At 36.6% G+C, this 70,414-nt stretch overlaps 5 protein-coding genes, 2 long non-coding RNA genes and 1 other non-coding gene across 12 annotated transcripts in view; 5 read left to right on the top strand and 3 right to left on the bottom strand.

Moving 5' to 3' along the window:
- Positions 1–6,370: 6,370 nt before the first annotated feature.
- LOC130462219 (small nucleolar RNA R71) lies at positions 6,371–6,477 on the bottom strand. The gene has a single exon (XR_008922334.1). It is a non-coding gene; the product is annotated as a small nucleolar RNA R71 (small nucleolar RNA).
- Positions 6,478–21,772: 15,295 nt separating this feature from the next.
- LOC110784578 (uncharacterized) lies at positions 21,773–23,623 on the top strand. Of its 2 annotated transcripts, none has more exons than XM_056828880.1 (4): positions 21,773–21,995; positions 22,730–22,806; positions 22,932–22,954; positions 23,042–23,181. In XM_056828880.1, exons 1-4 carry the CDS (start codon positions 21,816–21,818, stop codon positions 23,047–23,049), a joined length of 288 nt encoding a protein of 95 aa, XP_056684858.1. In that variant the 5' UTR covers positions 21,773–21,815; the 3' UTR covers positions 23,050–23,181. The 2 variants fall into 2 exon arrangements, with proteins under 2 accessions (XP_056684858.1, XP_056684857.1); XM_056828879.1 differs by having other exon boundaries at positions 21,783–21,995; positions 22,932–22,962; positions 23,042–23,623.
- Positions 23,624–28,351: 4,728 nt separating this feature from the next.
- LOC110784598 (probable beta-1,4-xylosyltransferase IRX10L) lies at positions 28,352–33,879 on the top strand. Of its 2 annotated transcripts, XM_021989048.2 has the most exons (5): positions 28,353–28,595; positions 28,763–28,872; positions 31,975–32,363; positions 32,537–32,778; positions 33,023–33,879. In XM_021989048.2, the coding sequence occupies exons 2-5, from the start codon at positions 28,764–28,766 to the stop codon at positions 33,534–33,536; spliced, it is 1,254 nt and encodes a 417-aa protein (XP_021844740.1). In that variant the 5' UTR covers positions 28,353–28,595; position 28,763; the 3' UTR covers positions 33,537–33,879. The 2 variants fall into 2 exon arrangements, with proteins under 2 accessions (XP_021844739.1, XP_021844740.1); XM_021989047.2 differs by having other exon boundaries at positions 28,352–28,872.
- A 795-nt stretch (positions 33,880–34,674) lies between these two features.
- LOC110784597 (uncharacterized) lies at positions 34,675–35,981 on the top strand. Of its 2 annotated transcripts, XM_021989046.2 has the most exons (4): positions 34,688–35,148; positions 35,243–35,304; positions 35,503–35,620; positions 35,732–35,981. In XM_021989046.2, exons 1-4 carry the CDS (start codon positions 34,895–34,897, stop codon positions 35,808–35,810), a joined length of 513 nt encoding a protein of 170 aa, XP_021844738.1. In that variant the 5' UTR covers positions 34,688–34,894; the 3' UTR covers positions 35,811–35,981. The 2 variants fall into 2 exon arrangements, with proteins under 2 accessions (XP_056684930.1, XP_021844738.1); XM_056828952.1 differs by lacking the exon at positions 35,503–35,620 and having other exon boundaries at positions 34,675–35,148.
- Positions 35,982–36,790: 809 nt separating this feature from the next.
- On the bottom strand, positions 36,791–43,023 carry LOC110784596 (chromophore lyase CRL, chloroplastic). Its single transcript, XM_021989045.2, has 9 exons — positions 42,576–43,023; positions 42,424–42,473; positions 41,647–41,707; positions 41,516–41,551; positions 39,450–39,500; positions 39,060–39,152; positions 37,717–37,821; positions 37,554–37,646; positions 36,791–37,468 (listed from the first exon to the last, which is right to left on the bottom strand). Exons 1-9 carry the CDS (start codon positions 42,744–42,746, stop codon positions 37,328–37,330), a joined length of 801 nt encoding a protein of 266 aa, XP_021844737.1. The 5' UTR covers positions 42,747–43,023; the 3' UTR covers positions 36,791–37,327.
- Positions 43,024–45,119: 2,096 nt separating this feature from the next.
- LOC110784595 (succinate dehydrogenase assembly factor 2, mitochondrial) lies at positions 45,120–53,553 on the bottom strand. The gene is made up of 6 exons (XM_021989044.2): positions 53,317–53,553; positions 52,516–52,628; positions 52,319–52,408; positions 52,085–52,211; positions 45,613–45,681; positions 45,120–45,520 (listed from the first exon to the last, which is right to left on the bottom strand). Exons 2-6 carry the CDS (start codon positions 52,626–52,628, stop codon positions 45,374–45,376), a joined length of 546 nt encoding a protein of 181 aa, XP_021844736.1. The 5' UTR covers positions 53,317–53,553; the 3' UTR covers positions 45,120–45,373.
- Positions 53,554–57,613: 4,060 nt separating this feature from the next.
- LOC130460941 (uncharacterized) lies at positions 57,614–61,873 on the top strand. 2 transcript variants are annotated; one of them, XR_008921174.1, is made up of 5 exons: positions 57,614–57,968; positions 58,100–59,349; positions 59,448–59,543; positions 60,200–60,264; positions 61,283–61,873. It is a non-coding gene; the product is annotated as an uncharacterized lncRNA (long non-coding RNA). The 2 variants fall into 2 exon arrangements; XR_008921175.1 differs by having other exon boundaries at positions 57,614–59,349.
- Positions 61,874–68,677: 6,804 nt separating this feature from the next.
- LOC130461942 (uncharacterized) overlaps positions 68,678–70,414 on the top strand; it is a 1,963-nt gene continuing 226 nt past the window's right edge. Inside the window, exons 1-2 of the long non-coding RNA XR_008921997.1 lie at positions 68,678–68,743; positions 69,400–69,464. This is a non-coding gene — a long non-coding RNA (uncharacterized lncRNA). The remainder of the gene's footprint in view (positions 68,744–69,399; positions 69,465–70,414) is intronic.

Genomic DNA, 70,414 nt, shown 5'->3' with positions numbered 1-70,414 from the left:
AAAACAATTGTTCTTTTAGTGCGAACAATTGAATATTTGGTGTCTTAGATCAAAATTCTTTGTGTTTATTTTTACCTTTTTTTGATGGTTGCTTGTAATTATCATATTGACCCTTCACTCTCTTCTTACTTTTCCCTTTAGTTACAGTCCGATCAGGATCAAGCAAAGTTGTTATTGCAAAATTAGGTGATTCTCCTTCTTGTGTTGCTCATTGTGCTTCAGCTTTTGCCTTTTCTTATTCTGCTATCTTCGTTGCTTCTTCTTTGGCTTCCTTTTTTTCTTCCCTTTTTTATGATCTCGTCAACTGCTTTATTTTTATTTTTAAAAATTTCCTCGATAAATTTCCTAGCCTTTGCGATCTTATGCCTTTCAAGATTAAGTTATAGTATATGTCATACAAAATTTTTAATGTTAAATAAAATATACACAGTAATAGCTATATATATATTACAAAAAGTTATTGGATGACAAAATGAATTTGTAGTTACTCTTTCAAAGTTAGAATTGCATTTCTTAATAATATATTTACCCTTTGTATATTATACATACTTTACTCTTTTTGTTTGGAGGACTTGAAAAACAAGAATTTATGTATTGTTACTCTTTAAATGTTATAATTACTCTCCAGATAAAATAGTTACTCTTTTTAACTATATTATACATATGTAAGATTATATACGACTTTTATGACTATTTGAGTAACTATATTACATATAAGTATATTTATATCAATATAAGAGTTACTATATGATCTATGCAGAAACTATATCACAAATATTCATAATTATACATTTAACGTTGTTGTATGACTATTCAGTAACTATATTACATATATGTGTAACTATATGAATATAAAAGTTACTATATGATCTGTGCAGAAATTATATCACATATATTTATAATTACAAATTTAAAGTTACTGTATGACCATTGGAGTAACTATAATAATATTAAAATAACTATATCGAAGTAAGAGTTACTATATGATCCTCGCAATAACTATATCACATATATTAGTAATTATAATATTAAAATCACTGTATGACTATTACAGTAACTATATTACATATTAGAATTACTATATCAACGTAAGAATTACTATATATTTATTAAACGAACTATATCATACCTCTTCAATATACAGTAATTATTTTTCAAATGTTGATGAAAGATGTCAAGCATCTTTTGAACCATTTTGATAGTTTTTCCTCTCGCCACATCTACCGAGAAGCTAATCGGGCGGCAGATTATGTTGCCGCTATAGGTCATCATATCCAGACCCATCAAAATATTGATCCATATATAGATAGTAATTTTTTCTTACTTTATATCTTTAGATAAGTTAGGGTATAGTCGTGAGAGAAAACTATCCTAACTTTTATTGTATCTTTCCATTAATATATATATATATATATACCGTAATTATTTGCAACGCCATATGGAGAACAATTTCGTATAACTAGATTATTAGATAAGATGGAAAATTCTAGAAAATGGTTTAGATGTTTGAGTAGAGAAAACAAGTTGATTATGTTCATGCAAATTTGGCGGTGATTCTTTTTCTTTAATGTTAAATTTTCTAGAAAATAGAATTACCTAATTAGTATAAGTTATACTATAATTGTTCGTAGTATACTAGGATTACAATATTACCTTCCTAGTTCTTTTCGTGATCGTTCTTTTTCTATTGCGCGATTTAAATCGGTATTCAAATCAATTAAATTGACCTCCATTGTTGAAGCTGATGAGCTGCAGGAGGAGAGAGAAGATGCTAGAGCAGAGAGATTTCAGATTTTAGGGTTTCATTTGAATTTGGGGCCGCGCGTTATTTCTGTTATTTGAGATCACGTGAAATCCTCCTGATCCATCACTGGTAATTTACGAAAACACCCTGCTCCACGCTAATTATAGCGTGGACCGAGTCCATGCAAGTGGGATGTATATCTTTTTTTTCATAATCAAATTAATTCATTGATAAAAAGTCATACGACATCTACATAAAGATTTGAATCTAACAAATACATAACAATTTTTTTTTTTTTTTTTTTTTTAAAGGTAAGAAAAAAAACCTAGGTTCCCCTTCGCACAAGGGTGAAACCTAAGCTGTCACTTTGAACAATATTATCTAAATTAGGGCTAGAGTTCGGGGGAATACACAATGGTTCAACAATAAGATGTCCTACATTAGCTATCCAATCTGCTGCTCTATTTGCTTCGCGGAAGATATGCTTGATATGGGAAGAGTGAAAATGCTGAAGAAGAGTCCTGCTATCTTGAATAATGTTTTGAAGCTTCCACGGGGGGGTCCAGATTCCTTTTAGCGAGTTGATCACAAGAAGGTTGTCACCTTCGATGTAGATATCTTTAATATTGAGTTTGATGGCCTCTTGGATGCCCTTATGAAGGGCTAGGGCTTCGGCCATGTAGACTTGCGAGTTACCCAGGTTAAAAGATTTGGCGATGACCGTATCTCCATTGTTGTTTCTGATGATGATGCCTCCTGCTGCTGATGAGTCTTTACGTGATCCGTCGAAGTTGAGTTTGAAGGCGCCCAGTGGGGGCGGGAACCACCGCACAAGAATGGGGTGAGGGGTGGTTGGAAGAGGAGTGGAAGTATGATGAGTGTTGTAAAGGTTACCTCTAAGTTGTTGTGAGTCAATCTGGAGTCTAAGCTCCCATTCCTTGAAGGTGTTAAGAGCTCTAAAATAGCAGCGGCAGGGAGAAAGCTTATTGTTGGAGAACACTAAGGCATTCCTTTCCTTCCAAATAGTCCAGCAAACGGTAATGAACTTCCTGAGCGCAACTTGGTTCCGTCTAAGGTAGACTAAAGTTTTGAAGAAATCCGTCATAGGGAAGGAGAAATCGAACCAATTTTTGGTAAGTCTATGCATCCAGACATTTTTTGAGTGCTCACAAGTGAGAAAGAGATGATTAATATTCTCACTGGCATGGTTACATCTAGGGCAACAACTTGAGGGAATAATTTTCCTATGAAAAAGAGTTTCTTTAGTTGGAATACTTTTATGGCAAATTTGCCATAGAAAGATTTTTAGTTTTGGAGCTATATCGAGTTTCCAAATCCATCTAAACTCCCATTTTTTATCCGAGACTGGGAGTTCGTGTGCAAGCCAGGTAGCGGATTTAACTGTGAATTCTCCAGAGTTTGTGCAGCCCCAAATGGGGTTGTCAGGCAGTTCATTGACAGGGATAGGGATCCCTTTAATTTTTTGTACCCACTCAGGTGAGAGGACCGAAGAAAGTTTCCTTAAATCCCAGTTTTTGGATTCATCAATAAATGAGTTCACGTAGACTTCTCCCCTATTACTATTAGAGGAGTTGCAAGGGAGATCAGAAAGGGCAAATTGACCAACCCAGTTATCTTTCCAGAAATTGATGTGATTCCCATTGCCAATCTTCCATCTAATACCTTTCCTCAATAACTCCCGTTGGTTTAAAATGCTGATCCAAATAGGAGAGTCTTTAACTTTTTTCTTGGCAGAGAAGAAACTTGTGTTCTGGAGATATTTTTTCCTCATGATTTTTGCCCAAAGGTTATTTTCGTCTGTTAGTATTTTCCAGCCTAGTTTTGCGATGAAAGCCCTATTCAGAGGGTAGGTTCTTCTTAAACCTAACCCTCCTTGGTCCTTAGGTTGACAGACTTTGTTCCAGGCAATGAGAGGGAGTGCATTACCTAACTTGGATTGGTTCCAAAAAAATTGGCGATGAATATTATCCAATTGATGGCACGTCTTCCTTGGAAGAAGGAAGGAAGAGCAAATGTAGGACGGGAGGGCTTCAAGGTTGCTTTGAATAAGCGTTGTTCTACCTCCTTTGGATAGAAAGTTAGCTTGCCAGGAGTTTATACAGCGTTCATTTTTTTGCATGATGCGTAGATAGTCAGATCTTGTAGGTGTGAAACTAGAGAAGTGAGCTCCCAGATATCGACCTAGAGACCCAGATTTATGCATATTGAAAATGCTGGCCAAAGCATCTCTCTTGGGGTGGTTGATATTCTTTGAGAAGATAATAGCTGATTTATGGAAATTCACTAATTGGCCGGAGAGTTTACAGAAGTCAGAGATGACTTTGAGTAAGTTATGGCATGCGGAGTTAGTGGCTTTACATAAAAGTAGGCTATCATCTGCAAACATTAAACATGAGATTTTTATAGTTTGAGGTGCTATTTTAAATCCGAGCCCTAATGAGTCATATTTGTATAGGGTATTTTAGGCGCATTTAGGTTGCATTATTAGGCATTTATATCATTTTAGTTGCATTTAGGATCACATTTGCATAAGTTATCGTTGTCGTACTCTATTACGCCCCGTTTGTGTTTTCTTAATGTTTCAGGTGATTTTACGGTCATTTGGATGCTTTCGGAGTGTTATGAGTTGATTTGGATGATGAACGGATGGAATGTTGACTCGAGGATCATTGCATATCTCTAGGGATAATTTTGAGTCAATAACGAAGCTAAACGCTATTTTTCTAAGCATCAAAACGGACAAGCGTTCACTCTTTTGATGATATCTCAAGTTCTACATGTCGGAATGAGGCGATTTTTATTGGCCTAGAAAGTAGACTTCAAGAGCTTTCCAACGACAGGTCACACGTCCTTATAGGCATTGTAGAACAAGAGTTATGACATAAACAAGATGGCTCGACTATCCGATTCGCCCGAAGCCCAAAACGATGGCCCAATCTTCCCCTTGGGCGCGAAAACCAGCGACCCACCAGCGGGCCCGCTGGTTTCTCCGCCCAACTACTTCCACACGCGGGTTCATGCTTTCATCTTGGTGATCGTCCAATTAAATCATAGCCTATGTAATTGTTATTTTCCTTTTTTGTTTAGAATTTAGGAAACACTAAAATACCTCAAGGGAATTAATGTATTCCCTTAGGCTTTAATTTCTTTTCACGTTTTTCAATAGGGAGAACACTTGAACGCCAGTTTTTTGGTTTTCTATTCTTCCCTTTTTCCATTGTTGAACCCTAGCTTTCAATTTTCATTCATCAATCTAGAGGTAATTCAATAATTTCTTTTGCTTTTATTCTTTCTTATTGTTTTCGTTCCTTAGTTTAAATTTTCCTTTGATTATGAAATTCATGTTTATTATTTCTATCATGTTTGTTAATTCAATTATGAGCGAGTAGTCGTATTCTAGGGCTAAGTAAGGGAAACCATGTTTATACCATGATTATTATGCATAAAGTTTGTTAATTTATAGATTATTGCTTGAGTATTCCGATTGATTTGTTTTAATTGTTGATTCATGTTATCGGCCAATTTCATGAATTGATTATCTAGCTAATAGGAATTAGAATCGAAAGATCGTATTTTTAGAGGCTTAGTGCAATTGGCAATTCTGATTATGTTAGCGACCGTACTGCATATGTTGAATTGAAAGTGTTAAGACCCGACCGTAGGCTTAGCATGTACTTTAATTACTCGGCTTAGTTTATTCATTTCCGAATTGATTTATGTTCTTGGATTGGTATAAGCATGGTGAACCGAACAGACGCCCTAGACCTTTAATTCATTGATAAATTACGCATTTTTATTATTGTTTTAGCTTTAGTAGTTAATACTCAACTCAACTTTAGTTATTGAAATAGTTCGTATAATTGGGCAAAAACTAATAGAACTTGTCTCCCTGTGGGATCGACCCGTATTTGCTAAGTATCTGCTAACAACAGACACCGTGCACTTGCGGTATCACTTTTTAATCTATCAAGTTTTTGGCGCCGTTGCCGGGGAGACGGCTATATTCTATTAGTTTTAGTTTGATTATTTGAACTGTTTCCATTGTCTCATTGGAACTCTCAGTTCCAATTGAGGCAAATCTCACTGCGTTTTCTTTCGTTGTTGTTTATGCCCAGGTCTGCCAGAACGGGTACCTTGGTTCCTCCCGATCCCGATCTTGGAAAGACCCTTCGTCAACTAAAAAAGCAACAGAAAAAGAAGAAGCAGTCAGGGTCCCAAGACTCACAGACTCCACCGAGTCACACGATGTCTAAATCCCTGAAATCATATGGGGTTCCTTCCTCGAACAGTGTTCCGACTGGGCTCACAATGCCAACTATTGATGCAGTCAACTTTGAGATCAAGCCCGCTCTAATCTCCATGGTCTCACAAAGTCAATTTGGTGGCCATCCATCTGAGGAACCCACCAACCATTTGCAGAGGTTCAACCAACTGTGTGGTACTATCAAGCATCAAGGGGTCACTCAAGACCAATTGAAAGTCATGTTGTTTGGTTTTAGCCTTCGTGATAAGGCTCAGACATGGTTGAATGATGTCAAGGAGACAGAGTGGAGTGCTATTTCACAGGCCTTTCTAGAAGAATTCTTTCCACCCACCAAGACTGCTGAAATAAGGCATAAGCTGACTACATTCACTCAAGAACCTGGTGAATCACTTCGAGAAGCCTGGGATAGATTCAAGGCTTTGCAGCGGTCGTGCCCGCATCATAATATTGAAAAATGGTTCTTGGTTCAGATTTTCTACCATGGTTTGCAAGATGAAACAAAGAACACGGTTGATTCTGCTTCTGGAGGTGTTTTTCTTGACAAAGAAGTGGATGCAGGTTATGATTTCCTTGCCAATCTTGCTGCTAATCATTACAGCACCACCAGAACTACATCTAAGAAGGGCAAGATTGATGTCGATGCTTATGCCCTATTGTCATCACAAGTGGCAGCCTTGAACCTAAAGATCGATGCTTTGAAGTCCCCTCAGTCTGGTACTCCCCCAATGAGTATCAATGCTATGTCCAGTGTAGCTCCGGTAACAACTTCTTACTGCGAAGTATGTGGAATCCAAGGTCACTTTGGTCATGAGTGCTCTTATAGTCTGCAGGATACCACGCGAATGGAGCAAGTGAATGCTTTTCAACAGAGGCAACCCGATGACCCATATTCCAACTCGTACAATCCAGGTTGGAGGAATCATCCAAATTTCTCATATCGAAGCAACAATGCTCAAAATCCTCAACCCCAGCAACAATGGTCACAACCACAGTTCCATCGACCTCAGGCACATGTTGCTAGGCCTCCATTTCCACAAGGAGCCTCACATAATGCTCCCCCGGGGTTTAATAGACCCCCGCACCAAGGCTATCAGCAACAACCTCCGCAGAGCAATGCCACTCCAGAGCCTAACATGAGTGATCTGTATAAACTCATAGCGAATATGCAGAAGACCTCAGAGATTGCTCAAAAGAACCACGATGAGAGCATAAAGGAGTTGAAGAATCAAAATAGAATGTTGGAAAACCAAGTTGCTCAACTCGCTGATACTTTGTCAAAAAGGCAACCGGGAAAACTTCCAGGGCAATCTACTTCATCTCAAGATCACACTAGAGAGAGTGCTTGTGCCATAGTTCTTCGCAGTGGTACTACATATGATGCCCCCTTGGTACCTACTGATTTTATAGATATTGAAAAGGGGAGAGAGGAGGCTAGAAGGACTAAGGAAAGAGTCAAGGAGAAGGCTATTGATGATTCTCGCCCTTTTGTTCCTCGATTGCCATTTCCACATCGACAATATAAGTCAAAGGGTGATCATCAGTCTGGTGAAGAGGCACATGTTGAAATTAAGACTGTGGATGTAGGGGTTGAAACCCCGGGTGTTGAGGATGAAATAGAGGAGAATAAGAGCGGCAAGGAGAAGGTTACTGATTCTCCCCCTTTTGCACCTACACTACCATTTCCTCACCGCATGCAGAAAGCAAAGGTTGATCAACAGTTCGGTAAGTTCTTCGCTATGGTCAAAAATCTCGAGGTAACGATTCCTTTCATTGATTTAATATCTCAGATCCCTATGTATGCAAAATATTTAAAGGAATTAATCACTAAGAAAAGGGATCTTGGTGGTGTAGAGAGAGTGGCTCTAACTGAGGAGTGTAGTGCTATGTTACAAAACAAGTCTCCTCCTAAACTAAAGGACCCCGGTAGTTTCTCCATCCCTTGTCATATAGGTGCTTTATTCATTGATAAGGCTCTATGTGATTTAGGTGCTAGTGTGTCCGTCATTCCCCTCTCTATTTATAAAAAGTTGAACATGGGAGAATTGAAATGTACCACCATTACTCTGCAAATGGCCGACCATTCTATTAAATACCCCTTAGGTGTTTTAGAAGACGTTCCCGTGAGAGTAGGTAAATTCTATATTCCTGTAGACTTTGTTGTACTTGACATAGAAGAGGACAACCAGATTCCAATAATCTTAGGCAGGCCATTCCTTCATACCGCGGGGGCAGTTATTGATGTTAAGAAAGGAAGGCTAACCTTGACTGTAGGGGATGATAAGGTGAGCTTTAACTTGTCTCATGAGATGAAAAGTCCAATGCAAGAAGTGTCTTATTCTTTGATTGCCTCTAATGCTAAGTTGCCTCATTCTTATTCTAGAAATTCTTCAAATAATGCACTTGGTTTGAAAGAGTTTGCAGGTGATGATGATCCTGGTGATGCAGTTGATGCTAGTCCAATAGTTGGAGCAAGAAGTTTGGTACTCGATAGCACAAAGTTCAAAGTGAACGACCAACGATTGAAGCTATACACTGAAAAAGCGTTCATTGGAAAATTGGAGATGGCCTATCTCTCCAATCCACCCATCGACGCTTGATTTTTGAGGTTTGGAGTCAAGCTAATGACATAAAACGAGCGCTTATCGGGAGGCAACCCGGTTTCTAATTTTCCCTCTCTCATTTTTTTTTCATTTTTTTCAATTTTGATTTATCTTTCTACTTTAATTTAGTATTTTATTTTTATTTGGTTATTTTTTTTGAAAAAAAAAAATTAAAAAACAACAAAAGCACAAAAATATTTCTCTTCGAGTTCACTTGAATTCATTTTTTATTTTATTTTTAGATTAGTTTTTCGTTAATCGTATTTTTTCTTTTAATTGATTATTTTGTGTGTTTAATTTTAACAAGCGATTCTAACTTTTGAGTTTAGTGGCGCTTGAATTATTATTTTTTCAGAATTATAGGTGCAAGATCAAGTTCATTTCGAAAATACGATGCATCGACAAATTTTTGAGCTACAATAATGCAGCGAGTGAGCACTCGCGCCCAGCGAGGGAGCTCGTTGTGCGCGCATTTCCCAACGCTGGCCCAGCGAGCCCGCTGTCCTATTTTGCCTAAATTCTTCAATCTTCTGCCTTGCGCGCTGACGAACCAGCGGTCTCGCTGGAATTCCCGCCCAAGACTATTCATAAAAAAAAGGAAATATCTCTCCACCTTCCCCCCCAGCCACGAGCACCAACCTCCCTTCTCTATCTCACTACTGTACCTTCTGACAGTCACGCAACAACCACCGTCGGCTCGCCAACTACCTCACCGGAGTTCCGCCGGCACCGAAGCACCAGCCTGCACACCTCTCGCGCACCACCAGCGCACCATCCACCAACCACTCATTCGAATTCCCGTCATTCCCTCGCCCACCTACAGCCGTCGGCCACCACCAACCGCCCCCCTGCGCTTCCCCACCAGTCGCCCCTCTCCTGTCGTTTTCCCCTCTCACCCACGCAAACAAACTTCATCCCACCCTCCCGCGCACCGCCAGCACCACCTTCCCTCCTATACCTCTCAAATATCCACATTCAATATTATTTGGTTCATGAATTTAAAACCCTAACTTTTGAAATCAATTTGGGGTTTTTTGATTATTTGTAGGCATTGACAAATTGTGTAGTATTGTGGCTTATTTGTGGAATTCACGTGAGTTCGCAACCAAATTCTGGTCTTTGTGATGCACAAAAGGTTTTAAAATTTCAAGTTTTCTAAACTTTATTCACATGACTCATTTTTTAAAAAGGAAATTGGAATTTTGATGTCAATATTGGATGTTGAATTCGGATTGTTGTTGTTTGTTGTGAATATTATATGAATTATTTGTTGAGATTGGCTAACGCTTGTTGGTTGTTGAGTTTGAACTATTAGCATTGGCGAATATTATCTGAATTTCTTGTTGAGATTGTTTAATGTTTGTTGATTGTTGAGTTCAAATTGGTAGCATTGGGAAATTATTGATTATTGCATGAACTATTAGTTGGGATTGATCGTTGAATCTTGAAGCATGCACCGTCTTTGTTGAATGGAGTATTCTAAATTGTGATTGTTGCATCTATGAAGATTGGCTCTTTGCGTCATCAGTTTGAAGCTTCTGGCCACACCGCTTTCTACTGTCGACAGTCCTACCGGGTCTTACTCGGCCGACGAGGCTCATCACGAGTGAGCACTTTCCATCTCTCTCCCTTGTTTGAGTTATATTGTTGCTATTTTCACAGTGAGGGCACTGTGTTTTGTTTAGCTTGGGGGAGGGATATCTATCTTTATTGCTTTCTAGTATAGTTTTATTGCTTTTTTTTAGGTGTTGTACGCTTTGTACCATCCATTAGGGGTGGGAGTTTACGTGCAACGAAAAAAATGTACTGCTTTCCTAGTGTTATTGTTCAATTTAGTTGCATTTTTACTTGCATTTGCATGTCTTTATACCCTGCATTGTGCAATTGACTTTCAAACTTTGTTCGGGCTTTATTTGACTCTCTTGAGCTTCTTTTGAACTTAGTTATGATTCTGAAATTCAGTCGGTCATGCTATACATTGATAACTGCTTGGCATTGTGTGAACCAATTGAATGGTATGCGGTAAGATGTTGGTCTCGTGTCAAGAATAGCTAGCCAATTATCTTGTAGGTCACCTTACTATGTGTTTGTGTGATTGATGTGACTTGTTATCGTATGATTTTGGCTTGAGATTCATTAGTAGTTTAGTTGCAACTCACGCATGCCGCGTATGACAGAGGCCATTCTCTTAGGAAGCCTTCAGACGAACTTAGAAACATCAGTTCCTGCCTTTCATACCCATGTTGTAGCCTTGTCCGTTTATTGTTTTAACTCCACAAAATTGAGCCCTATTAGCCCCGTTGGTTACTTGTCCCGAGTCTAGCTTGGGGGAGCTTCGGTGTTCGTAATGGTTTCATTGATGTTGATTGATTGGCACACTAAGCCAATAGTTCGTGGTTCGAGGCTATGTTTGGATTTGTGGTTCGGAAATGGTGTATATTATTGTTGGCACCCAAGCTTGTAACAGTTAGCATTAGATTTATTTATGTACTTTCGATTTCATTATCTAGTTTCATTTTCATTCAATAAAAAAAAAAAAAAAAAGAAAAAAAAAAAATAGAGAAAAATCAAAGAAAAAAAATAAATAAAAAAAAAAATATGTTTTTCGTTCTTGTATGTAATTTGAAAGCAAGGAAAGGGGAATGAAGAAAGATCATTGACATTATATTATGTTTTCCCTTGGTTGTAACTTGGTTGATTGTTCGGGTTTCATGGTTCGATGGAGTTGGATTTGCGGCATTATCACGCCGACGCATAGAGTTCACATTTGCTCCCCAAGTTGGACCTTACTCTCACTTTTTCCCAAATTATACCCTACCCTTCCTTTTCACCTAGCCCCATTACAAGCTTATTATAAAGACCTCTTGATCGGCATGTTTGTTTTGTGATTGAATGAAAATCGTTTCTTGCTATTGTCATCTTACCCTATGTTGCATCATATATTTATATTCTACAAGGTATGCGGCGACGACTAGCTTGATTGAGAATAGTTTGTGGCTAAGCTTGGTTGTTTCGATTGTGGATCACGATGCTTTGTGGTTCTATTTGTATCTGAGCTAGATTTCCGTCTCAATAACTCTGTTTGATTGTTTGCTCGAGAGTTAGGTTGGTCTTACCATGGTTTTATGAAAGTCAAGTGCGTCTTGCTTCTCTATCTTTGGTTTAGTGTTGCTTGGGGACAAGCAACAGTCTAGCTTGGGGGAATTTGATGAGTCATATTTGTATAGGGTATTTTAGGCGCATTTAGGTTGCATTATTAGGCATTTATATCATTTTAGTTGCATTTAGGATCACATTTGCATAAGTTATCGTTGTCGTACTCTATTACGCCCCGTTTGTGTTTTCTTAATGTTTCAGGTGATTTTACGGTCATTTGGATGCTTTCGGAGTGTTATGAGTTGATTTGGATGATGAACGGATGGAATGTTGACTCGAGGATCATTGCATATCTCTAGGGATAATTTTGAGTCAATAACGAAGCTAAACGCTATTTTTCTAAGCATCAAAACGGACAAGCGTTCACTCTTTTGATGATATCTCAAGTTCTACATGTCGGAATGTGTAATCCCCCGTAAATTTATAAATTTTATTAATATATTTTAACGTATAGTTAATTATATTTAAATGGAATTTACGAATTTTAGAAATAAAAATGTAATTAATGAATATTTATTTTATACGTTTTAAATGTTTCAACGATTTATGAAATTAAAATAATTTTAGAATTTTATGTTGAAAAGAAATCGAATTACGAAAACCGATTGAATTTAGAAGACGATCCTAATTGATTTTGGATTGAAATCCTAAAACTCAATTCTATCCTAGCCCAAGTTGACAAAGCCCAAGATAAGTAAACCCATAATCCCTTACCCATATTTCACTTCACGTGAACAAAATTTCCAAACCCTGCTCTTCAATTTCACGTGAAACTGCAAACGAAAAAAACACTCAGGTCTCTTGTCTCAGCCGCCGCCGTCGACCAACCGCCACCCGACCACCGTCGTTCCTCCTCCTCCTGTGCACGGTAATTCCTTCCTCCTTCCTCTTCTCTTTCGTTTCTCTTTCTTTCGTTTTTATTCCCCCTTAATCGCGGGTTCTGTTTCGCACAGCCACCACAACCGTCGTCACCACCTAATCACTGGTGCTGCGCCGCCCTTGCCGCGCCACCTTGCTGCACCTCCCGTCGACCGTCGCTGTAGCCCTACCGGCCATCGTTCTTCATCCTCCCTCCTTGTTTCTTCACTCGCAAACTACTACCACCAACACAAGCGGCCATCGTCGCAGACACCAGCCGCCGGCCACCTTGCGTCAGCCAACCACCTGCCCTGCTGCCGCCATCACTGACCGCCGGCCAGCACCCTTCTCTTCCTCTTGTTTTGGTTTATTTCTTTAACCCTAAAACTATTTAATGCTTTAATTTTGTATTAGTAATCTAATTAATGTTTTCATGCTTAAATTTACGGTTTTAATTAAGTAAATATAGAAATCAGATTTTATATTTTGCATAATAAATTATTTAATTTTCAGATTTATTAATCATGTTAAATAAGGATTTTAAATTGTTAAAGCATGAATTTTTAAGGTTTTAATAGTTAGAAAACCATGGTATGATGTTTATGAATTTATTAAAGTTATGATTTTTATGATTTTAAACATGAATTATGTTTTAGAGTAGTTTGAAATTAGTTTATATTGCTGGAAATTAAAGTATGATGTTTGTAAAGAGTTTTCAACGAATTTCAATCACTAATTCAATAATTATGATGCTAGGAAATCAGATGTTCAAGTTTAACGTTAGGGAAGGTTCTGAATATGTTTAGGATGTATTTAGAATGCTTTATTATGGTTGCGAAAATTGATTGGGAATATTTGTTGGTTGTGTTAGGCGAAGAATTCTCTGTAGACGACTTTTGAGATTGTTAGTGGCATATCAATTTGTTTACACAAGGTACGTACATACCTGTGTGCTTGGAATGTGTGCTAATTGTTGAAACCATGTTGAATCTTGTTGTTGAACTTGGTTATGTTGATATTATTGTTGAACTTGGTGATGTTGATATTATAGACGAACTGGGTTATATCGAATGTGCATGTTTAATACTGTTGGACAAACTTATTGAACTTATTTTGCACTATAAGAACTGTAACATGTTAGTATGGATGTTTGATACAAACATGTTGGTTGGGAACACTAGATTATTCTATATGATTGGGTTGGATCGATTGGTTGTTGTTCCCTTTCTATCTTTTCACTACTTTATAAGGGCGGAGGACCTTGTTTAGTAAGTTGAAACTTTATGCCCATATACAGGGTTGCTCATGGTTAAAGGAAAGGTTGGTTAAGTTGGAATGAGTCTTGATTGATGCTTTTATGATCACTTACTTAATTCCAAGATAAATACAGTTGTGAACAAATGTGAATTGTCTGTCTTATGTAATGGTTGAGTCATAACGGAATCTCAATTTATAAATCATGTAAAGTGAAACTGAATAGCAATAGCTTTAGACTGTGCACGTCTGAAGTGACGGACAAACAGGAGTTGGGGTTCATGGTGGTAGCCCATGGCCTTTTCTGGGACCGGATTGATCACCGTGTCCTATTTTTATTTAAACGTTCCTCGATATCGCAGGTCACTGAGGTTACGGAGTCGCGCCCGTACCTCGTCTTCCTTAGTGAAGACTTCTGGATGGTCAACTCGGTCCATTGTCTATTTCAACTAGAATAATATTATAGTTATTAAGCCTAGCTTAGTCTAGTCAAGTATAGTCGTCAAATTATTATGTTTTGTCTGTCCTTACTTATATTTATTAGTATCATGTTAGGGTTGTGGGTTTGATAGTATCATGCTAGGATTGTTGTTGTTTTAGTGTGTAGTACTCAGCTTTGCTGATTACGTGCTTTGTTTGTGTGTGTTGATCATGGCTATGCCTTATTGATCCTGTGATGACCCATCTTTGGTGAGCAGTCTCTAAGGATCAATAAGCGTCGCCCATCTACAGGTTTGAAGATGATGCATCATTGGGATCGGGATTAGAGAGCTTGTAGTTCTATTCGTTTAATTAAGTGATTTAATTTGTTAACTTGGATTTGAAATTTGTCGTACTATTCGTATTTCCTTAATTCAGTTAATTGGTTTGGACCTAATATGTAATAGATTATTTATGAACCTAAAAGTTAGTTTTATGTTTTCCGCTGCAAAATTCTGAATAAGCCGTAACGTTTTCACACGGGCGATAATGCCTTGATAATTCTCTACGTTTTATATTAAAAGGTTATTTTAGAAAAGAGGGAATTGTCGGGGTGTTACAGAATGAGGCGATTTTTATTGGCCTAGAAAGTAGACTTCAAGAGCTTTCCAACGACAGGTCACACGTCCTTATAGGCATTGTAGAACAAGAGTTATGACATAAACAAGATGGCTCGACTATCCGATTCGCCCGAAGCCCAAAACGATGGCCCAATCTTCCCCTTGGGCGCGAAAACCAGCGACCCACCAGCGGGCCCGCTGGTTTCTCCGCCCAACTACTTCCACACGCGGGTTCATGCTTCCATCTTGGTGATCGTCCAATTAAATCATAGCCTATGTAATTGTTATTTTCCTTTTTTGTTTAGAATTTAGGAAACACTAAAATACCTCAAGGGAATTAATGTATTCCCTTAGGCTTTAATTTCTTTTCACGTTTTTCAATAGGGAGAACACTTGAACGCCAGTTTTTTGGTTTTCTATTCTTCCCTTTTTCCATTGTTGAACCCTAGCTTTCAATTTTCAATTCATCAATCTAGAGGTAATTCAATAATTTCTTTTGCTTTTATTCTTTCTTATTGTTTTCGTTCCTTAGTTTAAATTTTCCTTTGATTATGAAATTCATGTTTATTATTTCTATCATGTTTGTTAATTCAATTATGAGCGAGTAGTCGTATTCTAGGGCTAAGTAAGGGAAACCATGTTTATACCATGATTATTATGCATAAAGTTTGTTAATTTATAGATTATTGCTTGAGTATTCCGATTGATTTGTTTTGATTGTTGATTCATGTTATCGGCCAATTTCATGAATTGATTATCTAGCTAATAGGAATTAGAATCGAAAGATCGTATTTTTAGAGGCTTAGTGCAATTGACAATTCTGATTATGTTAGCGACCGTACTGCATATGTTGAATTGAAAGTGTTAAGACCCGACCGTAGGCTTAGCATGTACTTTAATTACTCGGCTTAGTTTATTCATTTCCGAATTGATTTATGTTCTTGGATTGGTATAAGCATGGTGAACCGAACAGACGCCCTAGACCTTTAATTCATTGATAAATTACGCATTTTTATTATTGTTTTAGCTTTAGTAGTTAATACTCAACTCAACTTTCGTTATTGAAATAGTTCGTATAATTGGGCAAAAACTAATAGAACTTGTCTCCCTGTGGGATCGACCCGTATTTGCTAAGTATCTGCTAACAACAGACACCGTGCACTTGCGGTATCACTTTTTAATCTATCAAGCCCTAGGTTAGGTCTCGCACTGGCATTATTAAGCATGATTATAAAAACTTCCATGCAAAGTATAAAAAGGTAAGGAGATAGCGGGTCTCCCTGTCTTAGCCCTCTAGACGGGGTAAAAACATCCGTGGTTGAGTTGTTAACTTTAATAGAGTACGAAACTGTAGTCACAGTTGCTTTGACCCAGTTTATCCAGGTTGTAGGAAAGCCCATTTTGTCAAGCGTAGCCCAAAGGAAATCCCATTCTATTCTGTCATAGGCTTTTTCCATGTCCAGTTTAAGAGCACACCATCCAACTTTGGATTTTGATTTCTTAAAAACATTGAGGATCTCCTGGACTAAAAGCAAATTATCATGGATGGACCTGCCAGGTGTGAAGGCGTTTTGGAAGGGGCTTATGTGTTTTTGAAGAATAGGACTTAGTCTAGAGACTAGGAGTTTAGAGATAGCTTTATAGATCGTGCCGCAGAGGCTGATTGGTCTGAAATGATTGGGGTTCTCTGGGTTATCATTTTTGGGGATAAGAGCTATAAGAGTTGAATCAAATAAAAACTTCCTTTCACCATAGCTACGATCGTAGTATATCAAACATTCTGTATACCTTCTTTTATATAATTATATCGCTGCGATATACAGCCTTCATCGACGAGGGGGTCTATAGATCTGTTGTAGCAGTGACAAATATGATTTCCATCTGATTCGTCTGATTGTAGTCGAAAGATTGACATCCTCTTCGATCCTGCATAAATATTTACAAAACTTAACTAGAATCAAACCCACCATAGAGGTACTTACTACACCGAAACTATGTAGTTTTATTGAGATCTAACGCAAAAACAAAACAGATTACGAAGGAAATTGGCTATTTCCGCCCTAGAAAATCCTATTTTTTGTAAACCTAAAAAGAGAGAGAAAAGAGGGAGAGAGGGGGCCGATAAGAAAACAATGAGATTTATCTCATCATAAGCCTATATGTATATTTATACAAAAAGGTAGAAGAGAAGTAGGATAAATTTTAGTTGGAATCTATCTTTATCATTTATTTACCATCTTACTCTAATATACCAAGCAAGGCTTACCCTAGTGGTAAAGACTTGACCTCATAACCTTAAGGTTGTGGGATCAAACCCCCACTAGGGGCTCTTTGGAGGTGAGGATTTCCCCCTATAATCCCCCTCATTTCCAACGAGTTTGACCTGCAAAGCTGGCTGGAAATACCTGTGCGAGGTACCAGTGCAGTAGGGTCCTTCATCTTACCTTCAAAAAATAAAAAATCTTACTCTAATATTATTTATTGAATTAGTTAATAAGTTAATTATATGTGATGGAGTAGAAATCCTACGTGGACGTTCTAAATGCTCTCCAAAAAACTCCCAAGAACTTTTCTAGAAAAAAAATAAATGTGCTTTTACATTGTAAAATTATACTTTTAAACCGCAAAAATGTGCTTTAAATTGAAAAAAATGTGCTTTAAACCCGGTTGCATGTAGAGCTACATACAAACGGGTGCACCTTCTAATTTGTGTGAATCAGTTATGTTCCCTCTAATTTCTGTTTTCTTTTAAAAATTATACAAATGTGTTATATAAGGAACGCATGAGGCGGCGTAAATAGTGATTGCCTATTTTACCCTTTATTAAATTAGAAAAATAAAGCAAATTAAACACAAAAATATTTTAAAGGTATTTACTAAAATCACCAAATATGAATAAAAAGGGGAAAAGGTAATTAACCAAATATGAATATGACTGTGTGTGCGTTTTTAAACTACAAGTGATGCGAGCGTAGAAAACTAGTAACCGTGAAATATAACACAAATATTTTTATTTCTTTTTTCTGTGAAAGAAAGGGGCAAAGCCTATACCCTAAATTATAGAAACAGAGATAAAACCAAAACAAACAACAAAATGAAAAGAAAAAAAAAACTAAGCCACTATGCTCGATACTAGGATGTCAATGTTGTAACTGTCCTAATAAGAGCCCCTGTCATGGCCCATCTCTAAACGTTCTCCACCAAGCAACAAAAATATCAGAGTGCATTGTTGTGCATTGTAGTGGCACTGACACTAGAGCAGATGCAACATCATGGGTCGCAGGGGCGTGCCTGGGCAACAACAGCAAGGACCATCCCTACTGATAGAATACGTAATTTTGTAATTAATGTAAATTAATTATTTTGTAATTATTTTATAATTACTAGACTAGTCTTAGCTTAACCCTAATTAGCTATGTATATATTCTGAGAAAATTAATGAGAAAGCACGGCAAATATTTCTCACATGGTATCAGAGCCATGAATATTGATTAAGATAAGCCATGAATTTCAATGAACACCCAATTGACGTTATATCAACAATGGGATGTTTGGTGGGCCTATAAGGCTTTGTTTGGGCTGTAACTTGCGGATCCAACATATTTTGACTCAATGAAGACAATGGACGAACCATAATTGTGTTTTAAGGCCCGTAAATACCTGATGATGCAACAAGGTTTCCGTGATGCTTTCGGAAGCTTCTACAGTGCTATTGGACATTCTAGATTAGCTTTCTACAGATGGTTCTAGCATGGATGAGTCTATAACATTCTTGTACAAAATTTTAGAGAGAATTCTAGAAGCCTCCTTGTATCTAAATGTTCGTATAGAAGTGAGACTTTCTAATATTGTATAGAACACTCCTCTAGATGAGGTTATAGAATATTCTATATCAGAAGTTTCTATGCATTTAGGAGCCTATAAGTAGGCCTCCTCATTCATTTCTATAGATTATCAAACACCTGTACAACTTTATCAAGCAATGCAAAACAATATTTAAAAGCCTAATCCTTTGTGCCTTAATATTTTCCTCATTTTCGTAGCAACCATTAAGCATTAGCCGACTATCCAAGTGTCTAGCCTTGACTAGTTAGTCCGATGAGAGTGTGACGCTAGTAGGCAGTGTTTCAGACTAAGGGAAATAGTCAGCATGGGACACACTTCACTCAAATCCTCCAATAAAATAATTGACGTCGCATATTTAGATTTAACTAATGGTAAAAAGGAAACCTATAGCAAAACAGGGTTGATAAAAATTCCAAAAAGCAATTTGTATACGATCCAATTTTTTGTATATCTGGCCGGAAATTTTATTAATTTCGGATCGGATACCCTTTCGGACATTAATTTTCAAATTTCGGATATCCAATATCCAAAAACGTACCTAAAATGTCAAAGCCTTTTGAATCAATTCTTTAATGAGTTTTAGCTTTTCAGTGACCTAGGAAACCTACGAAAAGTATGATATATAGTTTGTAATTAAACAGAAATGTATGCCAACAAATAACATGAGACAATAAAATAATATTTCCTCATGTACTTTCACAATGCAAGATCCTTTCAAGCACTCCAGTAGGAAATTTATGTTGTTAGTTAGACTTTGAACTCGGGGAAAGTTGGCAATTAAAGTTATAGGAACCCATCCCTGTTGTGCCTTAATCTTGGACCTCAAATACTCATCTTTCACCAAATTAGTATCACTGTGAAATAGTACTCGATCTGATAATAGAAAGACGCATGGATGGAGGTGGTGGACCAGTGATGTAGTACATGGATTCCTCTAAAAAGTACTCCGGTGGAACAAGATAGACCACAACAGGATCATATACAAAGGCATTCCCGTAAGGTGTAACACGTGGTGGAGGAGTGAATTGTGAAGCCCTTTTAGCACCAGTCCACCTTACTCTGAGAAACCAACTTCCAACAAAGCCTAACACTATGCCATATTCGACCATGCGCAACCCCAATTCTGGCAATGATCAACATCCAAGGAAGAAGTAAATATGTATTTTTTTGGTTTTAAACTTATTAAATCTAAAAATGACTCATTATGAATTCATGGAAAATAAAACAACAGTGTTGTGTTATCTATCTTAATATTTTAAAACAAGAAGATTTGCATGCCACTTGTCACCACCTTAAAATCTCTTTTATTTTTATATATTTGAACCTATTTGTATAACTCTCCCTAAATATTTAATTGAAAAACTTTAACATTCTAAAAACTCCCAATTAATCAATGCTTGATTATGTTCATTGCCCTTTCAAATTTTATATCAACATCATTATTTACTTTTATTAAAAACTATATACCCTGCGTCGCACGGGTCACAAAACTAATTAACTTTAACTTCTCAAAATTAGTACGCCCAGGCCTTATCTTGGGGGTATTTAAACGGTTTTAAGTCGAGTTTAATTCAATAATGCTTAAAACACCCACCTCCACTTAGGCTTTATTTGGTTGGGAGAAATTGGAAGGAAAAGAAAAGAAAGGAAAGGTAAAATAAGGTTTCCTGTATTTGGTACAAATAATTATATGGGAAGTGGAAGGAAATGAAGGGAATTGGAAGGAAAGCTCCTTTATAAAATTTTCACTTTCCTTTCCTCCCAATATTGGAGGAATTTGGAAGGAAAGAGAAAATTAAAAGCTGTCGGTTATATTTCATTTCTTATCCCTTCATTTCTTTCCCTTAAACCAAATGCAGGAAAATAAAATCTATTTCCCTTCCCTTCTTTTCCTTTCTTTTCCCTTCCTTTCTTTTCTCTTCCTTTCCTTTACTAATAATGAACCAAATAGGGCCTTAGAAAACATCTACAACACGATTTCTTGGGGCCGAAATGAAGCATGTGGCGGAGGATATTGTGAAACTACTGATGTTGCTCTCTTTGCATTGTTACTCATGTCTTTCAACCCCGGGGCTGGGAGGCGGAAGATTTATTTGTCGGTGCCTCATCGATGAAGTTCACTCATTTTGGGACAATGTATTACATATGCATAAGATTTTTTGGCTAATTGGTTTCGGTTCATATATAAAGGCCCCCAAAAGTTTGTTACTGTATAAATCCATGGAAGAAAGAGGAATCTAGATGATCATAAACAAATAACCTGTAAAACTTCTCCATACGCGGTCGAAATAAAATGGGGCAAATTTTAATACGAGTAGTAATTAATGGACCGAGTGATGGCTGACAATTCTAGATGGTTTTAGGTCGTTCCTCGTGTGCTTTGTGGGTCAAGTTTGCGTTACAAGGAATTAGATAGGCCCGTATAGGAAATATTATTTTATTTTATTTTACGGATTTTTCATGAAATACCCCTCAATTTTCACGAAATTCACCAAATGCCCCTCAACTTTCAGAAATTCACCAAATGCCCCTCACCTTTAATATAATACCCAAACTATCCTTACTAATGACACGCTGTTAGCCTACTTTTCTAATTCACCAAATGCCCTTACAATGTAACTTATTTCACCAAATACCCCTATTTTAAAATATAATTCACCAAATGCCCAAATGTAAAAAATACATTTTTAAAGCCCAACGGCTAGTTTTTTGGGATTGAAAAATAGCCGTAGCTTATTAGTTATAAGGTACTGTGTAGTATGGAGTCTTTCACTTCGATAATTTCTTATTGGTTCAAGTGTGGTCTGTGGTGCAGAATCATGCGTAAAATTAACATATTTTTAAACCATAAAGTAATGATAATTATGATTTGGAAATTCTTGGTAGTAACCTAATTTGAGGCCCATAATGCTCAAATAAGGTCCTTAAGTTTGATTATTGTAATTGGAAGTTCTTGATACTTGATAGTACTTTGTAATTTTGGCTTTTACCGATGTTACACAATTATTTATTTATTTCATATCTTTACACAGATGCGGGAAACTCTTGAAGTACGATTAGCTGCATCCGAAGAAGAGAGGAAAGCAGCTGAAAAAGAAATGCAAGAGAAGCAAGAGATTGCGAAAGGGGCCCTTGCTGAGCAAGAACTCATTATGGAGCAGGTGGTCCAAGAGTCAAAACTATTGCAGCAAGAAGCAGAAGAGAATTCCAAGGTAAATGTTTGATTCAGATATGTATGGTTTACATGGAAATATGGAATGATGCATTGGTAACAGATCGATGAAGCATTCAAACAATATCTAGTGGATACAATCCTTTCAAGAATTTTATCTCCTACCATTTTAATATTCCTGTGGGATCTGTTTTACTGCTTCTTGTTTTACTGCTTCTCCAGTGCTTCTCCAGTTTTAAAAATTTCCTAAATTGTTTCTTTGTTGATTATCTTTTTTATTATCTAAGTACATAAATTTTGTATGCTGCTGGTCAACATTTTGTATGTGATCCTAATATAAAAAATGCATAGGCGATTTGTAAAATGCGATAAAATTGTCGATTTGAAAAAGAGTTCCATGATTTATATGCTCTGCTCTAATCCGCCTTGGTTGTACCATGAGCAGAATAGAATTGTAGAGAGCCCCGTTTCATTTTTCCGTTTGTCTCTTTATGTTTGCTTCATATCATAAGTCTATAAATGAGAACGAGGACATCTCATTATTTCCACATGCACCACTTTTTGAGGCAATCTTGAAGTCTAGGAGGGACGGAGGGAGTAATTTATACGGGGTATATTATTTGGATGTCTCGAGATTAACTACTAATCGTATACATGTTCAATTGAAATTTGTTATCTTTCTTTGATTTTTAACGGGCGTTCTAACTCTATTTTGGTTGCTTTTGGATGTTCAAATTTAGTATGATGTCATGATCGCTGTGATCTCTGGAACAGGAACCAATGTGTGTTATGTGGAGAGGACGGATGCCATTCCTAAGCTGCCTGGCCAAATATCAAAGTCGGGAACAACTGTAAGCCAGAATCACTTCACTTAAAGATTTCTCACTAACTTTTTTTTTCACTACGTAATCTGTAATTTCTATATCAATGAATGGGGAGCATTTTCGACTGGACTTCTGTTGACTGAATATGATAGGGGAATGGATGCTGCTAATCCTGGTGAGCAGGTATTTAGTGGCTTAGCATCAGAACTTATGCTTTTAAATCTCTGGACTCTTGGTAAATATTTGCATGCTGTTGTTACAGATATTTGAGAAAACAATATCAGGTATGTACCTCGGCGAGATTGTGAGGAGGGTGGCATGGGAAGATTTCTCACTAATATCGAGCAAGCAGTTGGCTGCAGGGTTGATTAATCTTGGTGACATGAGCTACAAAACATTCTTTAAGTATTGTAATTAACATGTTTCTGATAGGTCAAGTTAATTCACCAATGTATTTCAAATTTATCACATTGGCACTACTTTTTGTGGATGTTATTTATGTATTTATGGATGTTAGAACATAATTATGGAGGCTAGTACCGAGTAGTAGTACCAATGTATTACTGTAGGAATTTAATTATTTTGTAAAATAAACGCACTATTTGCAGCGCGCACTGTTAAACCAAAGTTGCAAATTGTGGCAGAAAATTCCCTTTGAAAATCTCTTTTTGCAACGCCTATGTACATCAAAGCGCTACAAATAGACACTAATTGCAGCGCGTGTGAAACACCATGCGCTGTGATTAATGGTTTTTTGCAGCGTTTATGTTCGCAGCAAATAAAAGTCCACTATTTGCAGCCATCACAATTGCAGCGCTCAAAAACGCTGCAAAAAGCCCCTTTTATGCGCGGTGCAAATGATATTTTTTCTACTAGTGATTCATTCAGGTGTGCTGAGAATAAATTACATGATGAATGTTTGTGGATAGTTGATTTTGGAGCATGTGATCATATGACATATGATGAAACTATTTTGACCAATATAAGAACTCTCATTAACCCCATCAAAGTTGGCTTACCTGATGGATCACAATTGACTGTTGATACTATTGGAGATACTGCATTGAGTAATAAACTAGTCCTGCATAATGTTTTGCTGGTTAAGGTTTCAGACATAACTTGTTGTCTATTGGTAGGCTAATTGAACATACTGGTGTCAAAGTTATATTCACCAGTACTGGATACACTTTCCAGGGCCCTGCTAGTTCTGAGTTGATTGGTGCTGGAAAGAGGACAAATGGTTTATACTACTTTGTCAACCCTTCAGACAACAAACTGTCAAGCGCTGGGATCAACAAAGGTATTACTCTTCAGCAACCAAGCTGTAATACCATGGAAAGCATGACTGATGTAAATGTCATTAGTCTACCCAATAAAACTGCTACTAATGTATCTCAAGCTAAGGATTTGGATAGAAATAAGCTTGATATGTTCCATGCCAGACTAGGACACCCATCTTTGTCCAAAATGAAATGTGTAAATTCTGAGTTTTGTAAAGGAATTTCTGAATACAAATGTGTTGTGTGCTACAATTCCAAACATCATAAATTGCCTTTTGCTGTAAGTACCAGTAGAGAAGATGCATGTTTTGACTTGATTCATCTGGATTTATGGGGTCCATATAGAGTCAGAATTTTAGATGGTGCTTCATTCTTCCTGAATGTACTTGATGATCACAGTAGGACAACATGGACATATCTCATTCATAATAAACTTCAAGTTGAGAAAGTTGTTTCTGGATTTTTATCCATGGTTGAGACTCAATTTGATACAAAGGTCAAAAGAATTAGGTATGATAATGGAACTGAAATTGTGAAAGAATCTTGTAGAACTTTATTTGCAAGTAAAGGTATTTTACATGAAAGAAGTGTTCCCTATGTTCCAAAACAAAATGGCAGAGTTGAGAGAAAACATAGGAGTCTTCTTGAAATTTCCAGATCACTGAGATTCCATGCAGGTCTTCCTAAGAAATTCTGGGGAGTGTATCCTCACTGCAACTCACCTAATTAATAAAATTCCTTCAAAGTCCTTACATTGGAAAACTCCATTTGAAGTTATGTTCAAAACTCTACTTAAGTATGACACAATAAGAGTGTTTGATTCTTTGTGTTTTGCTCATAATACTCATGTTCAGAGAGACAAATTTGATTCCAAAACAAGAAGGTGTTTGTTCATAGGGTATCCTGCTGGTTACAAAGCTTTCAAGCTCTATGATCTTGATACTCACATTGTATTTGTCTCTAGGGATGTGATTTTCTTTGAGACGGTATTTCCATATAAACTTTCTCCTAAGTCCATTCCTGGTATTGGTTCTTCACCTTCACTAGTTCAATTTGGTACTGCATGTTCACCATCAGGCATACCCATGGTTCCTAACACAAATCCAATTGGTGTACCTGAGAATCTTCTTTCTTCTCCCGATTCCTCTCCCATTTCTCACTCACCTCCATATATCTCTAATATATTCATGAATCCTGATTATCCCCGTTCTCATACTTCTAATACCATTTCTGACAGTTCTATGGATTCTGGCACTCCTCAACCAATTCCTAATCCTTTTATTGGTTCTATTCTAATTTTGAGACAGTCTTCTAGGCCAATAAAACCTTCTACAGTTCTAAAAGATTATATGGGAGGATATGTGCTTCATAGAGATGCCTTGATTCATCCTACTGACAGTGAGTCCCTTTCATTCTCTGTTGATTCTACTCTTACTGACAGTACTATTTCAGTGAAATCTGATGATGATTGGTTACTTGGTTTGGCTCTCCATAATTTTGACACTTGGGAGTCTCTTGCTTTTTCTGTTTGCTCTTCTCCTTCTGATCCTAAACACTACAATCAAGCTAAGTCTAATAAGAACTGGGTAATGGCTACGGAAAAGGAAATACAAGCTCTTGAAAGAAATGACACTTGGGATCTTACCCTGCTACCTAAGGATAAAAAGGCTATAGGTTCAAAATGGATTTACAAAATAAAATTAAATCCAGACTACACCATAGAAAAACATAAAGCAAGGTTGGTTGCTATTGGATATCAACAAGTTGAAGGTAGGGATTTCACTCAAACTTTTTCTCCAATTGCAAAATTGGCTATTGTTAGGATAGTTATAGCTCTTGCTGCTATGAAAGGCTGGATTTTATGCCAACTTGATGTAAATAATGCCTTTCTACATGGCTTCATTGATGAGGAGGTGTATATGAAACCTCATGCTGGTTACACCAAGGCCAAACCAGGTGAAGTTTGTAGACTCAAAAGATCAATCTATGGTTTGAAACAGGCCTCCAGACAATGGAATAAGGAATTGAGTAAGTTTCTAAAGACTTTACACTTTCAGCAGTCTACACAGGACTATTCACTGTTTTCCAGAACTCTTGATGGAGAATTTTTGGTGTTGCTTGTGTATGTTGATGATATTCTGCTAACTGGAACTTCTTTATCTCAAATTGAATAAGTGAAAGTGGCCCTTGATCAAGCCTTTACCATTAAAGATCTTGGTCAATTGGCTTATTTTTTGGGCATTGAGGTGCACATAAATGATAAGGGTATATTTCTTTCTCAAAATAAATACATCCATGATATTCTTGTTGATGTTGGTATGAGAATTGTGATTCTGCTTCTGCTCCTTTATCTTGTGGCCTCAAATTATCCACTGATGTGGGAGATTTAATTGATGAACCTGATGCTTACAGAAGATTGGTAGGGAGACTACTTTACTTGGGTATCACCAGACCTGATTTATCATACTGTGTTCAACACCTTAGTCAGTTTGTCCTAGAGTACCACATTTACGTGCTGCTCTTCATGTTCTCAAATACATGAAGGGAACTTTAAATGATGGAATTTGGTATTTTTCCAGTTCTGACCTTCATCTGTTTGCTTATAGTGATATTGATTGGAGCTTTTGTTAGTTTAGCAGTAGATCTCTTAGTGCTTATGCTGTGTTTCTTGGTCCCAATCTGATCTCTTGGAAGACTAAAAAGCAAAGAAGTGTCAGTAAGTCTTCTGCTGAAGCAGAATACAAGAGTATGTCTGCTGCTGCAAGTGAACTTGTTTGGATCCAAGGTTTACTTGAAGATCTTCAAGTGATTGTTCCCTTACCTGTCACTTTACACCGTGACAACACTTCTGCTGAACATTTGGCTAAAAATCCCATGTTTCATGATAAAACTAAGCATCTCAAAAGGGATATGCATTATGTGCGAGAACAGGTTGAAGCTGGATTCATTCAAACAACTCATGTTTCTAGCTCTCAACAACTAGTTGATGTTCTTACTAAGTCACTGGCTTCCTCTCAACATCAGATTCTTTCTGCCAAGCTAGGAGTTATCTCCAAGGTCTAGCTTGAAGGTGGAGTATAGGAAATATTATTTTATTTTATTATTAATTGTAACAGAAGTTTGTTACATTCTGTTTTGATGAGCTGGCATTATAGCCTTGTACTTAAGCAGTTTGTTCTGCATTATTTCATTCGTGTGAGAATAACCAAATACAAATAATTTCCTCCAAAATTCTCTCTTAGATCGTTTTTGGTTTTCTTCAGCCCGACTCTCGACCCAAACCATTAGTTATGTGTCGCTGAATTTTCAAACAAGCGACTCGGGCGCAACTTGCGTCCATATGTCATAATGTCATGATTCTTACGTGCATGAGCCTTTAAAAATAACACAAAATTAGCGTGCTTTATTGTGACAACAAGTGGTTACGAGACACAATGGGAGGATATGGTGTTATTGATATCCGTACTCACCTGATATCAAACAAAGCCTAACAGGGAAGAGTGTAAACTTTCCGAAGTTTTACACATCTTTTTTTAGTATTGTTAGGTTCATTGTAATGTATACTTTTTATATGTTATTTTTCATGACCTTATACAAATACAAAGTGAAAATATTTGACAATTAACCGTAAATAAATGAAAGCAAGAAGATTTGGTTTGATCTAATATCAACTTTTCTAATATGTTCCAATTTGATTTGGTTTTGATAAGAACTAGTTTTTATCCCGTACAATACACACGTATCTTAATTTAAAATTTTGGTTATATCCTTTATAGGAATGATAAAATATGATGCTTTGGAGTATAATGAAATTGAAATTAGAATGTAAAACAAATAAAATTGATTTGAAGAGAAAATAACATCTAATTAAGGAGGAGAAGTGGGAAGGATAATGAAATTGAAATTAGAATGTAAAACAAATAAAATTGATGTTAAGAGAAAATAACATCTAATTAAGATAAGTATAAATAATGGTTTAACAAAATTATTAATTTAAAAATTCAAATAGATGACACGTTAGGATATCAAAATAAACTAACATAGAGTTGACTCAAGTGGTAAGCAATTTGATACCGCTTAGGGGGAGGTCTCGGGTTCAAATCTCGCCGTATGCAGAAATTCTTATTGGAGACTCATCCATCATAAGCAAGGTGTGTGACCCGGGTCGGATCCGGATTTAGTCGAAGCTATGTTCCGATGAACCGGGTGTATTATGCGTTAAAAAAAAAAATTACCAAAATAAAAACAATTTTCTACTTATTTTAACTCCACCCTTCCTTACTCGTGGACTCGTGGTAGGCGAAAGAAAAGGGAAAGAAAGAAAAGGAGAGAGAAAACAGGTTGAAAGAAAGATTTTGGTAAATGAAGTTGACTCTCTATCGACCAATCTCACACTATACACAAAAATTGACTGCATTCTTCTAAAGAAAGCCCAAAATTATTACACCATTTTACAGCGCCCGTCTCATCTCAGCTCAGCTGATCAGACAGCGATACAACCGGCGTCCCTTGCAATCCCAGCAAACAAAATCCAAGGTCTGGTGTATGAAGTAGACTTCCTATCCAACTGGTTTAAGCTTCAAATACCCACCTTTTTTTTTACTTCAATAAGCAATAATCTGATGAGATTTAGTTGATTCTTTAGTTTCTTCTGTAACCCCAGAAGTTTGATTTTGTTTTGCTTTGTTGAGGAGAGATAAAAGGATGGAGATTTGGAAGTGGGCTTTGTTTCTGGTTGCTGTAATTTTATTGGGAGAGATGGGAATTGATGCGAAGAAGATGTCTCAGCTTCACCCAACTGAGCGCATTTCAGGTCAGATTGGTTTTGATTTTTAGTATTTGGGTATCTAATTGTTCAATTGTAATGTGTGTTATTTACAAGATTGGAGTTTACCGTTTGTGATTTTAGGGTTTTTTTTTATAGTTGGGTTTTCATGTTTTTGGTGAATTTCTGATTTTGTGTTGATCATTTTGCTGTTTTGGGATTTTTGTTAGTACCCTCTACTAGTTTTGTTTGAATAAAATATGATAAATAAAATATGATAAGATGTTTGAAAATGCCCCTTGTTGTCCGATATTTTCTGGGCGAATTATCAGGGGAAGTGCTGCTGGTGGAGTTGGGATACCAAATGAAAGTTTCAATAAGTAATTACATGGTTTCCCTGCCTTGATTTTGTATGATATTGCCAATTTTGATCTATTGAATTTTGCTTTATTTAGTGTTCTGTTCTATAATGGGATTTTTGTTAGGCTCTTCCATTTACTTTTGGTATGGACTTCCAGGACAAGTGTAGTACTGAAATTTGGCCCGGGATGGGGAGGAGGTCTTGTTGAAGCAGGATATGGTTGACATTTTGTAGCTAATATCAAGGACGGTTCTGTGTTTAGATAGTGCTGATTGATCCAATAGATTCAATCAACCATTCCTGGTTTGTTATAGGTATATTTAGTGGTTGTGCACTAGCGAAAAAAAATCCTTTATATCAAAATAGCGTGAAATTAGGACTTTGCATCAAATCTTCTGGTTTTCGAACTACAAACTCTACGTTTTTGGAAGATAACATTTTCCTTTCTCTTTATTTACATGTCGAACAATCTGAACTCAACATGAACTCAACATGAACTCTAGGTTGTAAAGAATAAGATCTCGTGAAAGTAACGGTTTTGTTGGAAGTGAATCTGCTACAAGCTTTTACTTGCTACTCCGTCTTTTTTGGTTCACGGTTTAGTTTGGGTTTCAGCCACATTAATTGAGTAAAGAGGAACTTTCCCATGGAGGCATCTCAAAAGTTGGATCGACAACCAAATGGAGATCCTCCGGCCTTTACTTGGATCTGTTGTTTAAACACTGAAATCGTTGGAGAGCCTTCTGAACTTGTATATTCTGAAACGATTATGGAAGTGATGTTACAGTAACTTTGCTTGGTGTTTGATGACTTAACTGGTGTGAAACTAGAGTCATCCTTGAGCTTTTGGTGTCATTTAGGAGATTAAGTGGGGTACTCAGTTGATTTTTTTGATGCAAGTTGTTTCTAAGCATTTACTGCTTCTGTTACCGAATGAGGAAATTTGGAGGATACATTTGATACTTATTATCATGTGGTTAGATTGAAGGAGGGATAATACTTTATAGAGCAAAAGGATGGATGACTAAAGTAGTCTTATCTATGGCTTGTCACTGTCTCACTGACACTGGTGTTACTTTTCTGTGAACTGGTGTAGATTAGATAAGAGGGGAGGGAGAGGGAGAGAGTGACTGAATCAATGAAATTATATGATCGCTGACATAAAATCTACGTAGCTGTATTGCCTCAAGCATGGTCTTTGACCACTCTTAAGCGTAATATTTCTAGGTTGCTACAGAGTTTGGTTGCCAGTTGGTAAATATTACAAATTTAAATCTATGATAGATCAATTGTTTTGAAATGCTCCATTTCATCAACATTTCTTTATCCTAGTAGTCACTAGCAATTGAGTTTTTAGGTGAAACTTTTTCTTATTCTTCACGATGAGAAGTAATTGCAGTGTTTTATCATACTATGCTTCGCTCTTGGAAAGAATTGTTGTATTTATCACTTAAAATATGCAATGGGCCAGTAAACTAGATACACTTTTTAAAGTGTTTTGAGTATCAAGGTGGGCTTTAATTTTCTAATCAAGGGTCTAATGTAAATGACTTCTCTATTGTCATTGAGTTTCGCTGATACTGTTTCCTTACCCTGCACTGTATGGGAGCCTTTTAGATGCATAAGAATGATTATGTTAATACTTATGTCAATTCTCTCATCGTTGATAACTTGCTAGTCTATACTATTAACAGGAATCGATTAAATGAGGTGCTGCCATTTTAATACCCATTCTATCAAAATACTAATGATTTAATACCTAGAAGTTACTAACTTTTATAAGTGTAAGTTGATTGAGTTATTATTTTGGGAATACTGAGGGCCATTTTAATACCTATTCTGGTTTTAGATGAAACAACACTTGAGGTTGAAGAGCCGTGTCGTTTGGTTGAAAGGACTAATTGAAAATGTTGTTTTTGGGGAATGATACTCGTTGGTTTGAAAAACCTCCTACAAGTTACAAGTGGGAAAATCTAAAGGACTAAACTGAAAATGTTTGTCCGGGTCAAAATCAGTTGAACCTTTTTTGTTCATAACCCAAAGCCTGAGGTTCGGGTCAAGCTAATGGGTTAAGGGATTTTTAAAAAGTCCTTTCTATTTATGGGTGCAATATGTATGACCAAGACCACATCTGAATAAAATATAAAAATCACAAATCTTAATAAACACATTCATTTGTAACCAAATCCAACCATACAACTAATTCTCCAAATAAGTTCAAAAACCATGTTAAACCCGAAAATAATAAAAGCCTGAAGTAATTTTTGCTAGCAAATTTTCATAATCTCATGTTATTACTATGAATATAGAAATTCTTGAGTCGGCCAGGTCAAAATGGTTTGGGTAGGTTTGAACCACAATTTTCCGGGTTGTCCCCATTCAGATTAAACCGGGTTTTGGTTTGGTCAAAAGTCAAAAACCAGTATTGGTTTAGGGTTAGGTCGTAATATTTCAGGTCTAAATTGTTTCATGTGTTGTCTGGCCTAATCTCGATTGTCAACAATTCTGATCATCTAGACGGTAGACCAAGTGATACAATGCAACAAAAGTTTCTCTTGTTTTTCCTTCAGCATTAATCTAAGACTTAAGAAGAAAATTCCTAAAGCCTGACTAGCAATAGTTGTAGTAAAGGAAAGACTTAGAGCCCGGCTAGCTTCACTAGTCCATTTTGCTCAATATTGGTTGTGTAATTTATCCATTATTCCAGATTTTCAAGTAATTACACAAAGAAGGAACTCTTTTCCTCATAACCCTCGTTGATTGGTCTTGACAATAACTTCATACTTCAGGTAGTGCTGGTGATGTCCTGGACGATGATCCCGTTGGAAGACTGAAGGTTTTTGTATATGAGCTTCCAAGCAAATACAATAAAAAGATTTTACAGAAGGATCCAAGATGTCTTACTCACATGTTTGCAGCAGAGATATTTATGCACCGTTTTCTTCTTTCTAGCCCAGTCAGAACCCTTAATCCTGAAGAAGCTGATTGGTTTTACACCCCAGTGTATAGCACTTGTGACTTGACACCAAATGGCCTTCCGTTGCCGTTTAAATCTCCACGCATGATGAGAAGTGCTATACAGCTCATTTCATCAAACTGGCCTTATTGGAATAGGACAGAAGGAGCAGATCATTTTTTTGTGGTACCGCATGACTTTGGTGCTTGCTTCCATTACCAGGTGAGAAGAATAATGAACTCATTTTGCCACCATCCCAGAAATAACAGTAAAACTAAAACTAAAAGGAAGCTGTAAGAAATTGTTAATAAAGGAACAATGGTGATTTTATAAGCCTATCTCTGATTTTTTAAATTTTTTTTAATAATCTTTTACATATTTTCTTGACTTTGTAGGAAGAAAAAGCAATTGAGAGAGGCATTCTTCCGTTGCTCCAACGTGCTACATTAGTTCAGACTTTTGGCCAGCGAAATCACGTTTGCCTGAAGGAGGGTGCAATCACCATTCCACCATATGCTCCTCCACAGAAAATGCAAGCTCATTTGATCCCTCCAGACACACCTCGCTCCATCTTTGTTTACTTCCGAGGACTGTTTTATGATGTAGGGAATGACCCCGAAGGAGGTTACTATGCAAGGTTTTCTCTCTCACTCTTCCTCTCTCTCTTTGCATACACACAATATTGATTCAAGGAGTTCCTTTTGCTGTACACCTTGGTTTGAAATATTATGTATAACAACTATAACCGCATGTATAGCTGCAGAACCAAAGTTAAGTGTTACAAAGATATGGATGTTGGAGATGAATAGTTTTTTTGGTTTGCTCTAATTGATTTGAAAATACTTTATGTATCTTAAAATATCTCATTCCCTGGCATGCAGAGGTGCAAGAGCGGCTGTTTGGGAAAACTTCAAGGACAATCCACTTTTCGACATCTCAACAGAGCATCCAACAACATACTATGAGGATATGCAAAGAGCTGTTTTTTGCCTGTGCCCTCTTGGCTGGGCACCTTGGAGTCCAAGATTGGTTGAAGCTGTTATCTTTGGGTGCATTCCTGTTATTATAGCAGATGATATAGTTCTTCCATTTGCAGATGCCATTCCATGGGAAGAACTTGGGCTGTTTGTTGATGAAAAGGATGTGCCAAATTTGGATACAATACTTACTTCAATACCTCCTGAAGTTATCTTGAGGAAACAGAGATTACTTGCTAACCCTTCAGTTAAACAAGCTATGCTGTTCCCTACGCCTGCTCAACCTGGTGATTCTTTTCATCAAATTCTGAATGGGCTTGCGCGTAAATTGCCACACGGCCGAAGTGTGCACTTAAAACCCGGGGAGAAGGTCCTGAATTGGACTGCAGGACCTGTAGGTGACCTTAAGCCTTGGTAGAAGCGATTTCAGGCGGCTCAACATTTTTCCCCGTGAAGATTTGATGCTTCTAGCAGTGGACATTTGTTTGCTGTTGTAAATGAAAATATCCCATTCATTTAGTGTAAAATTCTTAACATCTTTTTTGCCAATATGTAGTGTAATTTTGCAGAACCCAATGATTTTAAGCTTCTTGATGCTTTATTTAGCACATCCCCACCCCCCTCTAAAGGAAATTGATGTGAATCTTCTCAAGCTCCAATTGTATAATTTTGGTGCAGTAGTGTGATCTGATATGATGTGTAACGTTTTTACGCTTAATAGCCTCTTTGTTGCCCCATTAATCTGGGTTTGTTAGATAAGATATACAACATCCAGTTACATTTCAATTTTCTTATACAAGGTAATGTGCTTGACCCCATACCTGACTGAGTGACTGGTCTATGGCCGTTGGATGCAAATTGTAGCCGGTTTCTGACATGGCACAATACGACAGAAACTGACACAACATAACACAAAATTATGAGAGAAATCACGGAGTCAACAAAACACAACCCAAAACCAACAAAACACCACAAAAACACGATCTGTTATGATCTATTTGTCATATTAAGCAATTATCCTACATTTTTGACAGATTTTGTGAACAACACAAAATTAACACGAGACAAAACGCGAACACGATAAATTTGCCAGCTTTATGCTTATGCAAGTTGGTTAAGTCAGCACCTAGTATGTGAGTATTGAGGTTGAAATCGTCGTTTAATTTGGGTTTGGGTTGGGACATACCCGAGTGAGGTGTCTTCTCGGGTAGAATGGGTTGAGTTCAGGTCAATTGGTTCAGATAACCTTCGGTCTATTGTGAAATTAACTTTCTATTGTAAAATTAACTTACTATTGTAAATAGATCAATTTGAGTGGTATATGAATTTTGCGAGGTTAATTCGGATCACTTAGTCTCAAATATAGTTCTGAAATTCGATAATTCAAGTCGGGTCAGTTTTGACAGGTCTAGTGATAAAAGAGGGAAAAGAGTGAAGGAAAATGAAAAATCCTCCATAAACTCATTGTTTGATTTGAGGTCCTAAAACAGTAAAACTCTAACAATAAAAAACAAAAAGCTAGCACACTTGGGATCTTTCTAGGCTCCTATAGAAGATAAGAAAAGCACAAAAAAGAGATGAGAGCGTGTGGGAAGTGAGGATGCCACGCTTTCAAGTTTCAATTCCAAACACAAACCAAATCCCACTTGCAATTTCCCTTACAATTTTCACCATTTGCCTCCACTCCATCAACAACCTCCCCTTATCTTCTAGGAAGCTTAAATCCGAAATCCAAAACCCCATTATTAACGATTATTGTTGCATTAACAAAGGATCATGGCAATGACAGTACAGTTGCAGCAGCAAGCAGCTACAACTGCAGCTACTGCAAGCAAGTCATGGAGTATACCTTCAGCACTGGTGCCTCCTGCAGGTACCAGCATCGGCCTCAGGCGTGCTGCTGATCGCTTCGCACTGCGATCATCTTTCTCGTCTTCCTCCCTCCGTCTTCCAAGTGTCAATGTTACTGCTGCCCCTAAATTCTCTATGCGTGTTGCATCCAAACAGGCCTACATCTGCCGTGATTGTGGGTCAGTCACTCACTCACTAGCTCTTTCTGTTTCACTATGCAATCCTGTTTTTATTTCTTGCATTAATGGCTGAACTGAACTGATTGTCATCCAGATATATTTACAACGATCCTCGGAAACCTTTCGAGAAATTACCAGACAATTTCTTCTGTGCTGGTAAGTCAGATCCCCCCATCAGTTTCATAACAATAAATCACTAATTGCATATTAGAAAATTAATGTTGCAAGAAGCAGGAAGTAGACTGGTTATGTTGGAAAATTTTCGGAGATTTAAATTGGAAATTTGGAAGTTGAACAGATTAAATATACTACACAGCAAACTAGGATGAATACCATAATTGAAAACCTGTGCAGTATGCGGTGCTCCAAAGCGCAGATTCAGGCCATATGACCCTCCTGTAACCAAGAATGTCAATGACAAAAATGTTCGAAAAGCAAGGAAAGAACAGATTAAACAAGATGAAGCTATTGGGTAACACAATCAGATTCTGCGTTGCCTGTATTCTGTTTTCTTCACTTCTGTAGGTCTTCTGCATTTTAAAAGTTCTGATGTCATTTCCTTGTTTTTCCTTCTCTTATGCAGGAAAGCTTTGCCTATTGCCATTGTTGTTGGAATCGCCATACTCGGTGGTGTTTACTTCTACCTCAACAGCACCTTCTAAGGTCTCAGATCGAAGTTTTGTACTCAGCACAGCTTATTCATAATACCCTGTATTTTGGACCTCCTTTAACATCAATAGCCGCAATCTCTTATTCTTTTTGTATAATCGTATTATCAAGAAATATTGAAGTACAAACTTAAAGAAAGCATATAAAAACAATTTACTATGTCATCTCCATTCCTTAGTTTTCAAGGACTTTGGCAGATTTCATTCCACTGACATTGGAAACTGTAAGTCTGTAATCCCTAATAGTCTGCCAAAGCTGATTTGCAGAAGAAGTTACTGGTCCATCAGCTTCTTGTTTCTAAGACATGGAGTTGGCAGATACACTTCATGCATCACATTTGCCAAGCAGATTTTACTAAATACAGTCTCTGGCCTGTGCATATAAAACTCTTCCAGGGAAGAGCATCTGCAGAAAAAGTCGAAATTAACTGCCTCTTGTTTCTAAGATTGAGAAAACTTGGATCTTCAATCATATACACCTCAACAAACCCAAAAATAGTAGTCCATCAAAGTCGCAGTTAGATCACCTCTGCAACTGAAAGTCTAGTACACGAGAAGTCTCAAATTAACACTGAAATCAAGACCCCCGTCTGGTTTTCTGTCATAATGCTGCAGGACAAAAAAATTACTTAAACTATCAGACATGATAAAAGACACAGTCATTTTTTTCCCGTGTATTGCAGAGAAGAGGTGAGGGGGTAATCTGCAAGTTAGTAACAGGCAACATTCTAATGACAAATTGACCACAATGCAGCATGACAATCTATATAGCCCTACTGCTCAGTCCTCACAGCCTTGGAATAACATCTCATGCTCTACAGAACAGGTGATATGGGAATTGGGAAACATGCCAAAAAAGAAATCCAGAAACCTTTGGCACATACCTGCTATTAATTAACATAGATTACAGGCCAAAACAGTAAGATGTAAGATATGGACAGGAAAGAGAGATTAAAGGAAAAAGGATGATAAAGGAAGAGCAAAAAAAATGATATGATTGTATTGATGAGTATTACGGTGGAAACCGCCGATTACAACCTAGCCAATCTTTCAAGAGGAATAGCACTCTCTCAATCAACTATTACAAATCACTTTTCACAATATTCAACATGATTTCCCTCTCTCTAATGTGCTCTATATATAGCACTTCTTCCCTAACTGGTTTCTAACTTATTCCCAACTAACTTATAAAGATACTACCTAAAAGTGCTGCTCTCCATAATATTGATCCATAACAATACCACCAAGGCACCAACCAAGAAGAGCAGACCATGTCCACAAGTACCTTCTTCACGTGAATTATTTTCGTGTTTGGCAGCAAGTGTATTGAAACACAAGTTCTAGGTATTTATCATTCAAGTCTCAAGACTTCAAGTGCTGCAGTAAAATCTATCATCCAGCAATTGTACTTATACATACTGGAGATATTTTCCCAAATAACAACATTTATTTCTTTGCTATACTGTAAATGGCAAAAAGATTTACATAATGCACGTACAGCTAGCTTGTAATTACTCCTGTAGAACAAATGAGCCCTCTATCCTTTTGTCCAAGGATAACGGGGACAACAAATTCACCGACGAGTACATGTCGTTAAAACTGGACGTTGACGCAGGCTTGAATTCATAAGGACCTTCTTTGACTCCCCAAACCTGTAGCATGTCAGTAATGCAATTAACAACTCAAAAGTCAAACCCATTCCGCAACCATACAAAACAGCCCACTTATACAACTTACATGATTTCCATCATCATCATAACCTCTATCCCACATGTTTATCTCATTGTTCTTCAAGACTGATAGCTCTGATGTACAGTACGCTGCATTGTTCTGTGTAGGAATACGGAAATATAGCTTAAATATGAACAGAAAAACAAATCATGTTATGGGGAATACTCACCCAGGTATTTGGAAATCCCTCTGGTGGCGTTTTCCCTTCATATAAGCAGCGTTTTCCACGATCACATCGTTTGAGATGAATAGTTGTCAAATGTTCTGCAATATCCTGTAAGATGGTGGCTCAAATGAGAAGCTACACAAGTGCCTACTAACCTGTATGTCTATATTGTGAAGCAAGTGCCTTGGTAAAGCCACACTTGCTTTAAATTGCATGAGCATGTAAGATGTCTAACACTAGGAATTAAGAAACCAATCTTATTAGTTATCACTACTAACAAGCTTATACAATTTGTTGAGTCAAATTCTTATAACCAGGATGTTCTTATTGATGAGAAACAATTTCCCTTTATTTCCTTCATCATACCCATTAAACACTTCCCTACTGTTTGCAGTCTAACATCAACTCTCGTACCAATCGCTCCCAAACACCATTAGAAGCATATAATTGAAGTAAATACATTGCACAAAAAAGCGTGCCTTTGTTTAAAGTAGGATTAGTACTAGCTTGACGGACACACAAGTGTATCAGGAGAAATATTTCATGAATGATTCCGTAAGGCCCTAATCTATTTCAGCAACATGTACTCACATCTTAACTATGTAGAAAAATTGGTATTGTGTGTAATAATTAGGTATTTCTCCTCCCTCCGAACATAATCTAACAATCACAACAAGACCTAAAGGTCATAATATCCTATACTACTACACATTATATATTTTGAGCCTATATACAATGTCCTAGCCATACAATATCAGCATGCTCTAGGAAGAAAAATAATTTGTAAAGCTTTCATTATTCAAGCAAACAGAGCATGGAATTAAAACTCGGTCGTTCTGTTACGTAACGGCCGTTATGTAACCTATTTTGGATTTTTTGTTCCGCGAAAACCCATTACGTTACGGTTTGACAAAAATCACGTCTTTCTCCCGCGTCGTCCGTTGCGTAACGGTGACTCTCCGCGTTAGACGTTTTTTTCTCTGTTGCACCGATCTTTTACATAAATTGACCAAAAATATTTCTATAATTAGTTATGTAGTTTATGAAACATGATATTTCGAGTGCTTATTTGTTCACAGAATATAATACTCACTCATATTAGGATAGATTTGGTTATATTGTGTTGATATAATACTTTTTAGACTAAAAATGTAATAATAAGGCTTAGACATGTTAATGTGGTTTTTTTCAAAAAATTCACACCGCGTCAGCCGCGATCCGTTCTATTCTTCCGTTACAAGCGGTTTCCGCGACAATGCAATCATTACCGCGACCGCATCCGCGTTTTTTCTATGAAACAGAGGCTTTAATGAACACATATAGTATGCTAAACAAAGCAGACTCACCCGAATAACTTCTTCAGGAAGTGGACGTTGATTCTTTGGCCGGTCACAAAAGTTTTTATACTCCTCCATGTCTCTAATGGCATACGTACTCAACTGCCATTATGAGAAAAAAAAAATGGCTTTATCAGAACTGAAGTTGACATAACACAAACTTAATGGCAAAATGAGAAACAAAGTCTTCTAGCAGGGAAAGCGAGTGAGACCTATATATTTTTGAGAGAAAAAGTTTCCGAAATAAGAGAGCTATAATGTCGAGGGGCATATTTAGGGGGTTACATGCCGCTCCAAACTAATAACTAGTACGCATCTGGAAAAAGTAAAAAAGATAGAAGGTGGCCTTGAGACTCACTGCCTGAAAATGAAGAGCAGACAAGGCATTAGAAGGCTTACCTCAACATCACATTTCATCTCCTTGGGACAAGGTTTCACCATATATAACCTCTGCAATATGATAGCAGTAATATCAGCAACAATATTAGCAACAAAAGGAAGAATAACCATGTACAGACTCTTATCCTCAGATAATAGGACCACGCAGTATTTGCAGGAGTGATAAATGACATCTATACTAATATTTAATAGCAGACAAGTTTGCAACAAATGTAGAGTCCCACGTGTCCCCCCTTGAAAGCATCTTCCATTTTATTTTATTTAAGTTTCATGCCCCTTCTCCAATTTCATGTCTCTTCACCACCAAAAATAATTCATACCCCTTCACCTCCAACAAATTTAATATTTTATAGTGAAACACGAAATGAAATATATTTACTCTTTCTTGACGATTTGAAAAACTAAACCCAACTTTAAAACATAAGAAAAGCCGTGCATGGCACGGAGTCAATACTAGTTTAATATTAATGAAGATTAAAACACACTTGGATCCTTGTCAACATGTTTCAATTTCTATATTTTTTATAGAAAAAAAAAGTGGGGTTCAAAATTAAACATCAAAATGTTCATACCTCATTGGTGTGTCAAGTAATTCGTGATGAACTTCACCAAAAAATAAGGAAAAATTAACATTAATAATCCCAACTATTGACGGTCTTCTCATATAATCTCAACTATGGTTTAATTTGGAATAATCCCAACTATTATAGTACCCTTCCGAATACAATCTAGTTTTACTTGTAACCTTTAAAACCGGTCAAAAAAAGTTTGAAATTTAAAAACAAAATCAAGTTATTCAAGTCTTCTCTCCCCTAACCTCTGTCATTTTCCTTCCTCTTCGTGTCAACTCAAAGAATATAGGCACACTAAGAATCATGCCATATGCTCAAATTCTTTCTCTAATATGATTATGCATATTCAATCAATTTATTATTTCCAACATATGCAAACTTAGTTCATATGGTTGTGGACTTGAGGCTTTCCATGATTTTTGTTCATCGATAAACACCACCAGGTCCACCAAGTGTAGCCCCTCTCACCATCCTTTTTTACTTCCGCTCAAAACTCACCAGAAATCACAACCAAACACAGCTCTGAACTTCACCAAATTAAACCCATTACATTCTCTCTTTTTTACTTTTAATCTCATCTCCTCAACTCGTGTGTTTCTCTCTCCTCCTCTCACCTGTTTCTTGGCTATTGTTATGAGTTTGCTCAATCTCCGAGTCTATGGGCATCAATTTTGTGTATGTTGTTGGAGTCGTGCCATCACTTGACGCTGGAGCTTCCGCCCCAACCCGTTCTTCCATTAAATTGGTGGAGCAGTATTTATAGCCCTATAGGTTATGAGAAATTGTAATTGAATTTGTATTTTTTTGGATTGGCTATGGAGATTAAAACGGGACACAATGAGGAGAGAGAATGTAATTTGGGATGAAAGAAATATAAACAACTAGTGATTTACCTAAAGGCAAGTGGGTGATTTTGGATTCGATCTTTCAAACATTTTTATTTTGAGCATGCAAGTGACTCAGTTTGGAGAATTTGATTTCTTAAAACTCGATTTTCGCAACTTCTTTGACATTTTTGCTTATATATTATTGTTATATTAATTTTACCAAACAAGAACAATAATTTGACAAGGTTCCTAGATTTGTTGCCCTTAAATAAAAAGCAAAAACAATGAGAATTAGAACCAACAGTTGAAAAGGGCGACACAAATTCAAGGAAGAAGAATAGAGGTGAAGAAAATAGCAGAAGGAGCTTCCATGGAAAATTAAAAGAAAATGGAGAAGAAGGACAATACGTGAAGGGCCCGCTTTTAGTGAAGTTTACCGGTTATAACCGGTACCCATATAATTGGGATTATTCCAGATTAATCCGTATTTGGGATTAAAATCAGAAGACGACTAATAGTTGGGATTATTATTACTAATTTTTCCAAAAAATAAAGTAATTCGCGATGGATGCTAAGGTTAAATAAACATATAGGAAGTCGGGAATGGTTAGAAACAATCCAAATAGACATTGCAAATGATCTCCTCAAAAGAATAAAGGAGGAGTACCTGGCGAAAGGGCTTCTGAGGAGTTCTCCAGAATGCCTGGTGATAGAAGCATAGAACATAATTCATGTGTTAGAACAAACAGCTTGTCCGTGGATGAGTGTAAAGCCAGCAACACAAATACTCTTTATTACCTGCTCGAAGTACAGAACTTTTGAGCCATCCACCATTTCTGCAGCTGGACAGGCAACCATTCTGCAAAAATATAATCCTTTAAATTACTTAAAGTTGCACATCGAATGTTCTAGATACTCTTAGGCACCATTGAAATGTAGTTAGAACTATAAAAACAGATGATTTAAGCCAATTTTTACAATTATACAGCGTCTTTGGAAAACTGAAGTCTTGATTTAGGGAAGGATAGGATACACATTGTAATATATTGTTAGTGGAGCTGGTGGTCGTGATTGTTACTTATTAGGAATTGGTGAAAGAAACAAGGCGAGGGGAGAGGAGAGGACGGAATTACTACTGACAGAACATGAACCTCATTACCCCAATTTCAGAGTAATCCCTTACACTTTCCACAAAAGATATGATCCCCTAATTGAATCCCTCGTCAATACATTGGTTAAAATGAAAATAAGAAATGTTCCTAGCATTTCATGATCAATTAGTAACATCTCTCTCCGGTCCAAAATTAATAAGCACATTGATGCCTTTGATTGTATAATTTGAACTTGTAATATGACAACTAAATCCGGCCGGAGTAAGTAGGTCTTTAGACATATTTCTGCATTTAATATTCTCCCTTTGCCCTCCATCAAAGAATTCAATTGTGACCCAAAAATCCGACTGAAAACAATCATGAAGCTCAAATAATCAAGCTGAAAAACAGTATTAAAAAACCCCTCAATTTTTGATGTTTCTAATAACATTTAACAAAAGAAAACAAAAAACAGCATTAGAACCTCAAATTGAAAAAATGTTCAGGGTCTCTCGCAGCTTGTTCCTTTGAATTCTACACAAAACAAACAAACACCCAATAATCCCACTTCAATAAACAAAATCCGCACAATTGAAAACAACAAAAATAAAAAGAGATAAAACTATAAAAGGAAACCTTTTCGCCGGAGAGAGAATGAGAGACGAAACGAGCATGGTCGCGGCGGGTGGTGGATTTAGTGAGACGGCGGACGAAAAGCGCGCCGCCCACCACAACAAGTGTTTTAATCAACCAACCACTAGCTTTGCTCCACCCTCCATTTGTTGATTCTGCATCTCCTTCACCCATTACTTTTATTTCTTAGTAATTTTTATACGATTCTGGCATAATTATGGGATAATGGGCATAATTTCAAGTTTTGTTTTTGTTTTGGGGAAACTTCAATTCAAGAAAATTGGTGACAAAAATGGTGAGGAGAGAGAAAAGGAGAGGATTTGCAGGGTGATCTGAGGGTGGAAATGGAAAGGGAGGTTGAGTATGAATTTGGAGAGGAGAAGATATTCAGTGGTTCAAATTTTGATACAAAGTGACGGGAAATGAGTTCTGACTGCAACACGGAAGTGGTGGACAATGGACATCGACGCCAAAAATAATCACACGACTAACACGAGCTTTCCACCTAATTAATTTGAGTTAATACACTTTTAAACAAACGTTATTATATTTGATTAACTTTTAAGTATTTTTTTTGGGTAACTTTACATCCGTATTACCATAAGAATTTATATTTTACCGCTTGCTTTGATGATGATTTTGTATTACAACAATCCCGTTGTAAATTAATTACCCAATGACTTTTGTCGGAGTATTTGTTAATGTCAACTCATACTTTTAAATGTTATTTTTTTTTAAAAAGGCAAAATTGTCAAAAATTACCTTGTTTTGCCTCATTTTGTGAGCTAGTACCTTGTATTTTTAATTTTGTCAAATAGTACCTTGAATTAAAAAATTGTTTTAAAAATGGGACCTTACTCCAACATTCCGGGCAAAATTAACCTTTTCCGGCCAAATTTTCAATTTTCCCTCCAAACTATTGTGCGTGTGCAACAAACAAGCCACAAACTCACGCGCCTTTTCTTTCCTCTTATAAGAACAGCAACAACAACACCTAGACAACACTTTAAGATCTACAGCATTTTATTTTGGAGGGAGGCAGCGGGTTTATTGGGGGAAAACCAACTGAATTCAAGATCCAAAGGTATTATTTTCTATCTTTTATTCTTTTGGATTTCTTGTTGCAATGAACTGAAATTGATTGCTTGTAATTGATTCCCATTACAGATGTCTTCCCATTCTCATTCATCGGAAAGATTCTCTCCTAAACCTGAAAGATTCCCCAATTTGTAAGAAGTACCAGTATTGATTCTCTCCTTTTGTCCAGGTACAAAGGACCACACTTTTCCCTTCTCTTTCAACCTCACTCTGTCAGTTTTTGTACCACATGAAAGGACGAAGATGACAGCAGCAATTGGAATCAATGACAGCAACCAGAAAGATAAAAGTGATAAATGGTGTGGTTGAGTTTTAATGTTGACTGAAAATGGTGGTTGAGGATTCAGTGTTGGAGCAGAGAATGGAGTAAATAAGAAGATGAAAGGGCGTTGGATGTTTGAATGTGTTTTGATGTTAAAAGCGTGTGTGCACGCGTTAATTTCCCTCCCAAAATGAGCCAGCAAACGGAATGGATGGCCAAAAAAGGTTAATTTTGCCCGAAATGTTGGAGTAAGATCCCATTTTTAAAACAATTTTTTAATTCAAGGTACTATTTGACAAAATTAAAAATACAAGGTACTAGCTCACAAACTGAGGCAAAAACAAGGTACTTTTTGACAATTTTGCCTAAAAAGAATATGCGTTTGAAGTTAAAGTAGTGCAAATTTGTAAATGTTTCAATTTTTTGGACTAGAGAAGGTACAATTTAGTTTCTATAATAACACTCATGTATGCAGCCCTTCTTAAGATAATCAAAATTATAAAATTCCATGAAATAGCTATTTTGGATGATGATGATATTGTGTTTTGATGATTTTTTTATTATTGTGACTTTGAATCATCATTTGCTTTTTAAAATTCAGAAAAACCTTCGTTATCTGGAACCTATAACTAATTTAGAATGAAAATACAAATCAGAAATGATGACAAAGAGATATTTATGCAAATGAGTAATCCAAAAACATGACAAAAAATAGAGCCAGTATGAAGGTATGGGAAGCATGGACAGAAGGATGGGCAGCATTTAACTAAAATTCATATGCAGAAAGAAGGGCATTATCAGCAAGAAAACACCAGGAAACTGAACACAAAGAAAAATACAAAAGAGAGCAGTCTGTGAATAATGGAACGAACTTCAGCAAGTTTTCAGAGGATATATTTATATAAACACCAAGCCAAACAAAGACGATTCACTAACCCAAGTAGACTAAACTCTATTATCTAACCAAATACAGCTTAAAACCTTAAACTAAACAACGCGAATCTATGTGTGAGCACCAAGTAATCACATTAATACATCTGAATACAGCAAGGATGTAAAAGAGTAGATGAAAATTTGGCACTTATTACAAGATGTTGCATATCAGTTATCCTCCACCATGCAACATCCAACAGCCACCTACTGACCTACATCAACAGGCCAACTCTGAAATGGAAATAAACTAAGAAAATATCAACCATTCCAATTTTCTTTTTTCAAAGAGACTTTGTGTACGTACAACTAGTTTCATATTAACGGAATATCAAAATACCCCCCACAGGCCACAGCGTAGCTACTGTGTAGATATGTTACATACAAATTGACTAGTTATTATACCATCATCTATCAGACAATTATTACATACATCCTTATTTTTCAGTGTGGTGAAATATATTGTACGCTTATTTAAGGCAGCTTACAATTTCATCGCCTATAAGTATAACTACTGATTTCCAGAGATAGGAGTATCTTTGCCTCTCTTAATGTCATCCCATCCTCTAACCCATGGGTTCCCTGGTGTTGCTCGTGTCTCAGGAGCAGCATGGCTGTTTAGACTGCTTGCAACCTTCTCACGAACAGCAGTAAAGACCTACAAAAACAAAAACAAAAACCGATCAAATTCCAAGCTTTAAATAACAAAGATTGAGAATATCAGTTAACTCTTCTCTTTTAGAATCTCACAGGATTCACACTGACTGACTCAGGTGGTTGTTCTTGTCCACTCAGCCAGTTCCACAGATCTGGGTTTTCCTGCAGACATGAATAAAATAATGAGACATGCTTCCAACAAAAGCACAATAAATCATAAAAGCATACCTTAAGTACATTCTACTCAGTATCCAAAATCTTAATCCAAATTCTGCAATAAAAGCGTGATTGAAATAGAAATGTGTCTCCCTACCACCACGCGAAACCTTTTAAATCCAAGCCAGATCTCAAAAGAGTATAGAATTGGTTGGGGGGAGGGGGTCTAAAAGTCAAGACAGCTACACAACAGCAGTGGAATCATAGCTTCTTGGAATCTCAGACAACAAGCATAATGACAAAAGGGATCAAATTTCAGAAATAAAGGGATTCTGAGTTGCCTTTTGTTATAGAGAGTATGTGTCAAATGAACCACGCATAACATCATTTTGGTCAAGAGTTCAGAGATCTAAGAAAGTTTTCTTCGAAAAATAAACAGTTTCCTAGCACTTCGAAATACATGATCCAAAAAATAACAAATGTTAAATCAGAATATCAGATCATATGCAACTATGCAAGGCATGATTATATGCACTGACATTACACCTCCGGTCATGAAAAGGGACATAATATATATATCAATTGATTTATTAATAATTCAATATAATGTGTGCATTCAGAGTAGAAGGCAGGGTACCCACTACACCCTCATAAGCCATAAACTGCACCAGCATCAAATATACTCAAAAGAAGATGATTTTCTTGCATGGTTGCATCACAGTTTCCAACACAAGTCACCTTGGAAGGGTACTGTAAAGAATACCACAACCATCTTCAGGCCTCAATTATTATATTTTCAATGGTGACTCAAAATCCAAGTTCCTGTGCTGCCTAAAAGCTCTTTGATAAACATCTTGTAAAGACCTCTTGCAGAGTTGCACAAATCTATTTACTCGTAAAAAGAAAATCACATCTCTAATTTACCCTTGAATCATCCTCATATTTCTCTACTGCCAAATAAAGAAGACTCCTGCAAGGGCTACAACAATGGTCACTCGGAGTAGGCTTAACTTGTACATACCCAATAATTCAATAAATCATTTATCGTTGTTACTACATGAACCCATGTCTGTTTGATGATAACAGAAGTACATATTTGCCTTCCCTGGATTTCTTCCAAGTATCAGTAATATCAAAGATGTAAATTTTAACAGGTAGAAATGATTCATTCCAATCAAACCACAGTGTACTTCATGTACAACCTCCTCGATGAATGTGCAAAACCTTCTTTCACCTTACATTGCCTCTTATGATGGCAACATCTCATTCCTCCTTCGTAATCTGGGCTTATGTATTTTCCATATTCATTTATAGTAGTATTGTAGAGACTGTTCCTGCATCGGTGCATCCGGACCTATCCACCACACCTCAAGTATCAATAGCATGAACATTCAGAATCCATCTCTCCTTATACCCTTATGGTACTTCAGCGGGATTTCCAACCTCTATTGTACAAGCATCTGGCACGTTTATCTCCGCTTTTCGGATTTCGGATCCCAATCCAAAATACTGTAAAATAATTTCACATACTCCAGTGTTACTGACAACATTAAATCTGACCCTTGATGAAGTTTTGATGGCTGCTAAGCCCTTTCTCTTCGAAGCCTATACATATATAGTATCTCAGAAGAGTCACATCCAACCAGTGGTGGAGGTAAGTGTCCTGAAGAGAGACAGGAATTCCAGCCTCATCAACTACTTCAGCATAGAAGCTCTTAATGCCAATGTGGCTCTTAGGAAAGTCGATGTTACAATAGAATCTGTTCACTACTGACCAAGGTTTCATGACAAACTCGCGTGATAAATAAATAGCTGACTTCACCATGCTCTCATCCAATAGATGAGATACAAGACACAGTCAGGAACAAAGCTAAGTGTAAAGCCATAATAGTTGAGGTTTTACCATCTCTACTGCATATTGCCAAAATGAGTGGGTCAAGTAACCAGAAACATCTAAATTTTATACTGTGCTATCTAATAACGTTTTGAAGGTTAACAGGATTTCCAATAAGTATTACAAGAATGTTAAAACACAATATATGGCTTTGTTCTCTTCAGCTTACTATTGTTATATTCAACCTATTTTTGCTAAATATAAACTTAAAAGTGTCTGAATTAACTTATTTCTGCTGAAAATACTCATGTTTGCTGAACTTTACTTATTTTTGCTGAGCTTTTGCTAAACCTTGTCTCATCTTTTGCTGAACTTAACTATAGCCTCCAGGGTCAGGTTATGTTACAACCTTTCTTTTGTCCCATATTTGACCAAAAACTACCAGAATATGATCATAATCATGCCAGAATACTTGGCATGCACATAATTTCTCCAGTTAACAAACTATGAGAATCTAAAATCCCTCTTATACAGCTAATTAGTCTGAGAAATAAGGCAGATTAAACTGCATATGAATTTTTAAGGCTATGATAGATAATCTCAGTTCTGCCAAAAGAGGTTTCACTTTAAAAGAATACAAATCAAAATACAAGCATACAGTTTCCAGGCAAAATTGACCTCCGAAGATGTAGATAATATTTCTCCATTTCGACAAGGTAAAATGGTAAATTATATCGAAATGACTAGTTTTATTATATGGATTTCCGATAATATTTTCTTAAAAGTTTAGCGTTTATATACGAATGTGTTCAGTTTAGCATCAAGACTAATTAGTTTGTAGACATCAAAGATTTGAGTCAAAGACGAGACCAAGAGACAAAGCGAAGAAGCCAAGACATAGGGCAGCAAGGATATTCATTCTAACAGGCAGAGAGCAGCATGTACAGCCATTCTTGGCCGCAAGACAATACCAATAACCAACAAAAAACATCTTATTTTAGGAGATACAAGTATCCTGTAGAATTACTCCCTCCGTCCCTAAAAAGATTGCCCCAAACAACATTTTTCACTTTATTAAGAAAGAAGGCAAAAGAAAAGCAAGTGAGTTGGTAGTTTTGTCATTTTGCTAATTTAAATAGAATATGAGCGGAAACATGTGAGGACCACATACTATAAATGGTATGGGGAAAACTCAAAGGGAAGGACCAAAAAGGAAATTGGGGCAATCTTTTAGGGACGGTGGGAGTTTACTAATTACGGAGTAGTTATAACCAAGGAGTTGTATTAACAAAATAAATTGTTGTATAACTAGAAAAAACTGTTTTGTTAGGCAGAATTCTCCGAAAGTGTTCTAACAAATGAGGCCTGCCCCGGAAAGACGGAAAAGTCTTTTTCCAGCTCACTTTGATAAATAAAGTTTGACAGACTCATATAGTTCTACTAATACAAGTAGAATACTAGATTGGTATTATTCCTCCATTATATAAGGTGGTTATATGACTTTAACCTAAGAAACACTTATGTATTGTCTCGTACCAGCAGCCAAGGCCCATTTACAATGTTCGCCATGTTCCCAACTTTCATCCTATGTATTTCTTCTTACTTCAATAGAATTAAAACCTCACACAAATCCCAACAACTTCCAGTCTCAATTGCTAGATTGCTTATTGAAATGGATGATATTAGATATCTTATTGAAGATCCTAATGGCCATATTCTGTAATAGAAGGTCACTTATGATTGGTTGCCAACTTGCTGTAAATCCTATGGCATGGTAGGTCATGGTTGTGAGCTGTGGAGGGCCCCACCTAATAATAGAAACCAGAAGCAGGCCCTATTAAGAAAGTGGTATAACAATGGGTTCCAAGAGAGGTATAACCTGCTGGAGCTCCTTAAACTGCTACGAGGAAGCTGCACAAGCTGTAATTACTACTCCAGACGTTACCCCAAATGTCATGCAATCAGATGATAATGTTGGTGGGAAGATAGTGAAATCCTATTGTCACCTTAGTCCTGATAACTGTGATAAGAGGGATTATATTTTTATCCTGAGGTAAAGGAAATTCCTGAAGTTTTTTACTTATACCTTACATGATGAATGTGTGCACATGAAATATAAGGAGACTCAATAACCACTTCAAACGTACTGAAAGAAAACATACTATTAGCTCTCATCAAATTAATAGAAAAGCTCATTAAAAAAAATATGGACTAATTTCGCAGATTGTTGCATTGAGTTTGTAATTATGATTATGCAGAGAAAGACGGGATATGGTTAGGGTGGAAATTTATGGATGTTAGTGATAGTGTTTTTAAAAGACATGGCCATAATATATTCATTGTGAATTGCATCACTTAGTTTCTTTACTGTGGCATACGGATATTCTGTGGATACAAGGAAGCAGCTCTTGGATAACTTCGCACTATTGCTAATACTGCAAATTAAGTGCCTTGGCTTCTATCAGGGGAATTTAATGCATATGTAGTGAAGATGAAATCAATGGAGCCTTAGTTTCTAGTTATAAAACTATGAATTTATCTAATGTCTTGTTCAATACATACATCAATGAGATTAAACGCAAAGGGAATTTCTTCTCATGGACCTACAATGGTATTGGTGATCAAAGAAATTGCATTACGGTTGATAGGGTTTTGGGAAATAGTATGTGGAGGCAGATTTATGATCATATTGAAGTAGACTATTTAAACTCTTCTTTGTCTGACCATGCCCCATTGCTCTAAACCGCAATGCTGATATTATTGGAGGAGGGGGGCCATTAAAAATTCTTTAACTTTCTTGCTGGTCGATCTAATTTTGATCAAGTTGTGCCCAAGAATAGTGTTCCGAAGACTTGAACTTTATGACCCCTTGATTTCCAAGGTTTCTTGGTTTTCAACAAAGCTTGTTGGTTGCCCGGGAACAAAATCTTGACAAGTAAACATACAGGGTGTGCTATTAATTAACAACACTTGAGCACCATTAGTGGCAGAAAATAGGGAAGAAGATGATGATTTGATTACTAAGCTGAATTACAGTAAAATGTAAAGATATTCAAGCATTCGAGAGGCTTGATTCTCTCCCAATGAACTCTAAAAGCTCAACCAAATACTCATCAATATTCAATATGATAATCCCTTCCTATCGTTCCTAAGCTAAGCCAAATACTCATCAATATTCAATATGATAACCCTTCCTAATCTTTTCTTATTTATAATATTACTCCTCGAACTAACTAACTTATCTTTCTCCTCAAGATTACTACTAACTGAATTGCATTGCATTACCTAATATGATCCTCCCCATTTGCCAGTTCATAGCAGCGTGCATACCTCTTCAGGCCCCAACCCAGCAAACTACAATAGGTGGGTGTGGTGGTTCTAGTGTAGTACAGATTACACTCCCCCAAGGAAGTAAGTAGAAGAACTTATGTTATCCAAGAAACAACATGAAATATCTTCTTTCCCTTTTAGCAGTTCATCAGACGAGGATATGATGCGGAGCAGTGTTACCTAAATCGTTACACCCCCCCTCCCCCCCCCCCCCCCCCCCCCACACACACACACCTTCCCTCTCCCTCAAACGTACAAACCGATACTGCCTCCGTCCCTAAAAGGTTGCCCCAAACCACATTTTTCACTATATGGCAAAAGAAAAGCAAGTGGGTTGGTACTTGGTAGTCTTGTCTTTTTGCTAAATTAAGTAATAGTGTGTGAAAGAAGACGAGAGGACCACATACTATTAATGGAACGGGGAAAACAAATAGGGACAACCCAAAAAGGAATATTGGGCAATCTTTTAGGGATGGAGAGAGTATGTTGTAAAGTTCTAAGGGACTAATTGTTTTTTAAAAAAAAAGTAGGCAGAAAATTATGTTTCAGCATCCATTCCACGGACCACCGCAAGCCATGTTCCCATTGACACTAATATGGATACCATTACCAACGGGCTACATCACTACATGTCAAGCTCCATTAAGTTATTTAAGGGGAAAAAAGTTTTATTTCCCCTTGTTTAGACTTTGAAAGCATCATAAAAAAATTGGTACTAGATATTGTCTTCCACAATAAAATATCAACAAGTGGAAGCCAGAGTTTCTTATCAAGTAAGCATTTGAAAAACTTCTCAGCCAAAAATTTCAGATTGCAATTTCCTTAGCACATTGTCATTTGTGAATTCAACTTGTGTCTCACAAGATCAGGAAGGCTAGGACCTAAGTGCATGATTCCTTATATCTAAAATGAAAATCAGAACTCATGCAAGCCTCTTTAGAACTTAATGCTCATACTAAAATAACTTCAGTTCCTCCCTGGTTTTCAAAGCGCAATACATAATGTAAAATGTCTCTGAGGTTTTGTAAGTAGTTGAACCATAGTTTAACATTTAACAATATTGTCAACACAACTAATTATTTCAATGTCTAACAACTTCTTAACAATATTTTTCCTCTGCCTAAAGAATGAAAGCATGCTACACACAGGGCACATTGTATCAGTTGCGTACAAGTATTCAAACTTCATATGTAAATGGGATGATAGAACATAAAGCAGAAGAGGGGGAGAAAAACAATGACAAACCAGGTCAAGAACTTCAATGAGAGATTTGATTCCACTTTCATCCATGGATTGAATATTATCTTCAACCCATTTTCCTAAGACCAAATCCAACTCCAAGAACCCGCGTTGCTTTGCTCGATACAGCAACCTACACCATCAAAGCATACATAATGTATATCATAATCTAAACAGCTTCGTCAACAACTATAACTTTTCCAGAATTAAGCGAAGCAAGTCGAAGTTAGCTGGATTAACCTGTTCATCGTATGCCTTCTACTCTCCACATCAGAAAGATCAATCTCACTCGAATAAAATCGAAAACTCACAGGAACCAACTGCGATTTCCTGAACACATTTTCAGAAGAAAAAAAGAAGATATAAATACAACCAAATAGATAAAATTACTAAAAGGAAAAAAAACTCAGCAGGCATAACACCGGAAGAATTATTACGTTATTCTGCAAGTGGCAACAGTTGGTGAAGCATACGAACTGTAATGGCTGGATGCAGCTTTCAAAGTAATGAGCCGATTGAGAGTTGAGGCCGCTCTTCGAAGCATCGCCATCTGATAACAACTCACCTAGTATTAATACAGATTCAACAAGGGAACTATAGAATCTTTTATGAGTTGCACCTAAATTTGATGGATCCAAGAATTTCAATTTTGGGTGGAACCAACACATTAACATTGCCAAAATGCCAACGTAAATATGAAATGGGCATGAAATCAGCCAATTACATCGATAATACTCCATTAACATGTTGAAATAATAATATAACAAACAAAATTAATTGGTAAGTTGATTATTATATGGCTTAATTCTAACTTTCTTATTTGTAGTTTGTTGCCATTAACCAGCCATTAACTTCTGCAACTTCGAAAAGTTAGAAATTGTAAACCCAAGATTGCAGTGCATAACTACTTTACATCACCCAGAACAGTCAAAGCATCCATCATCCATAGTTGCATATGCAGCTCAAAAACTCCAGTCACATTAAAGGCTTATATCCATCAATTTTAATGGGTATTTAATCAAATGAATACTGTGTCTGCACTAATAATAAACGGCCCCATTGCAAAAATCGTATTCGACTCATAATAAATTCAGTTGGACATTTTGTCGAACAGTTTGTGGGCATTACATAACCCTCTAATTAGAAACATGCAAAATAAATATTAAAAAAAACATGCAATTTTAAAGTATAATGATATTGAAGAACGAAAATTCTGAGAAAAATTGCGAAAAAAAAACCTGGAAATGGGAATAAGAAGATGTGAGATAGTGAATAACGCAAATGGAAAGGAAAATGGCGAATTTCTGTTATAGTTTACTAGATTATGACGAATTTGCAACCGTTTTCTATTCCAAGATCGGACTTTCTTTTGTCAAAGATCCAATGTTGAGAAGATGAGTTGCTTTTGATTTAGGGGTTCACGTGTCCGAAGTTCCGCCCAGAGAAAAAACTTTAAATTTTGTAAAACCTGGGAAGGGGAACTACTGGCAAAATATGATGGGTGCACAGTGCTCTTGGTGCACTGGTGTCCAAACGACATGCAATAAATATAAAACGCGGATATCTTGTTGAATCCGGAGAAGAAAAAAACAAACGTTGTTTTTTTGATAAAAAAAGAACAAACGTTGTTCTTTTGTTAAAAAAAAGAACAATGACTGCTCTGTCTTTTTTTTTCGTTCTTTTGTTTTTCACTCTATTTTTCTGGTATATGTACCTTCTTTTTTATAATTTTCGAATCAAAATTTGTGAAGAGGAGAAAGAAAAACTATGGAAATGAGAGAGAAACTGTGAAGAGGAGAGAGAAAGTAATGGAAAATTCTCAGATATTGGTTGATTTTTCTACTTCAATATCAAATTCTATTGATTCTTCTTCTTCAAATTTGAATTCCTCGGCTGATAATCCGATTTGTAAAGGTAATTTTTCAATTTTTTAAAACGAATTACTTATTTATGATGATTTTGGTTTCCATGTTCATTATTTTCATCATTTCAATTTATTTTGATTTTTTTGATCATTTCGATTTCTGCATTTCTCAATAACCTTGATTAATGTATTTTGATTCTATATTTTGATAATTTTGATGATTAATGTATCTTGATTATATATTTCTGATGATTTTGATTTCTGTTCTTTTTTCGATTTTATATGTTCTTTTAGTCTTATCTTTTGTTCTTTTATATATTGGTTCTCATATATGTATTAAGAGATTGTAATAATACAGAAAATAATTATTGAACATGTTGTTCTTTTTTGCTTTAGCTTGTTGTTCTTTGTTCTTTTTTGCTTTAGCTTGTTGTTCTTTGTTCTTTTTTGCTTTAGCTTGTTGTTCTTTTGATATTACACACTTCAGATCAAATTGTTCTTTTACCATTTTTGTTGTTCTTTTATCTTTTTTGTTGTTCTTTTTTCACATGGTTAAAATAAGTGTTCTACATGATATGTTCTTTTCTGCTATTTTTAATGTTCTTTTTCTTTACTTTATTATGTTCTTTTATGCTCTATTGTTGTTTTACATGGTTAAAATAAGTGTTCTACATGATATGTTCTTTTTTGTATTTATAATATTCTTTTTCTTTATTTATAATGTTCTTTTAGGTTCATCCTCTTTTTGTTCTTTTGAGGAATTGCTCTGTTTATTCAGCCTCTCTTCTTGTTCTTTCAGCTGTTTTTGAAGATTTAACATCATTTGTTGCTGGTCAAGTAAAAGCTTCCTTTGCTCTTCAATACTGTACTTTTTGAAAAAAGAACAAACATAAAAAAACATTAAGATTTATATCTAATAAACATAAAAGAACAGAACAACAAAACCCAAAAAAAAAAAAAACAAGTGCACCGTTCTTATCATGAACATGGCTTGTATTTCTTCTCCTCCCCCCTCTTTTTTTTATTTTTTTTATTTTTCATTTTCTGTATATATAATATTTCTCCTATTGGATTCATAACTTCTCATTTTAGAAACACATTCTTGAGAGAGAAAGAGGAGAGCTTTTAGTTTCTCCCAACAAAAGAGAGATTTTATGAGAGAGAAAGTTCAAAACAAATTTTCTCCTCCTTCTTTCTCTGAAATGTGATTTTAATTGAATTACGTTTACAAAAAAACTAGTTTATTAAGCGAAATACTATTTCAAGTTCGCTATTTTTTGAATTTTTTTATTCATTCAAAGAGGTTTATGCTGTTGATGAAGGTGCATCGGGTGATTAAGGTAAATTTTCTCGTTCTTAATTCTATGTTCTTTTTAAATTTTAATGTTCTTTTCTTATAACTTTCTATTTCTGTGGCATCAAAACAGTGTGTTCTTTTTTAGAATCAGCAATTGTTCTTTTTACATATTTATAGTGTTGTTTTCAGATATCTTTTGATAAATAAAATAACGAAATTAGAACATAAATTGGTTGAAAAAGAACATTTCCAGAACTTAAAAGAACAAGAAAAAATATAGATCTGGTTTTAAAGTTCATCAAAGGTTCGTCGTTTTATTTTTTAATTAGAACATAAATTGGTTGGAAAAGAACATTTCCAGAACTTAAAAGAACAAGAAAATTTATAAATCTGGTTTTAAAGTTCATCAAAGGTTCGTCGTTTTATTTTTTTATTAAAACATGCTGTAAATTGGTTGGAAAAGAACATTTCCAGAACTTAAAAGAACAAGAAAAAATATAACTGCTTTTTATATTTGTACCTTTTGTCTGATTTGTCAATATTAGTGTTCTTTTTGTTAGTGTTCTTTTTGTTAATGTTCTTTTGTTAATGTTCTTTTGTTAATGTTCTTTTTTTTTTGCGGTTTTTATTTTTGTTGCGTTTTTTGTTATTTATGTGCGTTTTGGGACAGGTGCACCAAGAGCACCATGCACACCCCTGCACAATCTAAGCGTTGGAACTACTGTGGACGACGAACACGTCTCCCCTAGAGTAACCAGACAATATATTTGTGTGGCGTTTTTAACGTGAAAATACAATTTACCCTTATAACAATGTTACCCTCTCCCTTCATTTTTTTTCACCCAACTTTCACCCCTCCCCCTCCAGCAGTCTGGTGTATATTCTCGCCGGAAACCACAAAGTCCGGCGACAATTTTTTAACAACTCTGTTTGGACAACTCCTTCACACTTTTGGGTACCACCTAACCTCCCCGGAAAACTTAAGTCTCATCCCATTTCACGCCGGAACGTGAGGTTTGTATAGAATTCATCAGCGAAACTTTTCGACAGAGCTAGAACGTTTCTCTAATTGAACCGCCGGAGGTCAGCCACGCATAGTCTTTGATTGGTGGCCATGTCAGCCAAGCAATTCCCGTGCGCGGCTGACATGGTCGCCAATCAAAGACCGTGCGCGATCGTGCAATACACTTGTTTCCATGGCCCGCGCACAACTTTTGTGAGGGTTCCATGGCCGCCGCGCAAAGGCCGTGCGCCGGCGACACGGTCCTCGTGCACCAGATCTGCACGGCCATTGTGTCAACGGCGCATAGCCTTTGCGCGGCGGACATGGAACCCCCGCAAAAGCTGTGCGCGGTGTTTACTTCTTTTTGTTTAAATAAATTAATTTCACACCATTACCTTACGCGGTGGTAGTAATGAAGGAGGAGGCGGCGAAGGTGATGAAGGAGGCGGAGGGTCGGCGACAAGGGAGGACGAAGGGAGGACGACAAGGAGGCTGCGACTTCTAGTGGGAGGGAGTTTCTGTGACCGGAGTTTTTGTGACAAGCAGACAAATTTTTGTTAGGGTGAGGGTGACATGAACGGTGAAGGGGGGTGAGATTTTATGTAAAGGGTAAAATTGTATTTTAATTTTACCGTAAAAAATATGGGCGTTTTTAACGAATAAGGGCGTCGATTAAAAATCCTCAAATCATTTTTTTTAGCAAATTTACCAGTTCTTTTCTTCAATTTGTTTGTTTGCTTAGGTTTTAATTAGAGTGTTAATCTGTATTATGGCTGAGTTGATTTGGTGTATATTCTGCTAATGTAAACAATTTGATTGAAATTTATTTGTTCATTTGAAATCTTGAATTGAATAATGGGGAATGGAAAAATTTGGGAAATTTAGTATTTTAGGTTCTTTCATTCTATCTATCCGAGTTCATAAGTTCGGTTGAATTTGAAGTGAAAGGGAAGTTAGAAGCTCTTATTGAATAATCTTTGAATAACAAAAAAAATTAATTGCGACCAATGATGTCTTGGCCTAGTGGTTAAGACTGAGGGCCTTTGTACAATAGGTCTCAGGTTCGAATCCCCCTGCCCCCATTTGTAATTTATATTGCCCTTGTGGCTCATTCGCACCAAAAAAAAAAAAAATTAATTGCTCAAATTTGTTTAATTGTTTGAATTAAATCTTAGAATTGGAACTGTTCATGAAACTTACCTCCTGCCTCTATTGATCTTGCCATCTTTTTTTATCCTACTATTTCCCCAAATATTTGTTTAGTCACCTCATATGCGTGAGAAACCACCTAGCCTTCATCCATATTTCTTTTTAAAAAGAGTTATGCAACAATTGTGTGTGTGGGGGGGGGGGGGATGGTTGTCTTTGTCCCACTGTCCTGGATTGCCAACTTTATAATAAAATTCTTCAATCTTGGTTGACTTGCCAGTTTACAGAATGCAAACTTCACTTGTTGCCTTTAATTTTTAGAACTATCCCCTTTGCAGTTAGCATCATGCTTTTCACGAAGGATAACCACCAACACATTATCAAATATTAATGATTTATGCAGTTCCTAGATCCTTTGCAGTTTTAAAGTTCTTGAATCATGTTTTGTTTTAGTCAAAACATATTTTGAGGGATTCGCTCCTAATGCTCAATCTGGAGTTGAATTAGTCTTTGCAAATAGCTGAAATTCTGCTTATTATTCTTCACTCGCTGTTCTTTTCTAATTAAAATAGGATAAGTACGTTAGATGGTTAGAGAATAGATATTGCATGCATTATTTAGATTATTTGATGTAATTGTGTTTTGTTTTTACATTTGAGTTTCGTCTTTTTGGCATTGATTCTTAGTCAAATTTAAATTTCCTTGCAGCTCTTGTCTCAAGGCAATTTGTGGGCATGACTCGCATAAGAATGGAAGGCCTCCTTGCTGCATTCCTCAAGTTGGTTGGGACAGGAAAACAACATACTTATGTTGAGACTGAAAATATCAGATATATGTACTAGCCTATTTAAGGCTTGAAGCTCTTTACTTGCTTGTTATTACAAACAAACAGAGTAATATTTTGGAGGACTTAGAGACTTTACGGATGCTTTCTAAAATAATATCCTTGATTTTTCCTTCCTCACTAATCAGAACTCCAAGGTTCCATAACATTTATTTCCAAGTTCAAACCCTTGTAATTTTGTTGACTACATTGCTTGTGAAACTTTTAAAATTAAGATGATCAAAGTTAAGTTGAACACGTCAATTGATCAATATCCCCTCCCTCTTCAAATTTCTTCTTGTGTCTTTTTTCTTTAAACAACACCTGCCTACATAATGTAACTTTAACCTACTTTTCCCCCTCTTCCACTTCCAATTTTCTGATTCAACTATATGGTTGAGTCATTATGATTATGTCCTGTTTTACTTGTATGCATGTTCATTCTACTGATATACTTGTTCCTGTGTCTGTTGATCCTTCCATATTCTAAAGCTCTTCCTCTTTCATGTTGCTGTATGTGGTTTTAGTTAAACTTTATTGTCCCATGAATGTTATTCCTTAACTATGCAAAGGTACCCAAATATACTTACTCTTTGGACGAAGAAGGAATAGGTAGAGCATCATGTAATCCCCCGTAATTTTATACATTTCAGTTATATATTTTAACGTATATTTAATATATTTAAATAAGGATTTATGAATTTTGGAAATGAATATATAGTTATTACATTTTAATTAGTATTACATTTAGTTATTCCTTATGAACTAAATTAATTAGTAATATATTTAGTTATTACATTTTAATATTTTCAACGATTTACGAAATCGAAAACGATTTTAGAATTTTAAGTTGAAAAGAATTTGAATTAAGAAAATTGATTGAATTTAGAAAACGATCCTATTCAGTTTCGGACTCGAATCATAAAAGCTAAATCCTAAGTCTAGCCCACTTGAAAAGCCCAAACCATTAAAAACCCAAAAGAACTCAAACCCTCACCCAAAACAAATTCACGTAAAAAGAAAAATCAAAGCCTCCTCTCCCTCCTTCAACTCCACGTACAGCACCCTCACTGCAGTTTTCTCTCCTCCCTTCGTCCGCCGCTTCTGCCAAGCCGCCGGACAACCATCACCGCCGGTAACTTCTTTCTTCTTCTCCTTCTTCCTTTTTCCTTTCCTGTTTCTTCCTTTCTTCCTTGCGATTTCTCCCCTCCCTAATGTTATGTCTTCGCGCAGCCACCGCAAACAGCACCATCGTGCGCCGCCGTCGCACAGCCCAGCCGCAAGCCACCTCCGTGCGCCGGCCAACTCCCTCTCCTCCTTCTTGAATTGGTTACTTTCTTAAACCCTAAGTAACTAATTATTTTAAATAAAAGTTGTTAATTTAAATTATGTTCTTGATATTAAATTTATAATTTTTATGGCTTGAACATGATTTTCAGTTTTGGGTTGCTAATTATAAACGAATTGTTTCAGTTTTGGGTTAATTAAATATTGAGTTAGGGTTTATTCATGATGTATTAGTTTGAATTAAGTTTCTTGAATTAAAGTTAGGAGTTTTGTGATTTAAGTTATAAATTTCAGATTTTTGCAAATTATATAATAAAGTTATTAATTTTCAGATTATCAAATTACCTTGAAATATTAATTTTGATTGTTTCAAGTACGAAATTCAAGGTTTTATGAGTTTTAATCACGATAGGTTGAGTATGGATCATTGAATTGGTTGTGTTGAGATACTAGGAACGTAGATTGACCATGGTGAAGCTTTTAAATGAAATTATATTGCTGAAAATTTAAAGTACGGTGTTTGCAAAAAGTTTTCAACGAATTTCAGTCACTAGTTCAATAATTATGATGCTAGGAAATCAAATGTTTAAGTTTTGATATTGGGGAGAGCTCTAAATATGTTTAGGATGCATTTAGAATGCTTTATTATGGTTACCAATGATTAGAAATTGATTGGTATTACTTGTTGGTTGTTTTAGGCGGAGAATTCTCTCTAGGCGACTTTTGAAAGTGTTAAGGTGGCCTATCAGTTTGTTTACACAAGGTACGTACATACCTGTGTGCCTGGAATGTGTGCTAATTGTTGAAACCATGTTGAATCTTGTTGTTGAACTTGGTTATGTTGATATTATTGTGGAACTTGGTGATGTTGATATTATGGACGAACTGGGTTATATTGAATGTGCATGTTTAATACTGTTGGACAAACTTATTGAACTTATTTTGCACTATAAGAACTGTAACATGTTAGTATGGATGTTTGATACAAACATGTTGGTTGGGAACACTAGATTATTCTATATGATTGGGTTGGATCAATTGGTTGTTGTTCCCTTTCTATCTTTTCACTACTTTATAAGGGCGGAGGACCTTGTTTAGTAGGTTGAAACTTTATGCCCATATACAGGGTTGCTCATGGTTAAAGGAAAGGTTGGTTAAGTTGGAATGAGTCTTGATTGATGCTTTTATGATCACTTACTTAATTCCAAGATAAAAACAGTTGTGAACAAATGTGAATTGTCTGTCTTATGTAATGGTTGAGTCATAACGGAATCTCAATTTGTAAATCATGTAAAGTGAAACTGAATAGCAATAGCTTTAGACTGTGCACGTCTGAAGTGACGGACAAACAGGAGTTGGGGTTCATGGTGGTAGCCCATGGCCTTTTCTGGGACCGGATTGATCACCGTGTCCTATTTTTATTTAAACGTTCCTCGATATCGCAGGTCACTGAGGTTACGGAGTCGCGCCCGTACCTCGTCTTCCTTAGTGAAGACTTCTGGATGGTCAACTCGGTCCATTGTCTATTTCAACTAAAATAATATTATGGTTATTAAGCCTAGCTTAGTCTAGTCAAGTATAATCGTCAATTTATTATGTTTTGTCTGTCCTTACTTATATTTATTAGTATCATGTTAGGGTTGTTGGTTTGATAGTATCATGCTAGGATTGTTGTTGTTTTAGTATGTAGTACTCAGCTTTGCTGATTACGTGCTTTGTTTGTGTGTGTTGATCATGGCTATGCCTTATTGATCCTGTGATGACCCATCTTTGGTGAGCAGTCTCTAAGGATCAATAAGCGTTGCCCATCTACAGGTTTGAAGATGATGCATCATTGGGATCGGGATTAGAGAGCTTGTAGTTCTATTCGTTTAATTAAGTGATTTAATTTGTTAACTTGGATTTGAAATTTGTCGTACTATTCGTATTTCCTTAATTCAGTTAATTGGTCTGGACCTAATATGTAATAGATTATTTATGAACCTAAAAGTTAGTTTTATGTTTTCCGCTGCAAAATTCTGAATAAGCCGTAACGTTTTCACACGGGCGATAATACTTTGATAATTCCCTACAGTTATATTTAAAAAGAGGTTATTTTAGAAAATGGGAATTGTCGGGGTGTTACAAAGTGGTATCAGAGCTAAAGGTTTTACTACATTTCGTGTCTACCTTTTATATCTTAGGCGTCTAACCAACTAATTAGTTACGTAAAAGTAATTTCACACTAGTGAATAAATTTAAAGTTATTAGCTAGAAATGTTTGAATTTATTTTAATATTGACTCTTGAATCGTGCTTTGAAATACGTTTTTGGTTATGCGAATTAATGTATTTTCTATTCTTTTGAAATTCAAATTAATATTTCAAAAAAAAAAAAAAAAAAAAAAAAAAAAATATTTACTGCTGCTGCTGCTACAGTACCGTAAAAAAAAAAAAAAAAAAAAATTTTTACTGCTGCTGCTGCTACAGTACCGTAAAAAAAAAAAAAAAATTTTTTTTAATTATTTATCGTTTAATAATTATTCTTTTAATCAATCCAATTCTTATAAATCATTCTTGTTTTATTCTTTTATGCTTCAATGTTTGATATACTATGATTATTTTGAGAGTTGGGTAGTATAGGAAAGGGCATATAGAATAGAATCATTGTGTCTGCATTATGTCAACATGATTGTAATTTCTCTACCTGCTAACTGTCGTGTCTTTCCTATGCTTTGCGATTGATATACATTCTTACTCATTGTGTATTGTGGGATCATACGGTAAGTGAGAGTACTAATTACTAACATAGAAACTATGTTTAATTGTTATAGATCTCTAATCATGTCTGGCATGGAAGGAAATAGAATAGGGAGCAACTCTAACCCTATTATTCTAAGCGATGATGAAAATGAAATGGATTACGAGTCTGACATTAACAGTTACACCAGCCATGAACTTGTTCTGCGTCGAGTTTTAAGAGCAGGAGAACCTGATAGTGATGATGAAGCCCTTCGTGAATTTGATCGTGCTAGAGGGCAAACTAGGGTCGATATTTATCAAGCTGTTTTGAGACCTGAAAGCGATTCGGAGCCTGAGTTTGAGCATGAATTTGGGTTTGAGTTCGAACAAGAATTTGAGTTTGAGTTCGAACATGAATTGGAGGTTGAACCTGAGTTTGAGTTTGAGCCTGAACATGAACCTGAACCTGAGCCTGAGCCTGAGCCAGAGGAAGTTAATCATCAACTTCAAGGTCTACGAAGATCCTCTAGGCCAAGAAAAGAAGCTTATTATTTTGATATGGATGACGATGATGAACTTAAATATGAGTTATTCACCCTAGAAGGTTATAGCGAATCAAAGGACAAGTCTGATGACGTTTCCCTTTAGCTTTGCTTACATATTTAGTTGTGTGTGAGAAAAATGTTGGACAATCCGCCCAACCATAGTTTATGTTTATATCGTAGAACCTTTTTACTTTATTTTGAGAACAGGTGTGTGTTAATATTTAGGATTGTTATTGACATTCTTCTGAGGAATAAAAGTTAGATTATTGACTATCTAAAAGATCAGAGTTTTACGGGCACGCAAGGGGAATGTTTTCTTCTTTTATTCTAACTTATTATTCGTGATGATTGAAGTTATTCCTTGTCTCTCAGTTGAATGTTTTGCATGATTGTTCATTTCGTGTGCATTTTGAATGTTAATGTGATATTGCATTGCTAGAGGATAATGTAAGTAAAGTTTTGAACCTGAATTAGAGCATATAAATTTCAGGTCGCACTCTAGGATGGCCAATAATAGTGACCTAGCTGCTGCTATTCGCCTCTTGGCGGAAAAACTAACCCAGGAAAGAACTGAGCGTCCCGATTCTGCAGGGGACATGTTTGAAAGGCTTGCGAAAGTTAAGCCACCATACTTTAAGGGGCAGGCAGACCCCACCTTCCTTGAAAACTGGATCAGGGAATTTGAGAAACTATTTGGGGCGGTAAACTGTCCTGAGCATATGAAAGTAGGCCAAGCTGTCCTCTACCTGAAAGATGAGGCCGACCTTTGGTGGAGGGAAAATGGGACTAGACTAAGCGCTGCTGAGGGATTCAATTGGGATTCTTTTATTGTTGCTTTGAGGGGGAAGTTTTATCCTCCTTTTATGAGGAAGCAGAAATCCCAGGAATTTATCAACCTTAGGATGGGGAATATGACCATTGCTGAATACTACAGTAAGTTTATAGCCTTGTCGAGGTTTGCACCTGAGGTGGTAGCTACTGAGGAACTAAAGGCTCAGAGGTTTGAGCAAGGGTTAACCGATGAGATCCAACTGGGATTAGGCGGGGAAACCTTTACGTCCTTAGACATTGTTTATGGGAGAGCTGCTCATATCTATGGCCTTCAGACCAGGAGAGACAAAAAGAATATTGTTGTTGGGGATAAAAGGAAAGAGTTTAATGCTGGGGGAAGTCAGGGGAACTTCAAAAGGAATAGAAATGGAAATGGGAATGGTAATGGTAATGGTAATGGTAATTTCCAGGGAAGAAACAACCAGGGGAATAACTATAACAACAGAAACCAAACTGACAGAGTGTACCACTGCAAGAGGTGCAACAACAACCACCCTGGGAAGGATTGTAAGGGGGAATTGGTAATTTGCAACTATTGTCATAAGAAGGGACATAGGGAGTTTGAATGCTTCACAAAACAGAAGAGAGAGCAAAATAGTGTTGGGAGTAGTAACCCAGGGAAACCAGGGTTTAACCATTCGGGGAACCAAAGTTCGAAGCCTGCTGGGGCACCAAACAACCAGGGAAACCAAAACAAACCTGCCAATGGAAGCAACAATAACAACAAGACTCCCGGAAAGCTGTTCGTAATGAGTAGAAATGAAGCTGAACGTTCTGCAGACGTAGTTTCGGGTACTTTCTCTATCAACTCCTTACCTGTTAAAACATTGTTTGATTCAGGGGCAACATATTCTTTTATTTCGACCTCTATTGTTAAAAATTTGAAGTTAGTAGATTTTGAGGCAATTGATTTACCTGTTAGTATGCCTAATGGTGCAACAATAAGGTGTACGAAATTATTTAAGAACTTGCCTTTGAAGATAAAAGATTGCACGTTTCCATCTAATTTGATAGAATTTAGTTTGGGGGACCTAGATGTGATTCTGGGGATGGATTGGCTAAGCTTATACAAGGCCAGGATAGATTGCGAGATTCAGAAAGTAAGCCTAAAGAACCCTACTGGGAAATCAATATCATATAGACGTTTTGGGAAGTCTAGGAACTTTGGGGTGATCTCCGCATTACAAGTGAGGAAACTGGTCAATAAAGGGTGTGAACTATTTTTCTGTAGTGTCCAAGATGTGAGTAAGAAAGTTGGGGTAAAGATAGAGGATGTCCCAATCGTAAGAGAATTTGTAGATGTATTTCCGGATGAGATTCTGGGTATGCCACCGGCTAGAACCCTTGAATTTACCATAGAGTTAAATCCCGGAACTGCACCTATATCCAAAGCACCTTATAGGATGGCACCCCCAGAAATGAGTGAGTTAAAGACACAATTGCAGGATTTGTTCGACAAGGGGTACATTAGGCCTAGTGCATCACCATGGGGAGCTTCAGTATTGTTTGTCAAAAAGAAAGATGGGAGTATGCGGCTATGTATTGATTATAGGGAGTTGAACAACGTAACAATCAAAAACAAATATCCTTTGCCTAGGATAGATGACCTGTTTGACCAGTTGAACGGGGCAAGTGTATTCTCAAAGATTGATTTGCGTTCGGGATATCACCAATTGAGGGTAGCTGAAAAAGACATTCCTAAGACTGCATTTAGGACTCGTTATGGTCATTATGAGTTTACAGTAATGCCTTTTGGGTTAACCAATGCACCCGCCATCTTTATGGATATGATGAATAGGATTTTCCATGAGTTCCTAGATAAGTTTGTGGTGGTATTCATTGATGATATTCTGATCTATTCGAGGAATGAAAAGGAACATGACGAACATTTGAGGGTTATCTTGGAGACGCTTAGGAAGAACCAGTTGTATGCAAAGTTCTCTAAGTGCGAGTTCCGTCTGGAAAAGGTAGCATTTTTGGGGCATTATGTGTCAAAGGAAGGAGTTTCTGTAGATCCTGCCAAGATTCAAGCTGTGAGTGAGTGGCCTACCCCGAAGAATGTGTCTGATATTCGGAGTTTCTTAGGTCTAGCTGGGTATTATAGGAGATTTGTGAGAGATTTCTCAAAAATAGCAAGACCCATGACCAACTTGATGAAGAAAGAATCAAAATTTGAGTGGAGCGAAAAATGTGAGGAAGCCTTCCAAATTCTCAAAGAACGTTTAACCTCAGCACCTGTTTTAACCTTGCCTGATGGGAATGAAGGGTTTGCATTGAGGTATATAGTGATGCGTCGAAGAATGGGTTGGGGTGTGTATTACAGCAAAATGGGAAGGTGATTGCGTATGCGTCGCGTCAATTAAAACCATATGAGGCTAATTACCCTACCCACGATCTAGAGCTAGCTGCGATTGTTTTCGCTTTGAAAATTTGGAGACATTACCTCTATGGGGCAACATGTAAGATCTTCACAGACCACAAAAGCCTAAAATACATTTTCACCCAGAAAGATCTCAACATGAGACAAAGAAGATGGTTAGAGTTGATCAAGGACTATGATTTGAACATCCAGTACCATGAGGGGAAAGCAAACGTAGTTGCCGATGCATTGAGTAGGAAATCTAGCCATAGTATGAATGTCTTGATAGTGCCTGAAGAGTTGTGTCGCGACATGCAGAGACTTAGCCTGGAAATAGTAAACCCTGGGGAAACCAAAGCAAAACTGAGTGCATTATCATTGGGGTTGTCTATATTCGAGGAGATTAGAGAAAGTCAAGCTGGGGATGAGTGCCTAGAGAGAATCAAGGAAAAGATGGGTCAAGGGAAAGAAGTGGATTTCAAGATTCATGAAGATGGTAGTTTGAGGTTCAAAGGGAGATGGTGCGTACCACAAAAGTGTGAAGAACTCAAGAGACGTCTTATGGACGAGGGGCATAATACTCCATATTCTGTGCACCCTGGGGGTGACAAGTTGTACAAAGACCTGAAACAAATCTATTGGTGGCCTAATATGAAACGGGAAGTTGTTGAGTTTGTGTCTAGATGCCTAACCTGTCAGAAAGTCAAAATAGACCACAAAAGACCCATGGGGAAAGTTCAACCTTTAGAAGTGCCTGGATGGAAGTGGGATTCCATTTCTATGGATTTTGTTACTGCCTTGCCTAGATCAAAGAACGGAAATGATACCATTTGGGTGATTGTGGATCGTCTAACAAAATCAGCCGTGTTTATTTCGATTAAAGAGACTTGGAAAAAGAAACAGCTTGCAAGGACATACATTAAGCATGTAGTGAGGTTGCATGGGGTCCCAACCGATATTATCTCAGACCGTGACTCAAGATTCCTCTCAAAATTTTGGCAAAAAGTCCAGTTGAACCTTGGGACAACTTTGAAAATGAGCACTGCTTTCCACCCTGCAACCGATGGTCAGACTGAGAGAACTAACCAGACTATGGAAGATATGTTGAGGGCTTGTGCAATTGACTTTAAGGGTAGTTGGGAAGACCATCTAGACTTGATCGAATTTTCATACAACAAAAGCTACCACGCAAGCATTAAGATGGCACCTTTTGAGGCACTATATGGGAGAAAATGTAGAAGTCCCACCTGCTGGAATGATTACAGTGAAAATATAGTATTGGGAACGGAATTCATTGAAGAGACTGTCAGGAATGTGAAAATAATTCAGGCTAGAATTCAAGCTGCCCAGGATAGGCAAAAGAGTTATGCTGATTTGAAAAGAAGAGATGATGAATTTGCAGTAGGCGATAAAGTGTTCTTGAAAGTATCACCAACCAAGGGTGTGATGAGATTTGGGAAGAAGGGCAAGCTAAGTGCCAAGTATGTAGGCCCATATGAGATTCTGCAACGAATAGGGAAAGTAGCATACAAGTTAGCCTTGCCAATGGAGTTCGAAAAGATGCACGACGTGTTTCACATTTCCCAACTAAAGCTCTATATCCATGACGAGCGTCATATCTTAGAGCCTGAGAGAATCAAGATTGATAGTAGCCTCACATACGAAGAAAGGCCTGTGAAAATCCTTGATAGAAAAGTGCGTAGTACACGCAATAAGGACGTCAGCATAGTGAAAGTGCTTTGGTCGAACCACGAGTACGAAGAGGCCACGTGGGAAGCCGAAGCTGAAATGAAGATCAAATATCCGGAGTTATTTTCTGAGGTGAGTTACGAGGGCGTAACTCGTTTTCTTTAAGGGGGGTAGAATGCGATAGAAATTCGCGCTTTTTACCTATTTTTATGATATTTTATGCATTTTATGCTTACTTCTAGCAACCTTTACATGTTGATGCAAGTAAATAGATCCTCCGCATAAGAAAATGTGTTCTTGAGTATTGCAAGTAACTCGTAGTTGGCAAATAATGCACAAGAGTGGCACAAAGTACTTCTACAATAAGAGTAAGTTGAAAAGTTTGGAAAAATATGTGAATTTTCGTGTCAAGTTTCGGGACGAAACTTCTTTTAAGAGGGGTAGATTGTAATCCCCCGTAATTTTATACATTTCAGTTATATATTTTAACGTATATTTAATATATTTAAATAAGGATTTATGAATTTTGGAAATGAATATATAGTTAACATATATTTAGTTATTACATTTTAATATTTTCAACGATTTACGAAATCGAAAACGATTTTAGAATTTTAAGTTGAAAAGAATTTGAATTAAGAAAATTGATTGAATTTAGAAAACGATCCTATTCAGTTTCGGACTCGAATCATAAAAGCTAAATCCTAAGTCTAGCCCACTTGAAAAGCCCAAACCATTAAAAACCCAAAAGAACTCAAACCCTCACCCAAAACAAATTCACGTAAAAAGAAAAATCAAAGCCTCCTCTCCCTCCTTCAACTCCACGTACAGCACCCTCACTGCAGTTTTCTCTCCTCCCTTCGTCCGCCGCTTCTGCCAAGCCGCCGGACAACCATCACCGCCGGTAACTTCTTTCTTCTTCTCCTTCTTCCTTTTTCCTTTCCTGTTTCTTCCTTTCTTCCTTGCGATTTCTCCCCTCCCTAATGTTATGTCTTCGCGCAGCCACCGCAAACAGCACCATCGTGCGCCGTCGTCGCACAGCCCAGCCGCAAGCCACCTCCGTGCGCCGGCCAACTCCCTCTCCTCCTTCTTGAATTGGTTACTTTCTTAAACCCTAAGTAACTAATTATTTTAAATAAAAGTTGTTAATTTAAATTATGTTCTTGATATTAAATTTATAATTTTTATGGCTTGAACATGATTTTCAGTTTTGGGTTGCTAATTATAAACGAATTGTTTCAGTTTTGGGTTAATTAAATATTGAGTTAGGGTTTATTCATGATGTATTAGTTTGAATTAAGTTTCTTGAATTAAAGTTGGGAGTTTTGTGATTTAAGTTATAAATTTCAGATTTTTGCAAATTATATAATAAAGTTATTAATTTTCAGATTATCAAATTACCTTGAAATATTAATTTTGATTGTTTCAAGTACGAAATTCAAGGTTTTATGAGTTTTAATCACGATAGGTTGAGTATGGATCATTGAATTGGTTGTGTTGAGATACTAGGAACGTAGATTGACCATGGTGAAGCTTTTAAATGAAATTATATTGCTGAAAATTTAAAGTACGGTGTTTGCAAAAAGTTTTCAACGAATTTCAGTCACTAGTTCAATAATTATGATGCTAGGAAATCAAATGTTTAAGTTTTGATATTGGGGAGAGCTCTAAATATGTTTAGGATGCATTTAGAATGCTTTATTATGGTTACCAATGATTAGAAATTGATTGGTATTACTTGTTGGTTGTTTTAGGCGGAGAATTCTCTCTAGGCGACTTTTGAAAGTGTTAAGGTGGCCTATCAGTTTGTTTACACAAGGTACGTACATACCTGTGTGCCTGGAATGTGTGCTAATTGTTGAAACCATGTTGAATCTTGTTGTTGAACTTGGTTATGTTGATATTATTGTGGAACTTGGTGATGTTGATATTATGGACGAACTGGGTTATATTGAATGTGCATGTTTAATACTGTTGGACAAACTTATTGAACTTATTTTGCACTATAAGAACTGTAACATGTTAGTATGGATGTTTGATACAAACATGTTGGTTGGGAACACTAGATTATTCTATATGATTGGGTTGGATCAATTGGTTGTTGTTCCCTTTCTATCTTTTCACTACTTTATAAGGGCGGAGGACCTTGTTTAGTAGGTTGAAACTTTATGCCAATATACAGGGTTGCTCATGGTTAAAGGAAAGGTTGGTTAAGTTGGAATGAGTCTTGATTGATGCTTTTATGATCACTTACTTAATTCCAAGATAAAAACAGTTGTGAACAAATGTGAATTGTCTGTCTTATGTAATGGTTGAGTCATAACGGAATCTCAATTTGTAAATCATGTAAAGTGAAACTGAATAGCAATAGCTTTAGACTGTGCACGTCTGAAGTGACGGACAAACAGGAGTTGGGGTTCATGGTGGTAGCCCATGGCCTTTTCTGGGACCGGATTGATCACCGTGTCCTATTTTTATTTAAACGTTCCTCGATATCGCAGGTCACTGAGGTTACGGAGTCGCGCCCGTACCTCGTCTTCCTTAGTGAAGACTTCTGGATGGTCAACTCGGTCCATTGTCTATTTCAACTAAAATAATATTATGGTTATTAAGCCTAGCTTAGTCTAGTCAAGTATAATCGTCAATTTATTATGTTTTGTCTGTCCTTACTTATATTTATTAGTATCATGTTAGGGTTGTTGGTTTGATAGTATCATGCTAGGATTGTTGTTGTTTTAGTATGTAGTACTCAGCTTTGCTGATTACGTG

The sequence above is a fragment of the Spinacia oleracea genome, chromosome 5, assembly GCF_020520425.1.
Source record: "Spinacia oleracea cultivar Varoflay chromosome 5, BTI_SOV_V1, whole genome shotgun sequence".
NCBI classification, from domain to species: domain Eukaryota; kingdom Viridiplantae; phylum Streptophyta; class Magnoliopsida; order Caryophyllales; family Amaranthaceae; genus Spinacia; species Spinacia oleracea.
Note: the sequence above shows the minus strand (reverse complement) of the source record. Positions and strands in the feature narration are given on the sequence as shown.

Bases quoted from the DNA above. Each gene is read 5' to 3' on its own strand.
- LOC110784597 (XM_021989046.2), top strand. From the start codon at position 34,895: ATGGCAATGACAGTACAGTTGCAGCAGCAAGCAGCTACAACTGCAGCT. The intron at 35,305-35,502 runs GTAAGTCAGATC...AAACCTGTGCAG, and splicing joins AGACAATTTCTTCTGTGCTG to TATGCGGTGCTCCAAAGCGC. The intron at 35,621-35,731 runs GTAACACAATCA...TCTCTTATGCAG, and splicing joins AAACAAGATGAAGCTATTGG to GAAAGCTTTGCCTATTGCCA.
- LOC110784595 (XM_021989044.2), bottom strand. From the start codon at position 52,628: ATGGCGATGCTTCGAAGAGCGGCCTCAACTCTCAATCGGCTCATTACT. The intron at 52,409-52,515 runs GTAATAATTCTT...AAATGTGTTCAG, and splicing joins GTTGCCACTTGCAGAATAAC to GAAATCGCAGTTGGTTCCTG. The intron at 45,521-45,612 runs GTGAGATTCTAA...TTGTTTTTGTAG, and splicing joins AGTCAGTCAGTGTGAATCCT to GTCTTTACTGCTGTTCGTGA.
- LOC110784598 (XM_021989047.2), top strand. From the start codon at position 28,764: ATGGAGATTTGGAAGTGGGCTTTGTTTCTGGTTGCTGTAATTTTATTG. The intron at 32,364-32,536 runs GTGAGAAGAATA...TTGACTTTGTAG, and splicing joins GTGCTTGCTTCCATTACCAG to GAAGAAAAAGCAATTGAGAG. The intron at 32,779-33,022 runs GTTTTCTCTCTC...CCTGGCATGCAG, and splicing joins GAAGGAGGTTACTATGCAAG to AGGTGCAAGAGCGGCTGTTT.
- LOC110784596 (XM_021989045.2), bottom strand. From the start codon at position 42,746: ATGGGTGAAGGAGATGCAGAATCAACAAATGGAGGGTGGAGCAAAGCT. The intron at 41,708-42,423 runs GTTCTAATGCTG...ATATTTTTGCAG, and splicing joins GAACATTTTTTCAATTTGAG to AATGGTTGCCTGTCCAGCTG. The intron at 37,822-39,059 runs GTGAGTCTGCTT...ACCATCTTACAG, and splicing joins TTCCTGAAGAAGTTATTCGG to GATATTGCAGAACATTTGAC.
- LOC110784578 (XM_056828879.1), top strand. From the start codon at position 21,816: ATGCGGGAAACTCTTGAAGTACGATTAGCTGCATCCGAAGAAGAGAGG. The intron at 22,807-22,931 runs GTAAGCCAGAAT...TGAATATGATAG, and splicing joins TATCAAAGTCGGGAACAACT to GGGAATGGATGCTGCTAATC. The intron at 22,963-23,041 runs GTATTTAGTGGC...CTGTTGTTACAG, and splicing joins CTGCTAATCCTGGTGAGCAG to ATATTTGAGAAAACAATATC.